Source organism: Salmo salar, chromosome ssa02 (genome assembly GCF_905237065.1).
Source record: "Salmo salar chromosome ssa02, Ssal_v3.1, whole genome shotgun sequence".
NCBI classification, from domain to species: Eukaryota; Metazoa; Chordata; class Actinopteri; order Salmoniformes; family Salmonidae; genus Salmo; species Salmo salar.
Genome location: NC_059443.1, coordinates 65327537 through 65399625, shown reverse-complemented (window position 1 = coordinate 65399625; position 72089 = coordinate 65327537). Strand labels below are relative to the sequence as shown.

Below are 72089 nucleotides of genomic sequence, written 5' to 3'. Positions count from 1 at the left end.
ATTTTAAACTTGATTGAACATTCACTAAGTCATTAGTAAATCTACTTAAACCATAATGTGGCCATAAAGCATGTGTCTTTACGTTAACCTTGTTGCTTTACAATAACGTCTTGGCAGAGTAAATTAACGGCAGTCTATGACTTCCTTCCTGTATGGGCAGTATGGTATATTTTTAATGGCTTACGATGATGTGTGTAATATCAACATGGCGCCGGTCCAAATTGTAAAAATAAACAGCCAATAGAGAAGTTTGAGGACGTAATGACTTATTAGCAACAGATAGGGATGAGATAGGGACTAGGCCATTCACAGTATGGGGTGAATTGCAGTATGGGGTAGATTTAAATGAAGAGTTTCATTCCAAAATGCTATACAGTATATTCATTTTCAGAAATGTTGGTAAATTAGCTTTTATTGTTTAAAGTAATTCTGAAAGAGATTGTGTTTTTTCACTATCTAGTCATGGAATGGGGTTATTCAGTGACTGACATGTATTTGTTTAAATCTATCACTTGACGGTTTAATGTCAGAGGAAAATAATCCTTATTTTTTGCATAATGCTCTACATCTTTATTTTTATTTCACCTTTATTTAACCAGGTGGGCTAGTTGAGAACAAGTTCTCATTTAGAATTGCGACCTGGCCAAGATAAAGCAAGCAGTTTGACACATACAACAATACAGAGTTACACATGGAGTAAAACAAACATACAGTCAATAATATAGTAGAAAAATACGTCTATATACAAAGCGAGCAAATGAGGTGAGATAAGGGAGGTAAATGCAAAAAAGGCCATGGTGGCGAAGTAAATACAATATAGCAAGTAAAACACTGGAATGGTAGATTTGCAGTGGAAGATGGTGCAAAGTAGAAATATAAATAATGGGGTGCAAAAGAGCAAAATAAATAAATAAATAAATACAGTAGGGGAAGCGGTAGTTGTTTGGGCTAAATTATAGATGGGCTATGTACAGGTGCAGTAATCTGTGAGCTGCTCTGACAGCTGGTGCTTAAAGCTAGTGAGGGAGATAAGTGTTTCCAGTTTTAGAGATTTTTGTAGTTCGTTCCAGTCATTGGCAGCAGAGAACTGGAAGGAGAGGCGGCCGAAGGAGGAATTGGCTTTGGGGGTGACCAGAGAGATATAACTGCTGGAGCGCGTGCTACAGGTGGGTGCTGCTATGGTGACCAGCGAGCTGAGATAAGGGGGAACTTTACCTAGCAGGGTCTTGTAGATGACCTGGAGCCAGTGGATTTGGCGACGAGTATGAAGCGAGGGCCAGCCAACGAGAGCGTACAGGTCGCAGTGGTGGGTAGTATATGGGGCTTTGGTGACAAAACGGATGGCACTGTGATAGACTGCATCCAATTTATTGAGTAGGGTATTGGAGGCTATTTTGTAAATGACATCGCCGAAGTCGAGGATCGGTAGGATGGTCAGTTTTACGAGGGTATGTTTGGCAGCATGAGTGAAAGATGCTTTGTTGCGAAATAGGAAGCCAATTCTAGATTTAACTTTGGATTGGAGATGTTTGATGTGAGTCTGGAAGGAGAGTTTACAGTCTAACCAGACACCTAGGTATTTGTAGTTGTCCACATATTCTAAGTCAGAACCGTCCAGAGTAGTGATGCTGGACGGGTGGGCAGGTGCAGGCAGCGATCGGTTGAAGAGCATGCATTTAGTTTTACTTGTATTTAAGAGCAGTTGGAGGCCACGGAAGGAGAGTTGTATGGCATTGAAGCTCGTCTGGAGGGTAGTTAACACAGTGTCCAAAGAAGGGCCAGAAGTATACAGAATGGTGTCGTCTGCGTAGAGGTGGATCAGAGAATCACCAGCAGCAAGAGCAGAGGCCTGCCAGAGGCCTGGACAACAGGCCCTCTGATTTGACACACTGAACTCTATCAGATAAGTAGTTGGTGAACCAGGCGAGGCATTCATTTGAGAAACCAAGGCTGTTGAGTCTGCCGATGAGGATGTGGTGATTGACAGAGTCGAAAGCCTTGGCCAGGTAAATGAATACGGTTGCACAGTATTGTTTCTTATCGATGGCGGTTAAGATATCGTTTAGGACCTTGAGTGTGGCTGAGGTGCACCCATGACCAGCTCTGAAACCAGATTGCATAGCGGAGAAGGTGCGGTGGGATTCAAAATGGTTGGTAATCTGTTTGTTGACTTGGCTTTCGAAGACTTTAGAGAGGCAGGGTAGGATAGATATAGGTCTGTAGCAGTTTGGGTCAAGAGTGTCCCCCCCTTTGAAGAGGGGGATGACCGCAGCTGCTTTCCAATCTTTGGTAATCTCAGACGACACAAAAGAGAGGTTGAACAGGCTAGTAATAGGGGTTGCAACAATTTCGGCAGATCATTTTAGAAAGAAAGGGTCCAGATTGTCTAGCCCGGCTGATTTGTAGGGGTCCAGATTTTGCAGCTCTTTCAGAACATCAGCTGACTGCTAGGCTTTCCACAGTCAAATGTAACAAATAACAAAAAAATTATAAAGAAATTAGCAAATTTGTGAAATAATGTAAATATATATATATTAAATAATTCAGTACAGTAATGTGAGATCTGTGTGTAAAACATTTACATTTTAGAAATTTTGCAGATGCTCTTATCCAGAGTGACTTACAGTAACATTCATTTTAAGATAGCTAGGTGAGACAACCACATTTGACAGTCAAGTATACAGGATACAAAGATTAGATTCCTGCTAAACAATGGATATATAGCATTTTACAAAAAAATAAATCATCTAAAATCTATGTATAGAAAATATGAGAACAGTAATATTTTACACACACATGAATGTACACATCATCAATCATTTCTGATGAAAAAACACAAATGTAAAACATTTGTAGATATAGCGTTTTGGAAATAAACTCATGCTATTAAAATCATGTTATTCTTATGCTTCACTGGGATTTCAATGGTGCCGAAAATGCTTCACTTGTGGAGAGTAAATAAATGTAGTATTATCATTTTTTATTGAGAAAACATTGCCTTAGTAGGCCTAGTCATGTCTGTCTGTCTGTATTGGCAGTGTTTTCTGAACAGCACTGTCTAAGATTCCATAACCCATTTCAACCTTCAGATAGGTTCTTAATATTCCATGACGGCAAATATGTACTTTTAGAGTGACTGCCATCCATCTTGTCCACCAACAGTCTGAAGAAACACTTAGCTAGGAGAATGATAACATGGCATTGATGCAGAAAATGAGATCTAAAGTATTGAAGAATTGCAAACGTACAAAGTTCCTGGCTTGCCCTGGATTCAGACTAAATACTACTTTAAACAACAAACCTGACAAACCTATAATCAATCATTTTCAGTGGAAAGAGCTGACATGAGCAGAAATTCAGAGAGGAGATTTAAAGTGCTTAAACACTGCAAACATAGAGAGTGCTTATGGAGAGATAACATAAACAGATTGTTGTAGGGGTAGGTTGTACAGAGACATGGCTTTACAGCGAAAGCTCGTTGTGCTTTGTGGTTTAAAGGTTAAAGGAATCTCCACCCAAATACAATATTTTAGTACTTGTTTCATTAGTCAATTGTTGACGTAGTCCAAAAATGTTTTGCGTGTCAGCAATCAAGTTTTCAAGATATGTAACTTTCAAAATTCAGAAAGCATCCCCTTATGATGCATTTTGTATCATATGATGTTGCGTTTTGCATCATGTGATGTTGCGTTTTGTATCATATGATGTTACGTTTTGCATCATGTGATGTTGCGTTTTGCATCATGTGATGTTGCGTTTTGTATCATATGATGTTACGTTTTGCATCATGTGATGCAAAATGCATCATACAGGGATGATTTCTGCATTTTGGAAGTTTAACATTAACAGTATCTAACATGAACCGTATCTATACATAATTTAACATGAACCGTATTTATACATAATTTAACATGAACAGTATTTATACATCATTTAACATGAACAGTATTTATATATCATTTAACATGAACAGTATTTATACATCATTTAACATGAACAGTATCTATACATAATTTAATATGAACAGTATTTATAGATCATTTAACATGAATAGTATTTAAACATCATTTAACATGAACACTATCTATACATCATTTAACATGAACAGTATCTATACATCATTTAGCATGAATAGTATTTATACATCATTTAACATGAACACTATCTATGCATCATTTAACATGAACAGTATCTATACATAATTTAACATGAATAGTATTTATACATCATTTAACATGAACAGTATCTATACATAATTTAACATGAATAGTATTTATACATCATTTAACATGAACAGTATTTATACATCATTTAACATGAATAGTATTTATACATCATTTAACATGAACACTATCTATACATCATTTAACATGAACAGTATCTATACATAATTTAACATGAATAGTATTTAAACATAATTTAACATGAACAGTATCTATACATAATTTAACATGAATAGTATTTATACATCATTTAACATGAACAGTATTTATACATCATTTAACATGAATAGTATTTATACATCATTTAACATGAACACTATCTATACATCATTTAACATGAACAGTATCTATACATAATTTAACATGAATAGTATTTAAACATAATTTAACATGAACAGTATCTATACATAATTTAACATGAATAGTATTTATACATCATTTAACATGAACAGTATTTATACATCATTTAACATGAATAGTATTTATACATCATTTAACATGAACAATATCTATACATCATTTAACATGAACAGTATCTATACATCATTTAACCTTTATTTAGCTAGGTAAGTCAGTTAAGAATAAATTCTTATTTTCAATGACAGCGTTGGAACAGTGGGTTAACTGCCTTGCTTCAGGAGCAGAATGACAGATTTTTACCTTGTCAGCTCAGGGATTCAATCTTGCAACCTTTCAGTTACTAGTCCAACGCTCTAACCACTAGGCTACCTGCCACCCCACAACATGAACAGTATCTAGACATTATATACATATTTCTTCAGTAACAGCTTTACTGGAGAGATTTGCCTATGTGTGACTTTAAGAAAGTGAAATACTTTTCTTTGGTTCTTCATTTAATGTATTGTACAATGAGTGTACAAAACATTAGGAACACCTGCTCTTTCCACGACACAGACCAGGTGAATCCAGGTGAAAGCTATGATCCCTTATTGATGTAACTTGTTAAATCCACTTCAATCAGTGTAGATGAAGGGGAGGAGACAGGCAAAAAAAATGTTTAAGTCTTGAGACAATTGAGACATGGATTGTGCATGTGTACCATTCAGACAAAAAATGTAAGTGCCTTGGGACGGAGTATGGTAGTAGGTGCCAGGCACACCGGTTTGAGTGTGTTGAGAACTGTAGTTTCCCGTATGTATCAAGAATGGTCCACCACCCAAAGGACATCCAGCCGACTTGACAACTGTGGGAAGCATTGGAGTCAACATGGGCCAGCATCCCTGTGGAGCGCTTTCGACACCTTGTCGAGTCCATGTCCCAATGAACATAGGCTGTTCTGAGGGCAAAAGGGGCTGCAACTCAGTATTAGGAAGGTGTTCCTAACATTTTGTAAACTCAGTGTATATCACTGTATTAAGTTTCCTAACTACAAGTCTTCGCTCATAAGAGTAGACTAAGGAGACTTCTACAGAATATAGGCCTATCAATCCATATAATGCCAAATACATTTTCCAGTAGAAGTTGACAGCGTAATTTGTTATCGTTGGGGATATGTCACAGTATGACAATGTGCACCTGGGATTAGGAGGATGGAGAATATCATTTTCCCTTCATAACCAACTGACCATCAAGTTACATATCCTGACGTTTCCTACAGGAATACAGTAAGGCGTATACAGTGAAAGCCAACCTGATCCTGTAGGCTAGCACTCTTTCTGAGTGGGTAATAACAATAGACCCACTAAACACAGTGAAAACATTCCCAATGTGACAATGACCTTTTTACACTTATACATCATTATTTATATTGAATTACTTCAAATTGTATTATTTTAAACACTAAAGCCAAATTACCACCCTGTTCCTATAATATTGAAATCCCATTTGAATACCATGTTTGAGCAGACATTGTATTCTTTCACCACCACCTCTATCTGCCAGCTACAACATAGTGTGGTTTTAATGTCATCAATCCACCATGTATTGTAACATGTTGACAGTGGAGCTGCTATAGCTGGATGAAATACTGCCCTTTCTCAGGATTGTCCAGCGTTTCAAGTGGACCTCCTCAGTGGAAGACCTGGGTTCAAACTGCATTTGTTTCCTTTCAAATAGTTGGTTTTATTAAAGTCTGTCTGGACTGCCAGATGGATGGGCGTTTGCATTTGTGGGACTATTCCATTGGTTCCATTGCCTCAGGTAAGCTCAATTAAGCACAGTGAATGGGTTTGAAAGTAAACAAATACGATTTGAACACAGGCAGGGTTGTCTGGTGTAGCTAGCAGAGGTTTTACAAGATATAGCCCCTCCAGAGTGTCTTGTCTCTGGGGACAGAACCCAATACCTCTCCACTCCATCCCTCCATCCCCTATCTCCACGCTTGGATGAGCGTACTCAATGTACTGTGAGCTGTGGCGTATGTGATTTCACTGTTGGGGTTGGCAATGGTTACCAAACCTGTCTGATTCTTCTTCAACTACAGGGAAAGCCCCACTGGATTGTATAGAGGAGAGAACAGAGAGAATGAATGAATCTAAACTGGAACAAAAACCAGGACTACTAAACTGGATCTGTGAGAACCACTGCCATGATGTACGAGACATGAAGGTATCTGGCTCATTACGAGCCCCAGACCCTGCCTGTTTCCAGTGTCCTTGTCCATGCACCCTGTGTGAACACACAAGTCAACAGGGGGGCACATTTTTCCAACAGTCGCCATGCAAGGCTGCTGAGAGAGTTGGAGATGTCAGTCGGTTCTATCTTTGGGGCGGCTGTGTGCTCCTGTGTCCATCCCCCACATACATGATTCCCCCTGAGTGTCTGAGACATTGTTTCCCAGCGTCCCGTGTTGCATCCCAAATGGCACCCTTTTCCCTATAGGGCACTACTTTAAACCAGAGCCCAATGATCCCCGGTCAAATGTAGTGCACTAAAAAGGGAATAGGGTGTATTTGTGATGCAGCCCCGGACGCTCGTCTCGACTCCCCTGACCGGTTTGCTTTTTATTTTTCATGGGCAACTCCCACATCAAACATATATGTGTTCCCAGAGACAAGCATATCTATCCATCTAATTTCCCAACCCAGAACCGAATATGTCACGAGAGACTACTATCCATCTAACTGAGCAACAGAGGGAGAAAAAGCAAGCCAAGTCTCTACATAACTGTGCTGTTGGGGTTTAAAGTCATTGGAGCTGTCTTTGGGTCTTTGAGAGGATTTATGCAGTCACATTTTACAGCAACGATTCAAGATATGTCCAGAAGTTATTGATGAGACTGTAGTTCAGTATAGAACTGTAGTTTGATATGGAGGGTGATACCACGATTCAGCTCTTCTGCAAAATATAAGGAGTTTGTAAAGATGTGTCATAGATGGACTATATACAGTATTATAGTGTTGTCTTGCTTTCAGTTTCCTCTCCAGAAATGCTACATCAACATGTCACATTTAATCAGGTTGATTTGACACTTTGGTCACAAAGAGAAATGTCTTTGGAAAAACTAATTCTCCCAGACCACAACCGTTCTGGAGCTTCTCCAACGTTACAGCTGTCGGACATCTTGTTTGTATCCCAATAGCCAAACTTGTGCACTTCATAAAATGAAGAGATGTATTGACAATGCATACTAAGTAGTGTGCTAGTGTGGATACTGGGACATAGTTGGCTTCTTCATTTTGTTTTCAAAATATGTTTCTGTCAGATATCTATCTGCCTTCTCGTGTGCAACCAAAACAAAATGCCAGCCACTTTGTCAAAGTTGTTCCAGAGCTCCATTATATAGTCATATTGATTTAGGAGTGTTCTATAGTTCCATTATAGTCATATGGATTTAGGAGTGTTCTATAGTTCCATTATAGTCATATTGATTTAGGAGTGTTCCATAGCTCCATTATAGTCATATTGATGTAGGAGTGTTCCATAGTTCCATTATAGTCATATTGATTTAGGAGTGTTCTATAGTTCCATTATAGTCATATTGATTTAGGAGTGTTCCATAGCTCCATTATAGTCATATTGATTTAGGAGTGTTCCATAGCTCCATTATAGTCATATTGATTTAGGAGTGTTCCATAGCTCCATTATAGTCATATTGATTTAGGAGTGTTCCATAGCTCCATTATAGTCATATTGATTTAGGAGTGTTCCAGAACTCCATTACAGTCATATTGATTTAGGAGTGTTCCAGAACTCCATTATAGTCATATTGATTTAGGAATGTTCCAGAACTCCATTATGGTCATATTGATTTAGGAGTGTTCTATAGTTCCATTATAGTCATATTGATTTAGGAGTGTTCCATAGCTCCATTATAGTCATATTGATTTAGGAGTATTCCAGAACTCCATTATAGTCATATGGATTTAGGAGTGTTCCATTATAGTCATATTGATTTAGGAGTGTTCTCTAGCTCCATTATAGTCATATTGATTTAGGAGTGTTCCATAGCTCCATTATATAGTCATATTGATTTAGGAGTGTTCCAGAACTCCATTATAGTCATATTGATTTAGGAGTGTTCCAGAACTCCATTATAGTCATATTGATTTAGGAGTGTTCCATAGTTCCATTATATAGTCATATTGATTTAGGAGTGTTCCATAGCTCCATTATAGTCATATTGATTTAGGAGTGTTCCAGAACTCCATTATGGTCATATTGATTTAGGAGTGTTCTATAGTTCCATTATAGTCATATTGATTTAGGAGTGTTCCATAGCTCCATTATATAGTCATATTGATTTAGGAGTGTTCCAGAACTCCATTATAGTCATATTGATTTAGGAGTGTTCCAGAACTCCATTATAGTCATATTGATTTAGGAGTGTTCCAGAACTCCATTATAGTCATATTGATTTAGGAGTGTTCCATAGTTCCATTATATAGTCATATTGATTTAGGAGTGTTCCATAGCTCCATTATAGTCATATTGATTTAGGAGTGTTCCAGAACTCCATTATAGTCATATTGATTTAGGAGTGTTCCAGAACTCCATTATAGTCATATTGATTTAGGAGTGTTCCATAGCTCCATTATATAGTCATATTGATTTAGGAGTGTTCCATAGTTCCATTATAGTCATATTGATATAGGAGTGTTCCAGAACTCCATTATAGTCATATTGATTTAGGAGTGTTCTATAGTTCCATTATAGTCATATTGATTTAGGAGTGTTCCAGAACTCCATTATAGTCATATTGATTTAGGAGTGTTCTATAGTTCCATTATAGTCATATTGATTTAGGAGTGTTCCATAGTTCCATTATAGTCATATTGATTTAGGAGTGTTCCATAGTTCCATTATAGTCATATTGATTTAGGAGTGTTCTATAGTTCCATTATAGTCATATTGATTTAGGAGTGTTCCATAGTTCCATTATAGTCATATTGATTTAAGAGTGTTCCATAGTTCCATTATAGTCATATTGATTTAGGAGTATTCCAGAACTCCATTATAGTCATATGGATTTAAGAGTGTTCCATTATAGTCATATTGATTTAGGAGTGTTCCATAGTTCCATTATAGTCATATTGATTTAGGAGTGTTCCATAGTTCCATTATAGTCATATTGATTTAGGAGTATTCCAGAACTCCATATGGATTTAGGAGTGTTCCATTATAGTCATATTGATTTAGGAGTGTTCTATAGTTCCATTATAGTCATATTGATTTAGGAGTGTTCCATAACTCCATTATAGTCATATTGATTTAGGAGATTTCCATTATAGTCATATTGATTTAGGAGTGTTCCATAACTCCATTATAGTCATATAGTCTGCAGATGTAAAGGAAGATAGGAACGAATCAACCTCCTTGCTTCTGTTTAACATTTTCTTTGAGGTTTGAGTCACTTCTATACTTTAAAACGCATGAGGTGAGTCTTCATAACAGAACCAGTGCTATTAGATGGAAGAGATAGACCTAATGGCAAATGGAAAGAATCCATATGTTTTTTAAGAAATCTTACAAAAGGTCATCTACTGTATTCATCTGCCTTTGTACTCTTGCCAAATGCACTCATTCCACTAGACTCAAGAAGATGCCCAGTTCCATTTTAAGAGCACTTTCACATGAACATGCATTCCTCCTAGTACCAGAGATCCAAAGATAGCTAGCTCTTTCTACATGTAATTCAAAATGTGGCTCATCCTCATCTGCATTAACATATGACAATGAACAGATAGGATGTTGTCCATGGCCAGCGTCCCGAATGGCACCCTATTCCCTATTTAGTGCACTACTTTTGACCAGGGACCACAGGGCATGGGTCTTGGTCAATAGTAGGGCACTATGTATGGGAATAGGGAGCGATTTGAGACGCAGACCATGCTTCCACTATGGCAAAAGATATGGGTTTCATACAGCATTCAGAGAGAGAATGTGTGTGTCTGTCTGTGGGACCAGGGGCTGGAAGATAAGTGTGTCTAGAACAAGAAGGATGGAGGGAGACTCCGCAAGTGCATGGTCAGTGGGAGTGAACCAGTAGAATCCCGCTTTATCTGGATAGTCCCCGTCAGATGATTTATAGATGTTCAAACTAACTATCAACAACTGTTCAACTAACCCTAACTCTAGGTTCATGTTCATCCTCTGGCTCAACCCTAACCATAACCATAACCCTAACCCTAACTCTAGGTTCATGTTCATCCCCTGGCTCAACCCTAACCATAACCATAACCCTAACCCTAACTCTAGGTTCATGTTCATCCCCTGGCTCAACCCTAACTATAACCCTAACCCTAACCCTAACTCTAGGTTCATGTTCATCCCCTGGCTCAACCCTAACCATAACCATAACCCTAACCCTAACTCTAGGTTCATGTTCATCCCCTGGCTCAACCCTAACCATAACCATAACCCTAACCCTAACTCTAGGTTCATGTTCATCCCCTGGCTCAACCCTAACCATAACCATAACCCTAACCCTAACTCTAGGTTCATGTTCATCCCATGGCTCAACCCTAACCATAACCCTAACCCTAACCCTAACTCTAGGTTCATGTTCATCCCCTGGCTCAACCCTAACTATAACCCTAACCCTAAATCTAGGTTCATGTTCATCCCCTGGCTCAACCCTAACCATAACCCTAACCCTAACTCTAGGTTCATGTTCATCCCATGGCTCAACCCTAACCATAACCCTAACCCTAACCCTAACCTTAGCTCTAACCCCAACCTAACCCTAGCACTAAGTCTAACCCTACACCTAGCTCTAACCCTAACCCTAGCTCTAACCCTAACCCTAGCTCTAACTCTAACCCTAGCTCTAACCCTAACCCTAGGTCTAACCCTAGCTCTAACTCTAATCCTAGCTCTAACCCTACACCTAGCTCTAACCCTAACCCTAGCTCTAACCCTACACCTAGCTTTAACCCTAACCCTAGCTCTAACCCTAACCCTAGCTCTAACCCTAACCCTAGCTCTAACTCTAATCCTAGCTCTAACCCTACACCTAGCTTTAACCCTAACCCTAGCTCTAACCCTACACCTAGCTTTAACCCTAACCCTAGCTCTAACCATAACCCTAGCTCTAACCATAACCTTAGCTCTAACCCTAACCCTAGCTCTAACCCTACACCTAGCTTTAACCCTAACCCTCGCTTTAACCCTACACCTAGCTCTAACCCTACCCCTAGCTCTAACCATAACCTTAGCTCTAACCCTAACCCTAGCTCTAACCCTAACCCTATCTCTAACCCTACCCCTAGCTCTACCCCTAACCCTAGCTCTAACCCTAAATGATATAGTGTGGACAATTGACTGAAATGACTTGACAAAAGAAAGATTGAGGACTTATGTGCTTCCTCATGAGATGTATTTTTATTTCCATTACTATCAAGTAATGAACATGAGAAAATAAGTTAACCCCAAGTTGCCTTCAAACAACACAATGCCAGATAATTTTAACATTGACAGTCCGACATCAAATTCAGACATCAGATTCAGACATTAAATTCAGACATCAGATTCAGACATTAAATTCAGACATCAGATTCAGACATTAAATTCAGACATCAGATTCAGACATCAGATTCAGCTCCAACTTTTCCCTCCCTTTAACACCTGTAGAGCTTGTTAACCCTCTGAACGTCAATCGCAGACATCTCCAAGCTCTGTCCGATGGGCACAGTGGCGTCAGGAATAGGAGTGCTGAACAACCATCTATTATAATGCATGACGGAGGAGTTGTCATAAGGAATGTCCAGGTTGTTGGTGTCCGCTTTGTCGAAGTTGGGCTCCTCCCCGCGTTCAACATACTCCCAGTTGATCCTGATGTTCTTGTCGCGGTCACTCCTGTTCTGTTCGTGGTAGAAACCCAGATCGTGGAGCAGCTCGTGCTGGATGGTACCGTGGTTAACACACCCTCTTTTTTCGAGGGATACGAGCTGCTTACCTCCGGTTTTGCCAACCCATGAAGAACAGCCGGATCTGCTTTCGATGCTAAGGTAGTCCCTCTGGTTGCTACGTTGGACGAAGCGCACGCAGGTCTTGGTGTGGAAGGTGTTCATGGCGTACTTGATCTTCCCCTGGGAATAATAGTCCAAATCTGAGCTGAGTGTGTAAGGAACCTCTGACTTCTTCCTCTCCCAGAGGCATTCGTTGGACCACAAGCACCTGATGGCGGTCCTGGTTCTGGGGACCATGATGTCTCCTTCCATCAGCATCTCTGTGTTGGCATTGTTGGTCTCCAGGATCCTGGTGGTGATGTCCACCAGATCATCTGGGTCTTCTGTGCAGACCATCTCATCCTTCTCGCCCAGCTGGAGAGGGTGGGCCTGTGTGGGTCCTAGGAAGAGGATGAAGAAGGAGAGAGAAAGAAGGTAGACCATTTTTCTTAGCAGTCGGAGAGACTGTTTGGGTGTCCTCTTTTGCTGTGCCTGTGGTGGCCAGCCCGGCCAGCCGGATGCCTGACGACGACCCAGATTACACAGGACACAACATTCTCAGAAGCCTCAACTCGTGACCAATCCAGCCTTGAACTGGCTGAACCTGCTGGTCATCACTCTCTCTACCCAAAGTAGCAAATGTTTTACTGTTCCCATTGTTCACTTGAAAGTTGTATCAATTTCATATCAACCAACATCTGTACTGATGCATGTATGCGTAATTCAGAATGACTATGTAATCTTCAGACAGAATAGTTAGCCGTGTCTTTTTCAAGTCGCTCAGGTCAGTTCAGGTAATGTAATGTTTCTATATCAGAGCTGTAGGAGTTGTCCAGTAATGCTAGTACAGTCATGATGCTCCTCCACCAGACCAGACACACTCTCCCCACACATTCCTAAACCAGAAACTCTGATTGTAATTGCCCTACTCTGAGGCCATTGTAGCCTGGTTGAGGCATTAAAGTCTTAGTGACTAGAAACATGGTAAAGGACAGACAATACTGTATAGTCAACAAGTGGTAATAATTTCATTTGATTCAATATTCCGGTTTACATTAATACAGCGTTTTAAAGGCCTTATACCAAATCAATCCAATCCTAGCTATGCTGAAGACATTGTATTGGATACACATAGACTGTGTGTCTGGGGCTGGTGTTTGTATGGTTATGGAAGAGTGGAGGGACAGGAATGCTGTTTTTGATTCTGTTAGACTCCATAGAAGCACTGCAGAGATCCTAAAATGGTTGAGGATTGTGAATGGTGTAAGTGGGTGGTGACGGAGTGGGTGAGTGCACCACAGATAGAGAACAGGCTGAGTATCTCTCTCTGTGTATATCTCCCTCGTTCCCTCTCCCTTGCTCCCTCGCTCTCTCTCTCCCTCTCCCTCCCTCTCCCTCTCTCTCTCCCTCTCCCTCTCTCTCTCTCCCTCTCTCTCTCTCTCTCTCTCTCTATCTCTCTCTCTCTCTCTCTCTCTCGCCCTCTCACCCTCGCCCTTTCTCTCTCTCTCTCCCTCTCTCCCTCTCCCTCTCTCTCCCCCTCCGCCTCCCCCATATCCCTCTCTCTCTCTCTCTCTCTCTCTCTCTCTCTCTCTTTCTCACATATTGTAATTCATCCTCCAGTATTTATCTACATGTGTGTGCCACACACTGGTACACTCCCTCCTCCTTCCTACACCACATCATCAGACATAACCACAGTTCCTTGTCTTCATTCATCACGCCTGAGGTGAGAGGGCAAGGAGAACTGGGTCTGATGTATGGCCGTGGGCCTGACATACAGACGCTGTCTCTATACGTTCTGCTTCACACTGATTAAGCTACACAGTGTGAGGGACGACCTTGGATCAACTGCACTTCAAGGATAAAGATCTGTATAGGGCTGAAAGCTACACACTCCTCTATGGTGAACCATCACTCTACTCTAGTCACCCTCCCTAATGGTACATTCACATATAGAAATGACTAGTAGTCTAAGGATTAAAAGCTACCCGTGTTAAGTTTGTTTAAATTATTCTACCTTATCAACAAGTGCAAAGCTTCTATTTATTTTTCCTTTGATTTTTGTACTCCTTAGCAACCCGATTAATATGTCTTTATTGCACCGCTGTCATGTTCAAGCTTAGTTAATCGACTGTGAGTTGACTCTACTCTTGTGGTACGGCAGATAGCAACCCTCTTATCACATACAGAGATTCATATACTGCTCAAAAAAATAAAGGGAACACTAAAATAACACATCCTAGATCTGAATGAATGAAATAATCTTATTAAATACTTTTTTCTTTACATAGTTGAATGTGCTGACAACAAAATCACACAAAAATAATCAATGGAAATCCAATTTATCAACCCATGGAGGTCTGGATTTGGAGTCACACTCAAAATTAAAGTGAAAAACCACACTACAGGCTGATCCAACTTTGATGTAATGTCCTTAAAACAAGTCAAAATGAGGCTCAGTAGTGTGTGTGGCCTCCACGTGCCTGTATGACCTCCCTACAACGCCTGGGCATGCTCCTGATGAGGTGGCGGATGGTCTCCTGAGGGATCTCCTCCCAGACCTGGACTAAAGCATCCGCCAACTCCTGGACAGTCTGTGGTGCAACGTGGCGTTGGTGGATGGAGCGAGACATGATGTCCCAGATGTGCTCAATTGGATTCAGGTCTGGGGAACGGGCGGGCCAGTCCATAGCATCAATGCCTTCCTCTTGCAGGAACTGCTGACACACTCCAGCCACATGAGGTCTAGCATTGTCTTGCATTAGGAGGAACCCAGGGCCAACCGCACCAGCATATGGTCTCATAAGGGGTCTGAGGATCTCATCTCGGTACCTAATGGCAGTCAGGCTACCTCTGGCGAGCACATGGAGAAATGCCACCCCACACCATGACTGACCCACCGCCAAACCAGTCATGCTGGAGGATGTTGCAGGCAGCAGAACGTTCTCCACGGCGTCTCCAGACTCTGTCACGTCTGTCACATGTGCTCAGTGTGAACCTGCTTCGTCTGTGAAGAGCACAGGGCGCCAGTGGCGAATTTGCCAATCTTGGTGTTCTCTGGCAAATGCCAAACGTCTTGCACGGTGTTGGGCTGTAAGCACAACCCCCACCTGTGGATGTCGGGCCCTCATACCACCCTCATGGAGTCTGTTTCTGACCGTTTGAGCAGACACATGCACATTTGTGGCCTGCTGGAGGTCATTTTGCAGGGCTCTGGCAGTGCTCCTCCTGCTCCTCCTTGCACAAAGGCGGAGGTAGCGGTCCTGCTGCTGGGTTGTTGCCCTCCTACGGCCTCCTCCACGTCTCCTGATGTACTGGCCTGTCTCCTGGTAGCGCCTCCATGCTCTGGACACTACGCTGACAGACACAGCAAACCTTCTTGCCACAGCTCGCATTGATGTGCCATCCTGGATGAGCTGCACTACCTGAGCCACTTGTGTGGGTTGTAGACTCCGTCTCATGCTACCACTAGAGTAAAAGCACCGCCAGCATTCAAAAGTGACCAAAACATCAGCCAGGAAGCATAGGAACTGAGAAGTGGTCTGTTGTCTATTCCTGTTGTCTATTCCATTTGCACAACAGTATGTGAAATGTATTGTCAATCAGTGTTGCTTCCTAAGTGGACAGTTTGATTTCACAGAAGTGTGATTGACTTGGAGTTACATTGTGTTGTTTAAGTGTTCCCTTTATTTTTTTGAGCAGTGTATAACATTCATGGGAGTTAGATGATCAAGTCAGACTATGGTCTCTAATGCCACCATATTCCCTAGATACAGATGTAGGATCTTAATGTGAGCCCGTTTGTTACATCAGGAAAAGAATCCTGCGCAACAGGAAAAGCGAATTATTATGTGGATTATAATTAATGGACATTTCTGTAGGGGTTGATACATTTTTCATGAGGGAAAATCAAGTCTGAAATTTTAAAGCGGAAATTACCATCCTTGAATACACTGCAAGTTTGCATTTCCTGCTGTGCAGGAAAATTCCTGCAACAACAGGAGGATCGAATTAAGATACAGCATCTGTAGAGCGATACTTTTGACTAGCCCCCCCCCTATGTAGTGCACTACTTTTGTCAAAAGTAATACACTTTGTAAGGAATAGGTTGCCATTTGGGATGCACAGTATGTTCCTCTCCAAGGTGTGTAGATGAAATTAGAGATGCCACTGTAATGTGATGGATGAGTTTTACACTACAGTACAATGCTGAGAACACACAAATGGAATGAGGAGGTGAGAGAGGAGGAGAGGGGGAGAGGAGAGGAGGATAGGAGAGGAGGAGAGGAGAGGGGGAGAGGGGGAGAGGAGGAAAGGGGCATATTAACCAACTATCTCTCATTGGGGTGAAAACTGACCTAAGATCAGCGTTTAGTGGCAGCTTTATTGTACTGCACTTCTGTCAGATGTTGAATAAAATACTTGCATGATACCATAACCAGTAATTAAGCACTAACCCTTGTATAGTACAACATGGACAGAAGAAGTCTATTTAGACCTGCTAATTACACCTGGATGTAAACTGAACGTGCAAGTTTTCAGTAGGCATGGTGTTGTGTACTCTGACCAACATGGATTATTAAGGGATCATCACCTAGTTGGAACTGTGGGGTTAGACTGGGAGAAACTCCCATTGGGTGTTTGTACAGGACAGGTAAGATGGACACCAACCCATAATCCTAATCCAGACACACCTATGAAGGTTCTGTATAAAATACATGGTTTCCAGCCAAGAAGTCTTCCAGTCTAGGGAGTCTCTATGCATCCAGACACAGCCAAGAAGTCTTCCAGTCTAGGGAGTCTCTATGCATCCAGACACAGCCAAGAAGTCTTCCAGTCTAGGGAGTCTCTATGCATCCAGACACAGCCAAGAAGTCTTCCAGTCTAGGGAGTCTCTATGCATCCAGACACAGCCAAGAAGTCTTCCAGTCTAGGGAGTCTCTATGCATCCAGACACAGCCAAGAAGTCTTCCAGTCTAGGGAGTCTCTATGCATCCAGACACAGCCAAGAAGTCTTCCAGTCTAGGGAGTCTCTATGCATCCAGACACAGCCAAGAAGTCTTCCAGTCTAGGGAGTCTCTATGCATCCAGACACAGCCAAGAAGTCTTCCAGTCTAGGGAGTCTCTATGCATCCAGACACAGCCAAGAAGTCTTCCAGTCTAGGGAGTCTCTATGCATCCAGACACAGCCAAGAAGTCTTCCAGTCTAGGGAGTCTCTATGCATCCAGACACAGCCAAGAAGTCTTCCAGTCTAGGGAGTCTCTATGCATCCAGACACAGCCAAGAAGTCTTCCAGTCTAGGGAGTCTCCACAACTGCAGCAGAAGAAGAGGACATCCAAAGACTCTCTTCTCCACTGCCAAGAAAGATGAGCTACTTTAGTTCTCTCGCCTTAGTTCTCCTAGACACAGATGATCAAATGAAGACCCCAAATCTGTACAAGTGTTAAAGGAACGGGAGACATGAGTGAAAGGACGTTGGATTTAAAGGTGGTCTTTATTTGAAACGAGAAGGTTTTAGTTTCAGGTCCAATGTGTCTAGTTATTTTATCATAATGTCAATTCATTGTAATAGCATGGAAGTAAAAACACGTTTCATTAAACAAAAAAGTTATCCTCTAGCACCCTCAAACTCAACTCTGGACCTGGAAGCCAGTTCCTCTGAGTTTTCTCATTCTTCCTGTCTGATCAGGGACTGATTTAGACCTGGGACACCAGGTGGGTGCCAGTCATTATCAGGTAGAACAGAAAAGTAGCAGGCTCCGGACCTCGTAGGTTAAGAGTTGAACACCCCTGCTGTAGAGTTTTCCAAATCATAATCAGTATTGGATCTTGTAGGGACTGTGTATTAGCAAGCCTCCCTCATCAGTCTGTCAGAGATATGACTATTAATGCACATCTGATGGGTTTTGTTCAAGTATCGGGGTTGACTAGGGGGTGGTAGTGTGTGTGTGTAGAGTTCATCTTCATGACATAGTGTGTGTTTCATCTTCATCTTCATGACAGAGTGTGTGTTTGGTACAAAGCACAGACTGTGGTGCTCTGTCTGATGACCGCACACACGGACATAGATCAGGGTATTTGTGTGGGCTGTCAAGGCTCCCACATGCCAGCTCTACACTTTCTGGCTGTATCCCAAATCCCACTACTTTTGACCAGGGTCCGTACTGTATGTCTCTGGTCAAAAGTAGTGCACTATGTAGGGAATAGGTGGACTTTTGGGATGCAACCTGTCTCTTGCACACACACTCTCTTGTCTGGAAGAGGGGATCACCTCGGAGGAGTGAAATCACAGGGAGAGATAAACTGACTTGACTGAGTTTGTCCTGAAAGGTTCACCTTGAAAACAGGAGGCGGAGGCGGAGAGAGAGAGCTGTGTGAGAATGAACAGGTGTTTTTTTAATAAAAATGTACATTTTGTTGAGATATATTATATTGACTTAAATTCAGTTTGAATTATATTTAGATTGTATTGTCATTTAACAGACACTTTTACCAGAGCAACTTACAATACATCTTTATGTAGTAAAGTGGTAGGCTTGACTACCAACAATGACGAAACAGCCTACAGGAGGTGAGGGCCCTCGGAGTGTGGTGTCAGGAAAACAACCTCATACTCAACGTCAACAAAACAAAGGAGATGATCGTGGACTTCAGGAAACAGCAGAGGGACAGTAGTGGAGAAGGTGGAAAGTTTTAAGTTCCTCGGCATACACATCAAAGACAAACTGAAATGGTCCACCCACACAGACAGCGTGGTGAAGAAGGCGCAGCAGTCCCTCTTCAACCTCAGTAGGCTGAACTAAAATGACCACATTTTCCCAGTAGATGATAAAGTGATTGTTCCCTTGTGACAACCCCCTTAGAGAGTACTGGGTGGTCTATGTTCTCTTGTGGTAGGGAGGGAAGCTTTTTGTGCAATGGCTCATCTGAAATGTGACCCAATTATTGTTAAGTAGCACACTGTGACGAGGGGCAAACTGCTCACACACACACACACACACACACACACACACACACACACACACACACACACACACACACACACACACACACACACACACACACTGTGACGAGGGGCAAACTGCTCCAACACACACACACACACACACACACACACACACACACACACACACACACACACACACACTGTGACGAGGGGCAAACTGCTCACACACACACACACACACACACACACACACACACACACACTGTGACGAGGGGCAAACTGCTCACACACACACACACACACACACACACTGTGATGAGGGTCAAACCGATCACACACACACACACACACACACACACACACACACACACACACACACACACACACACACACACACACTGTGACGAGGGGCAAACCCTCACACACACACACACACACTGTGACGAGGGGCAAACTGCTCACACACACACACACTGTGATGAGGGGCAAACCGATCACACACACACACACACACACACACACACACACACACACACACTGTGACGAGGGGCAAACTGCTCACACACACGCACACACTGTGACGAGGGGCAAACTGCTCACACACACACACACTGTGACGAGGGGCAAACTGCTCACACACACACACACTGTGACGAGGGGCAAACCCCTCATACACACACACACACACACACACACACACACTGTGACGAGGGGCAAACTGCTACGCTGCGTCTCAGACAAATCGACGTCCTAACACTAAATGTCAGGCCCTCCACTTGGATAACATTTGGGCTATGTCATGGCACATAGGCTAGGAAGTGTTCGCTGTCATTACAATGTCCACTAAGAGGACAACTTTGCATCACAACAGATGCCAAGACTGTTGACTTATGCTTTAATGTATCTAGCCTATCTAAATGAGTTGATTCAAGAATTATAGAAATGTATTTTTTGTCATGAATCAAGATCCATACAATCCTCTGCCAGATAGCCAGCTTGCATCCATCTCAATCCCAAGCAAGCCTAGCAACAAGCCTAGCAACAAGCAACAAGCCCTAACAGCAAAAGGACCTAGTCACACTAGGAACAGTCCAAAACGCAGCAACAAGTGTTTTCTTCTTTTAGTTCCCACCGTGTCTCCACAGTCCACTTCCAGCCAAACTGTATTTGCTACCACCAGCCAGAATAGCAGGCCTGGCTATCCTCAGGGGGTCAAGGAGGGCTTGGTACCCAGCCAACAGTGCACTGAGCTGGGCCGGGAAGGAAGGAGCATTGGGGGTGCTTGGATGATCTATGATCCATACCCCCCTGGTTGTATTGAGTTATGGCAGACAGACAGGCAGACAGACAGACAAGTTATGGCATTTTAGTGTATAGCTTTCTGGTGGGATAGATAGGTAGAGATTGATAGATAGGTAGAGATTGATAGATGAGTAGAGATTGATAGATAGGTAGAGATTGATAGAAGGGTAGAGATTGATAGAAAGGTAGAGATTGATAGATAGGTAGAGATTGATAGATAGGTAGAGATTGATAGAAGGGTAGAGATTGATAGAAGGGTAGAAATTGATAGATAGGTAGAGATTGATAGATGGGTAGAGATTGATAGATGAGTAGAGATTGATAGAAAGGTAGAGATTGATAGATAGGTAGAGATTGATAGATGGGTAGATGGGTAGAGATTGATAGATAGGTAGAGATTGATAGATAGGTAGATATTGATAGATATTGATAGATAGGTAGAGATTGATAGAAAGGTAGAGATTGATAGAAATGTAGAGATTGATTGATGGGAAGAGATTGATAGAAAGGTAGAGATTGATAGATTGATAGATAGGTAAAGATTGATAGAAAGGTAGAGATTGATAGAAGGGTAGAGATTGATAGAAAGGTAGAGATTGATAGATAGGTAGAGATTGATAGAAAGGTAGAGATTGATAGATAGGTAGAGATAGGTAGAGATTGATTGAAAGGTAGAGATTGATAGGATAATTTCATCTTTGTTGAGTATCCTAAAGTGTTATCTATAGGACAAATATTGGTCAAAATGAATGCTTCTCTCCAGACAGAATTGCTTTGGCAGAAAAGCAATGATTGTTTTTGCAAAGCCGACGCACACGCAAACTTGATAATTGTTTGGTAGAACGATTCACCAGTAAATAAGAAGCATATCTTTCTGATTCATTTACGATCTCTGCTCACACTGATTTCTCCTACACATCTGGCACAAGTTACAACCTCTCTGTGGGGTTACGAGGATCTTCACTTGTCCATCGCCGTCTGCTTTAGCTGTGTGGAGGATGAGGTCAGGGATATAGTAAAGCCATGGATTGCAACAGACATTCTAGGAATCCATTAAATGATGTGTTTCTATATTATGGGATCACAGAGGGCTATATTGTTTATGAAAACAGGGATTTTCGTAAAGAGTAATTATGTTTAATATAACGTTAAAGCTTAGCTGGATATGTATTTCGGTGCATGGCTACAAAGCTCTTGTTGGCATCCGAACGGTATGTATAGGTCAGACAGGATCGTGGAGGCAGTGTATTAACAGAGTTTATGGGTCATGCACCATGTACAATTCCTCTCTGATATATGATACAGTCACACTGGGACCTGTGTGTGTGTGTGTGTGTGTGTGTGTGTGTGTGTGTGTGTGTGTGTGTGTGTGTGTGTGTGTGTGTGTGTGTGTGTGTTACACTGGTTATACATGACATATGACCATGTGCCATGTGTATGGATTCAATAGGATGGAACGGCGATGACAGCAGGAATCATTAAATCATACACATAAAATGTGTCGTGACTGCCTGGGTTTTCAGTGGTCCTTGGTGGCTCCCATTCTGCTATGGGTGAGATTAGTGGGTTGGGAGGGGTTTAACTGGTCATGTACAGCTGGTCTCATTGGCTTCTATTTGTAAATGGTCATAGGAATAAAAGGAAATGTGTTGGCAACAAACAGAAACAGTACAGTATGTTTACAAGATTTGATCTTTAAACTGTTCTGCTGTAGGTCCACTAAGGCTATGTTCACCAGACAGTCAGCGTGCCACATCATAATATATCATGTATATATAATATAATATATTGGCACCTATTCATCCAAAGTAGGCAGATGCTGCATGAATTGTGTGATGATGTATACCAGGATAAAGAGGGATTCCAGAACCAACAGATGACTGGATAAACAACATTTATCAGTTCTGTACCGACACGAAACAGAGTAGTGAGTACTCAGGCAGTGCCCTATGGTTAAGAAGTATCCTGGTATTATAACTGGCACTATGGTTAAGAAGTATCCTGGTATTATAACTGGCACTATGGTTAAGAAGTATCCTGGTATTAGAACTGGCACTATGGTTAAGAAGTATCCTGGTATTACAACTGGCACTATGGTTAAGAAGTATCCTGGTATTAGAACTGGCACTATGGTTAAGAAGTATCCTGGTATTAGAACTGGCACTATGGTTAAGAAGTATCCTGGTATTAGAACTGGCACTATGGTTAAGAAGTATCCTGGTATTAGAACTGGCACTATGGTTAAGAAGTATCCTGGTATTAGAACTGGCACGTGCAATAAATCAATAGTCGGGCCTTGTCGTTGAACCGCATCAGAACACTAATTCCCTACCAGCTTTTCCATAAACATGGACTTCAGGGTGAGAGGGGGAGAAGGGGCGACGGGCATGGGGTGCGGAGGGGGTAGGAGGAAGGGTGCGCGCAATGGGGAGGGGAGGGTGAGGAGGGTGGCAGACGGGTGAGGGGTAAGGGAGGGGAATTAATTCATTAATGACGACATTAAACACTACAGTCTACCATGCCAACGCTGGAACTATCTGGAACTCTCTCTGACACAAATTTTGCTCCTCATAAAATATCATTCCTGCACCACTTGCCCAAATAAACTGCATTAAGAGCAAACACATGTAGCCACTTCACTACGGGGTGAGGGGAAAGCTTGGCATAGACCAGGTCACAAAACGGCAGCTCATGGCCATATGACTGAGAGATGGTGCATTAAGTGGCGTGCGTGCTTGTAAGACATATTAGCACACTAAAAGATGTTAATATTTGAACCCAATTTTTAAATGGAGTTAGTATAGACTCTCCTTCCCACAGTGGTTCTTGTAAGGAGCATAGTTCCTGAATACCAACTGCTGCTCAAATAAACTTTTCCATCCAGCGCCACACACATACCCTCAGATCAAAACAGCTAGACTCCAGTGTAGGCTACGGTAGAATAAAATATCAAACAGTGGAAGTAGGTAAATAAACACATTTAAGAGGCCAGTGTTATGCTTGATTTCCTTATCAGTCAATCTGTCTCCATATTGCTGTTTTTGCTTATAATATACATTTTACATTTACATTTTAGTCATTTAGCAGACGCTCTTATCTAGAATGCATTAAAAAAAAAATCTCCCCGTACTGGTCCCCCCTTGGGACCAGTCACGACACATAACAGCTGTAACATATACAGTATAGTGTGTCATGTTATTACTGTAACATATACAGTATAGTGTGTCATGTTATTACTGTAACATATACAGTATAGTGTGTTGTGTTATTACTGTAACATATACAGTATAGTGTGTCATGTTATTACTGTAACATATACAGTATAGTGTGTTGTGTTATTACTGTAACATATACAGTATAGTGTGTTATGTTATTACTGTAACATATACAGTATAGTGTGTCGTGTTATTACTGTAACATATACAGTATAGTGTGTTGTGTTATTACTGTAACATATACAGTATAGTGTGTAATGTTATTACTGTAACATATACAGTATAGTGTGTCATGTTATTACTGTAACATAGACAGTATAGTGTGTCGTGTTATTACTGTAACATATACAGTATAGTGTGTCATGTTATTACTGTAACATATACAGTATAGTGTGTCATGTTATTACTGTAACATATACAGTATAGTGTGTTGTGTTATTACTGTAACATATACAGTATAGTGTGTCATGTTATTACTGTAACATATACAGTATAGTGTGTTGTGTTATTACTGTAACATATACAGTATAGTGTGTTATGTTATTACTGTAACATATACAGTATAGTGTGCTGTGTTATTACTGTAACATATACAGTATAGTGTGTCGTGTTATTACTGTAACATATACAGTATAGTGTGTTGTGTTATTACTGTAACATATACAGTATAGTGTGTTGTGTTATTACTGTAACATAGACAGTATAGTGTGTCGTGTTATTACTGTAACATATACAGTATAGTGTGTCGTGTTATTACTGTAACATATACAGTATAGTGTGTTGTGTTATTACTGTAACATATACAGTATAGTGTGTTATGTTATTACTGTAACATATACAGTATAGTGTGTTGTGTTATTACTGTAACATATACAGTATAGTGTGTTGTGTTATTACTGTAACATATACAGTATAGTGTGTTATGTTATTACTGTAACATATACAGTATAGTGTGTTGTGTTATTACTGTAACATATACAGTATAGTGTGTTGTGTTATTACTGTAACATATACAGTATAGTGTGTTATGTTATTACTGTAACATATACAGTATAGTGTGTTGTGTTATTACTGTAACATAGACAGTATAGTGTGTTATGTTATTACTGTAACATATACAGTAGAGTGTGTCGTGTTATTACTGTAACATATACAGTATAGTGTGTTGTTATTACTGTAACATATACAGTATAGTGTTGTGTTATTACTGTAACATAGACAGTATAGTGTGTCGTGTTATTACTGTAACATATACAGTATAGTGTGTCGTGTTATTACTGTAACATATACAGTATAGTGTGTTGTGTTATTACTGTAACATATACAGTATAGTGTGTTGTGTTATTACTGTAACATATACAGTATAGTGTGTTATGTTATTACTGTAACATATACAGTATAGTGTGTCGTGTTATTACTGTAACATATACAGTATAGTGTGTTGTGTTATTACTGTAACATATACAGTATAGTGTGTCATGTTATTACTGTAACATAGACAGTATAGTGTGTCATGTTATTACTGTAACGTATACAGTATAGTGTGTTGTGTTATTACTGTAACATATACAGTATAGTGTGTAATGTTATTACTGTAACATATACAGTATAGTGTGTTATGTTATTACTGTAACATATACAGTATAGTGTGTTATGTTATTACTGTAACATATACAGTATAGTGTGTCGTGTTATTATTGTAACATATACAGTATAGTGTGTCATGTTATTACTGTAACACATACAGGTTATAACTGTCACTCAACTCAGCAGCATGTCCTCCATGTAGACATAATGTGCTTTACAACTGGCTTGAGGAAGAACATCCCCCTAACAGCAGATCTAGGATAAGATGACCTGTTCCTCAACCCTATCCATAACTATAAGGTGGAAAAGAAACATCTAATCCTGGACTAGCATTTAGGGTACAACTTCTAACAACTTCTAACTCCTACAGTAGTTTCAGGACAGAAACACAAGTCAACACTCACCTCTAGTGGATTATAACGTCAAATCTATCCCTCTTTCAAATTCCAAATGGTCCTACAATAAGATATCACAGCCAAGGAGGGTATAGGAAATTATTATTATTGTTTTGACATCCACATGATTTAATTTCCGTTATTTAATATTTAGCATGTCATTATTCTGTTTGTGTTTCAGGCAAATTCACCAATCACAGTCTGCACTTATCTAGTGGGCTATGGTTTACAGTAGCCAGTTTGGTTGCTGTCCAACTGGTCTCGGTCAGGACAGTCAAATAAGCAGCAGTGAGAGTTCACAAGGAAACTATTTCTCCCACGTTCCATTGGCTCATTGCGGAGAGAGGAGCAAGGCACGGATTTCCCATGAGGTGAACAGACCCCCCTATGTCTAGAGAACTGTCCCTCTACACCCCCAAGTCCAGTGGGTTCTTTCTCTCTCTCCTATTCTCCCTCTCTCTCTCTGTGTCTCTACCCTTCTCCTCTCTTCTCCCTCCTATTTCTGTCTGTATAACTCTTTCTCTCAACCTTTCTCCCTCTCTCCCCTTTCTTCCATCCAGTGGTGTAAAGTCCTTAAGTAAAACTAATTTAAAGTACTACTTAAGTAGTTTTTTTGGGTATCTGTACTTTACTTTACTATTTATATTTTTGCCAGCTTTTACTTTTATTTCACTACATTCCTAAAGAAAATAATATACTTTTTACTCTATACATTTTCCCTGACACCCAGGAAAATGATCCAATTCACACACTTATCAAGAGAACTTATCAAGAGAACATCCCTGGTCATCCCTACTGTCTCTTATCTGGCAGACTCACTCAACACAAATGCTTTGTTTGTAAATTATGTCTGAGTGTTGGAGTGTGCCCCAACCGTCAATAAAAAAATTACAAAATAAATTGTGCCGTCTGGTTTGCTTAATATAAGGAATTTGAAATGGTTTACACTTTTACTCTTGGTACTTAAGTACGTTTTAGCAATTCCATTCACCTGAGTATATGTAAAACCAAATACTTCTAGACTTTTACTCAAGTAGTATTTTACTGGTGACTTTCACTTTTACTTGAATCATTTTCTATTAAGGTACAGTATGTTTACTTTTACTCAACTATGACAATGTAGTACTTTTTCTACCATTGCTTCCATCCCTCCGTGGCTTTTGTCACCCTGACCATAGAGAGCCCTTGGTTCTCTATGGTGTTGAGGTCAGAGCGTGACTAGGGGGGTGTTCTAGTCTGTATTTTCTATGTTGGTATATTAGTATGGTTCCCAATTAGAGGCAGCTGTTTATCGTTGTCTCTAATTGGGGGTCATTCTTAAGTTGTTCATTGTTCCCACCTGCTTTGTGGGATATTGCTTGTGTATGTGCAGGTAGTACTACGTTACTTTACGTTTCGTTGCGTTGCTTGTTTATTGTTTTTGTTTGAAAGTTTCACTTAAATAAAAGATGTGGAACTCAACACACGCTGCGCCTTGGTCCGTCCATTCAAATGAACGTGACAGCTTTAACTAGGATCGTAGCCAGATTCATCACAATAAACTTGTTGGTGGGATGATATGACCATGAAGACAGCCTCAGGAGAACAAGAGGAAAAAGGGGAAAGATGTTTACTGAACTTCTACTGGGACAATCTATTAATACATGTCTGGCACTGCATAGAGCGGCCGGGGACTGTAATATTGTCCAAAATGTCCAAAACAGTACTGAAGATGAGCATGGAAAATATTCGATATCAACAACTATGAAGGATATAAGTATCAGGGGAGATTGAGATGTTTTCCTATTCACAGATATGGACATTGGACAGTAGGCCTTATGTAGATTTCTTACATCCACAAGGGCCCAATGATGACATATGCACTATAGACACACATATACTGGAAAGTGACAAACCCCAAATAAAATGGTCATAGATCGATGGGAGATGGCATGGTTGAAAGACTTGTTTTTTTAATGAATACCGAGAATCATAATAATGACCTCTATATCCAGGTTGTATCCATGGCTTCACAATATGGGCTATGCACAGAGAGCAGACAGAGACAAAGAGAGCATTGTATTCCTCTACCAACTCTTCATGCTTCATTTCACACTGGAACGCTACTGGAGATAGCCAGGCTATTACGCAATGTGTTCCAATACAATACAGTGTGTGCTCCCCAAATGGGACCCTATTCTCTATAAAGTGCACTACTTTTGACAAGGGCTCTGGTCAAAAGTAGTGCACTAGTTAGCGATAGGGGCCATTTGGGACACAGACAGTGTGTTCCTTGTTTGACAGGATGTGATGAAGAGAAGCTGATGCGTGATGTATTGAACATGATGGACCTTTTTCTTATAGAGGCCATATTGCAACATATTGCTATGATTGGGTTCGTTAGCCGAAGCTCAACTAGCTGTGAAACCAATTATAGTGTCAGAACATGAACACAACATATCTTGTTTGTATTGAAGTGGGTGGCAGTGTTGAGGGAAAAGTTGGTGGTGTTCAACCTAAGAGGCCTAAAGTACTGTAGCTCCCTGTTAATGTAGTGGGGCAACACTCAGAACCTGCCATGAGTATTCAGACTGTTACCCATCCACCCTCCACCACTATCGCTCGGAGATGGAGAGAATACTCCCTCTCCCTCTCTCTCACTGTCCCTCAGAGATGGAGAGAATACTAATAATATGTAAACGAGGGGTGTATGGAGAGATGGGAGGGGGGAAGAGGGGTACAAGAACTAAAAAGGGTGCAGAACAAAGGCTGGGGGACGCCAAAAGAGGGGCGCCAAGTTTCCACGAAAACAGATCAGAGACAAGAATAGTTGGGGGGAGTCACATGGTGTTGAGGGCTTTTAAATCAGTGAGCGGAGCTTGAAGCCTGGGATCAGTCCATGTGGTGGATGCCAATGGCAACAATATGAGTGGGATTGGGACCCACAACCACAGTAGTGTGACGGTGATGGCGTTTGATATGAACAGGACCGCGGCTCTCACCGCGGTCGACCAGGATATGAACGCAGCAGTACATGGTAGGTAAGGTCAACTATAGGGCTGCTTTTTGGTATCTAGAAACATATTGTAAGAATCTAGCCTCTTCATTTGTAAGTTGAATTGGGAGTGTTGTTGGTTGAGTGGGACTTTGTGTCTTGAATAAGTTTCAGTGTTTGACTTGAAATGAAGGTGAACCTTAGTCTTCACTTGTTTCCCCTCTTCTTAGAATTTGGTCACCAGTCACTTGTTCCTTTCCTTCTTCTTCCAGAGCTCAAGGTGTTCAACATCATCCTAATGTCTCTAGCCTTGTGTGTTCTCACCATCACTGGCCTGTTCTGCAGCATATCCTGTCACAACCGCAGACGGTAAGGCTTGATGTACTACAATAGCCATAAGCCTTTGTACTACATATGAATCTTAGCAAAGATTGTATAATATATTGACAAGATATTGGATATGTCCTCAAATATGGAAGGCAGGCCGGAGGAGGCGAGATCAGGTGGGACCATTCTAGCCAATGAGAGGGCAGATAATCGTGTAAACAGACCATAGAGTTAGAGCACTCATCTTTGTATCTATGCCATTATAGCATCTGTTAGAGAGAATTGGCAGCACCATTGAGGCTATCTCTATTTAAAAGTCTTCATCATTGATTGATTGTTCCTAACTCATAGGAATCCCCACTCAGTTGACTACTTTAAAATGGTGGAGGCCCTCAATGGCAAGGTCCATTCTAAAACAAGTTATATCCATGATGAGTCCTCTATCTCTATGAGAAAAGGCACATCTGCGATATAAAGTCATTTTTTGGGTAAGTTGCAGAAATTCCACGTGTCCACTTATATCAGTGCATTCGTAACAACCATTACGAAATGTCTATTCGATCAAATAAGCCTCACGTAGCAAATTAGCAATTACATTTTTTATTGACAAATTCAACACTCTCTTGTTGACCTCCATACAAACATTTACTTTGTAAATAAATTATTTTCGTGGACAGATTTTGGGTGGGGTAAAACCTCTCGCTTTGCATCTCCTGTCACAGTCGCAGGAGGTAAGGCTTGTTGTACTACAGTACCCATAATTCCATATATATATATATATATATATATATATATATATTTTAGTAAAGAGGCTCTACAGCATCTCCTGTCACGGTCGCAGGAGGTCATCTGTCTCTGGGTCATGTTTATATCTCTGGCTAACAATTACCTCTCCGAGTCATGTTGGCATCCTCAGCTAAAGTCATCTTAGTAATGACTCTCACTCATTAGGCTACATTGGAGCAAACAAAATATTTGGTAATTGAACATGACGCTTAAATTACATTGAAGCTTTGAAGGTTGTTTTGGTGACAAACCTAGACGTGTAGCCCAGAGGAGGCTGGTGGGATGAGCTTTAGGAGGACGGCTCAATGCAACGGCTGGAATGGAATTAATGGAACGGAGTCAAACATGCCGTTTCCATGTTTGATGCGTTTAATACCTTTCCATTTATTCCATTCCAGCCATTACAATGAGCCCGGCTTCCTCTGGCGTAGCCTTTTTCTCACTGTACGACTCCACATTTAACACAGTAGAACAGTGACACTCCATGGACATATGATGAAACTGAATGGTCTTTTACAGCAAGTTTTTACCATGTTGGTTTACCATGTTGATGTGCACACAAAATAATGGACATTTTAATGCATTGGTTTAAAATGACAAGAAAGAAGACATAGAAAGTCCCACAGTTCCCTGAAAGCGCATTATATCTTTTCCCGCCTCCAGGCTGTCGAAGAGGGCCCATATGTATGAGAGTGCTGTGCTTCGTGACGTACCAGTCAACCCGGTGGACATCAGAGCTGTCAAGAGATCCACCAGTTTCAGAAACCCTCTCTCATTCTTCATAAAACAGGAAGCATCTAAGGACAACTCCAGAATCTACTACATCTACAGTAACCCTCTACCCATAGGGCTGGAGGAAGAGGACAATATCCAGAATATCGCCCCTGGTGGATCGAAGGAGCAAGAAGAGCTAACTTTTCAGGACTACGCCAATGATCCCAATAGTGGTATCATCCTGGACCCACCCAACTTTTACATGCAGCTCTAGAGCAAGGTGGCATGTTCCACTTCATGGGAGGGGTGTTTGATTTTTTTGTCCTATTCAAGTTTGTATTTTGGGAAAATCATTGTCTAAAGTGGATGACAACTTTGATGAAGTTATTTGGAAGTTGTGAAAGATTATTTTTTCCAAACTTGGATATTTATTTAACCGCCATAAAACAGTTCAGACATGGATGGTGTGCTTTAGAAAAGAAGCATAGCGTGAAATACACAGAGACCAGAACGATAGATGGTAGCTTCTCAGAGAAAATATCAAAAGAAAAGGTTATCATCACTGCTGAGATGAGCAATCAATTGATTGATCAATTGTACTCCTGGGCAATACAATTGGATTAAATAAGAGTCAGTCACAGAATAGCCTTCAGGCAATTGGCTGGGTTTCCCTGATCAGCCAATCCAGGGCCTCCTTGCGGCCCTGCCTCTCCAGCTCTGCTCCAATCGTCTCCCGGCACTGCCTGTGGTACTCGTTCACCCAATCACGCTGCAGGAAGATAAGAGAGTGTCACACACAGAGTGATAACATACAAAATGGCAGAACTATTACTAATCGATTTCCCCGGTTTCAAAGAGCACCTGTGGATATTTCCTGAAGACCTCCTTATACATTATCTTTCTCTCCTATGGCAAAGCTGATTTGAAACTGAAAGATTGTTTTATTTCTGCTCTACTACGTGTCACTTCATTCAACCAAACAATACAGTTTTTCTACCCAAGTTTCAAGTGCCATGTTGACATTATAGATCTGTATAATTACTTTTTTAAATTACAACTAAATGGGTGCTCTATTTTAGTAGAACTAAATGGGTGCTCTATTTTAGTAGAACTAAATGGGTGCTCTATTTTAGTAGAACTAAATGGGTGCTCTATTTTAGTAGAACTAAATGGGTGCTCTGTTTTAGTAGAACTAAATGGGTGCTCTGTTTTAGTAGAACTAAATGGGTGCTCTATTTTAGTAGAACTAAATGGGTGCTCTGTTTTAGTAGAACTAAATGGGTGCTCTGTTTTAGTAGAACTAAATGGGTGCTGTGTTTTAGTAGAACTAAATGGGTGCTCTGTTTTAGTAGAAATACATGAATGATAGCTCCTAAAGAAACAGTGTGTTTGGTAAAATATGAATTTCAAAGAATGGGGAACAAGACTGACCTCTTTCTGGGTGAGAAGATCTGTGTTTACCATCTTGGCTTGGATGGGGACCAGAGTGAGAGGCTCAAACGTCAAACTGCCCTTGTTTCTGTAGTTGTACTGAGGACACAGACAAAGGTCACATGGTCTTCACACTTCATTTTACACGTAGTCAGTCAATCTGTCTCCATAAACATAAATACTCATTCTTCACTCTATACACACACTTCACTTGATACTTATTCAGTCAATTTCTTACCTTGGGTTTTGCTGGCACCACCAGAACAACGTTTTCAATTCTAATGCCAAACAAGCCGTCCTCATAGTACCCAGGTTCTGAGGAAAGGAAGGAGACAAGTTCAGGTGTGTGTGAGAGAGAAACAGACAGAGACAGAGACAGAGAGAGAGAAATAGTTAAATTGTCTGTGTGTTTGTGTATGCATGCATGCATGATAGTTAGTTAGTAAGTGTGTGTGTATGCGTGCCTGCATGTCTGTGTGTATGTGCATGCATGTACGTGAGTGTGTGTACGTCCATGTGTGTGTGAGCGTACCCACCATCGCTGACAATCATGCCTGCCTCCAGGGGCTCGTCGGCGAAGGTCTTGTAGGAGATCCCACAGGGTCCCTCGTGGACATTGAGGAAACATCCCACCCCGTGGCCCGTACCATGGAGGTAGTCCAGCCCAGACTCCCACAGCGCCTGGCGGGCAAACGAGTCCAGCAGGTGGCCTAAGGGCGGAGGTTTACATTTCACATATTAGTCATTTAAAAACAAACACTGGCAACATTGAGTACTCCACAAACAACAAGGTCTCACCTTTGGTTCCGTTGGGGAAAATGGCGGCGCTGACGGCTATATGTCCCTTCAGAACATAGGTGAAGGTTTCCTGAGATATAGAGAGAAAATCTATAGGTCACTGAACATACCACTGGGACTTTCTCTCTGTCATATGCTGTAGCAGGTCATGAGAGGAGAGGCCATATGGATAACTGTTACCTTCTCATAAGCAGAGGGGGATCCAAAGTGCATGGTGCGGGTGACGTCTGTTGTTCCATCACTAGAAAACACCAGAACCAGAATTTATTATAACAACATGTTTTATTTGTAATGTGTCACATTATTACGTGATTTGGTGAATGTGTAGCATTATCACGTGTGGAATTATGTGCGGGTTTGCCGCGCGCGCGGGATTGTCACATGCGGGACTATGCGCGGCATTATCACACGCGGGACTATGCGCGGCATTTTCACATGCGGGATTATGCGTAGCATTATTACATGTAGGATTATGTGTAGCATTATTACATGTAGGATTATGTGTAGCATTATTACATGTAGGATTATGTGTAGCATTATTACTTACATATACTGGGCTCCAGAGTCAAGGAGGTAGATTTCGTTTAGAGAGAGAGTTCTGTTGGTTTCAGGGAGGGGTCTATAGGGCAACAAAAATAAGTACATAAATACAAAATAAATGATCAAAAACATGATTATAGACCACTCTACATTAATTTCAGTGTAATAAAGTTATACAAAAAACAAAGGTACTTGTAATGAATGATTGCTCCGTTTGGTCCAACACTGGAAATGGATGGGAAGCTGAGTCCGACAAAGTCTTTCTGTTGGCTGAAAACACATAAAATACATGAATATTTATTTATGTGTATTTAAGCAATAAGGACTGAGGGGGTGTGGTATATGGCCAATATACCACGGCTGTGGGCTGTTCTTAGGCACAACGCGTCGCAGAGTTGAAGTAGGTACATACAGTGAGGGAAAAAAGTATTCGATCCCCTGCGGATTTTGTACGTTTGCCCACTGACAAAGAAATGATCAGTCTATAATTTTAATGGTAGGTTTATTTCAACAGTGAGAGACAGAATAACAACAACAAAAAATCCAGGAAAACGCATGTCAAAAACGTTATAAATTGATTTGCATTTTAATGAGGGAAATAAGTATTTGACCCCCTTTCAATCAGAAAGATTTCTGCCTCCCAGGTGTCTTTTATACAGGTAACGAGCTGAGATTAGGAGCACACTCTTAAAGGGAGTGCTCCTAATCTCAGTTTGTTACCTGTATAAAAGACACCTGTCCACAGAAGCAATCAATCAGATTCCAAACTCTCCACCATGGCCAAGACCAAAGAGCTCTCCAAGGATGTCAGGGACAAGATTGTAGACCTACACAAGGCTGGAATGGGCTACAAGACCATCACCAAGCAGCTTGGTGAGAAGGTGACAACAGTTGGTGCGATTATTCGCAAATGGAAGAAACACAAAAGAACTGTCAATCTCCCTCGGCCTGGGGCTCCATGCAAGATCTCACCTCGTGGAGTTGCAATGATCATGAGAACGGGGAGGAATCAGCCCAGAACTACACGGGAGGATCTTGTCAATGATCTCAAGGCAGCTGGGACCATAGTCGCCAAGAAAACAATTGGTAACGCACTATGCCGTGAAGGACTGAAATCCTGCAGCGCCCGCAAGGTCCCGCTGCTCAACAAAACACATATACATGCCCGTCTGAAGTTTGCTAATGAACATCTAAATGATTCAGAGGACAACTGGGTGAAAGTGTTGTGGTCAGATGAGACCAAAATGGAGCTCTTTGGCATCAACTCAACTCGCCGTGTTTGGAGGAGGAGGAATGCTGCCTATGACCCCAAGAACACCACAAACATGGAGGTGGAAACATTATGCTTTGGGGGTGTTTTCCTGCTAAGGGGACAGGACAACTTCACCGCATCAAAGGGACGATGGACGGGGCCATGTACTGTCAAATCTCATCATGAGAACGGGGAGGAATAATGGGTCGTGGATGGGTATTCCAGCATGACAATGACCCAAAACACACGGCCAAGGCAACAAAGGAGTGGCTCAAGAAGAAGCACATTAAGGTCCTGGAGTGGCCTAGCCAGTCTCCAGACCTTAATCCCATAGAAAATCTGTGGAGGGAGCTAAAGGTTCGAGTTGCCAAACGTCAGCCTCGAAACCTTAATGACTTGGAGAAGATCTGCAAAGAGGAGTGGGACAAAATCCCTCCTGAGATGTGTGCAAACCTGGTGGCCAACTACAAGAAACATCTGACCTCTGATTGCCAACAAGGGTTTGGCCACCAAGTACTAAGTCATGTTTTGCAGAGGGGTCAAATACTTATTTCCCTCATTAAAATGCAAATCAATTTATAACATTTTTGACATGCGTTTTTCTGGATTTTTGTTGTTGTTATTCTGTCTCTCACTGTTCAAATAAACCTACCATTAAAATTATAGACTAATCATTTCTTTTTCAGTGGGCAAACGTACAAAATCAGCAGGGGATCAAATACTTTTTTCCCCTCAGCGTACAGTTCCTAATTGTTTCAATAGAGGGAGTTAAAATGCTAAATATCCCTCTCATTCAAAAACATCTGACTCACTGGGAATATCTCAATTACATACTCCTCGAGTCCTCTCTACTCGTCTCCTTCTCAAAACCCATTGGATGAGAAAGCCAGAGGTCCCTCCCCTCTGACCTTCTCCTCCAATGGGTTTTGAGAAAGAGATGAGAGAGGAGTATGCAATTGTCCTATTGCCTTGTGCTTCAGAAATGATTTTTCAGTGTAGTGACTGCACGGAACCTATAAAATCTCAATCTAAAGATCCAGGATAATAAGTGAAGTTGGAGAGAAAACGTCACAGATGTTGTTATTACATAGCTTTGTTATTTTATGGTTGAAGTGAAAAGTAGAACCCCACCTGCGTAACTCCTCGGCCTTATCTGCTGCGGATATCTCAGTCACTGTGCCTTTTGGAATCTATAAAACAACAACCACACAGTACATGACACGTAGTCATTGTAACACTCACAGCCAAAAAGTCTGCAATCATAAAACCGTAATACTACTTTCAGCTACAAAACTACTGGAAATTACATTTTAAAAGTACATATAAAGTACCTCTTTTTCCAACCAAGCGAAGAGCTCACAAAGGGCGACAGCATCCTTGATCTGTGGTTGAGGAGAAAAAGTCAAACATGATCAATGGCTGGTTGATGATACAATTATGGTGATTTTATGATGTCTGAAATCCAATTATATAATTGTAAGAGTCAAAATGTCAAAGGTAACTTACATGGGCCATTTTCATCCCTTGAATCTCGGTGGCGTTCTTGACAGCTTTGGCGAGGCAGAGAGGAGTGTAGGGGATAAGAGACCGGTGGGCCTGTGGATAAAACAGAAAAACAAAGCAATGAATTAGTTGGTACCTGATGCTACACATATCATTTTACTAAATAGGCCTACATGTAAACTCAGCAAAAAAAGAAACGTCCCTTTTTCAGGACCCGGTCTTTCAAAGATAATTCGTAAAAATCCAAATAACTTCACAGATCTTAATTGTAAAGGGTTTAAACACTGTTTCCCATGCTTGTTCAATGAACCATAAACAATTAATGAACATGTACCTGTGGAACGGTCGTTAAGACACTTAAAGCTTACAGACAGTAGGCAATTAAGGTCACAGTTATGAAAACCTAGGACACTAAAGAGGCCTTTCTACTGACTCTGAAAAACACCAAAAGAGAGATGCCCAGGGTCCCTGCTCATCTGCATGAACGTGCCTTAGGCATGCTGCAAGGAGGCATGAGGACTGCAGATGTGGCCAGGGCAATAAATGTCCGTACTGTGAGACGCCTAAGATAGCACTACAGGGAGAAAGGACGGACAGCTGATCATGTAACAGCTGCACAGGATCGGTACATCCGAACATCACACCTGCGGGACAGGTACAGGATGGCAACAACAACTGCCCGAGTTACACCAGGAACACACAATCCCTCCATCAGTGCTCAGACTGTCCGCAATAGGCTGAGAGAGACTGGACTGAGGGCTTCTAGGCCTGTTGTAAGGCAGGTCCTCACCAGACACCACCGGCAACAACGTCACCTATGGGCACAAACCTACCATCGCTGGACCAGACAGGACTGGCAAAAAGTGCTCTTCACTGACGAGTCGCGGTTTTGTCTCACCAGGGGTGATGGTCGGATTTGCGTTTATCATCGAAGGAATGAGCGTTACACCAAGGCCTGTACTCTGGAGCGGGATCGATTTGTAGGCGGAGGGTCCGTCATGGTCTGGGGCGGTGTGTCACTGCATCATTGGACTGAGCTTGTTGTCATTGCAGGCAATCTCAACGCTGTGCGTTACAGGGAAGACATCCTCCTCCCTCATGTGGTACCTTCCTGCAAGCTCATCCTGACATGACCCTCCAGCATGACAATGCCACCAGCCATACTGCTCGTTCTGTGCGTGATTTCCTGCAAGACAGGAATGCCAGTGTTCTGCCATGGCCAGCGAAGAGCCTGGATCTCAATCCCATTGAGCACATCTGGGACCTGTTGGATTGGAGGGTGAAGGCTAGGGCCATTCCCCGTATAAATGTCTGGGAACTTGCAGGTGCCTTGGTGGAAGAGTGGGGTAACATCTCACAGCAAGAACTGGCAAATCTGGTGCAGTCCATGAGGAGGAGATGCACTGCAGTACTTAATGCAGCTGGTGGCCACACCAGATACTGACTGTTACTTTTGATTTTGACCCCCCCTTTGTTCAGGGACACATTATTCAATTTCTGTTAGTCACATGTCTGTGGAACTTGTTCAGTTTATGTCTCAGTTGTTGAATCTTATGTTCACACAAATATTTACACGTTAAGTTTGCTGAAAATAAACGCAGTTGACAGTGAGAGGATGTTTCTATTTTTGCTGAGTTTATTAACAAAGGTACTTTACATTGTTTGGGGGTAACTCATCCCCATCCCACTCATTCCACCAATGTGATACAGCTATGCACAGTGGTCATTTTGTGCCTGACTACACAGTCGCACTCTCTCACCTTGGGGATGACCTGCGTGAGGGCGCAGCTGGCTTTGTCACTGATCCACACCTTCTCCTTGGGCCCCAGGGAGGCACACACAGCCTGCAGCTCCGTGAACACAGACTCATAGGGGGCAGTCTGGACGCTAAGCTCCGCCTTGGAGGGCGTGTCCAGCTGAAGGTGCTCCCTCACCGTCGGCACGGCCAGACGCTTGATGTCCACGAAGAGCCTAGGTGGGGTCAGAGGTCAGATTCATGTCCTACTTCTCATAGGAGATCAAAGTATGCAGTGCATTCTATACTGTGTCAGAGAAAAGACAGTCGGGAAAGAAAGTAAAGTTTTTTATTTTATTTTTATTTTATTTTTGATTAATTTAGGTGCTTTTAGGATCTTTTACCTGATTGTGTTCATTCCAACGATGGCGTACGCAAAGAAAACAGGGTCGTACTCGATGTCAGAGCCACGGAGGTTGAACAGCCCTGGGAAGAGTAACACAGTTAAAACACACTACCACTTTACACCTGTTTGGTGGATACGATTTTTCCTGTTCTCCTTCAACAATTTCAGTAATGTATTTCATTGTAAGGTCTACACCTGTTGTATTCGACACGTGACAAATCAAATTTGATTTAGATTTTTATGTACAGTAGTTTGAATCTTATAAACAGCTATTTAAAATGGTGTCTTCTACTAAAAATAAATTAGCTAACACTGTGTTATTATTATGCCTCATAATCATTATTATAAATATGATCCTAATCATTATTAATAATTGTATTATTATTATGATGAGGTTACCCTCCTCACCCTCTAGGGAAGAAGCCCAGACAAACCCCCTCATTTAGACACACTAGTCTAAAAGTGACTGGACGACTGCAATCAACATCAACATTGTCCTCCCTAATTAACACAAACACTCTGGCCAGCCAATCAGCTCTGAGAGCTCTATAGGCTCGTTAGGGCTAGCTAACGAGGTGCTCAGACAGGCATCTACAGGGACACCCGTACAGCCTCAGGGTTCTTGGATGGTGATCAGGGGGTGTCGTGTCTACCTCACAGGGTTATGCAACGTAACTGTTTGGTGAGGTCATTCAATAAAGTGCATTAACCCTGGTCCTGTAGGTCTACTGGTTGGGCAGACTTTTGTTCCAGCCCAGCACTAACACACCTGATTCAATCCATCAACTACTCTTCAATCAAGACATTTGATTAGGTTTCATTGTAAATAATAATTTGCTCTTAACTGACTTGCCTAGTTAAATAAAAAAAATTCAAATGCGTTGAATCAGGTGTGCTAGTGCTGGGTTGGAACGAAAGCCTGTGCACCCTGTAACTCGACATGACCAGGGTTAGTGAGTTGGTGATATTTTATATGGTAATTCTCTGTGCTGTGTTATAGTAACTATATCAGTATAAAGGGAATCATACATGCAATCTCATCCAGCGCCGTGGCAACGAACCAAGAGATCTTCCTCTCGGCCATCTTGGATCTCAGAGCGGTCATCTTGTCCTGCCAGGTCAGACCTGGAACAGAGGAGGACCTGGATTAACTGTGAACCACTGATGAGGAAGATGTCATCATGCCATCGTCACTGTTGAACAAAATCCTTTCTGTATCAAAAACATTGTACACACATGTACAGCTACAACCTTTCAACCAGATAGGACACATAACACCTCTAGAATGTTGAATAGGTCAATAATGGCTCCAAGCGGTACTACCGACCCGTGAACCCCAGGCCCAGGGTGAGGAGCTGAGTGGAGGGTCTGGTTGGACGGTCCATCCAGATGGCATCTATCAGGTTGTCCTGAACAGCCACCAGGGAGTGGCCTGCACTGGCCAGGGCCTTAGACATGTTCTTCCACTGGTCTGGATGGAACAACAGACAGGTCATGTAACCATAGTGAGCACCAAAATGGTAGATACTTAGCACTGGAAGTATAGTACACAACATGTACTACACCATTATTACTGTGTATGACGTAAGAGATGTAGAACTCTACGGACCAGCAGCAATGATCCAGGGGTCCACTCCTACTTTCGAGTTCTCAGGCAGCACACTGATCAGCCAGTCCTCCTGGCTAAGTGTCTCCTTCAGACCTGGTGACAGGAAACACCCGCAATGAGCCAGAAAATACTGACATCTCACAACACAGTAGACTGTCCCATGTGTGGTATGTCTTATCAAGAGAAGCATCGGCCAATCTATACTAAAGTGGTTAAGTGCATTTGCTTTAAAGTTTTAACTTTAGATGCAGAAGAAACCAACTTCCACTTATACTAGCTTCAACTAAGTGTCTTCAGATGCCATATCCATTCAAGAACTAAGAGTGTTGTTGTTTACCCATCTTCATGAGGGTCCAGTTGTTGTCCATCTGCTGGCTGGCCTGGAGGAAGTACCGTCCGTCTGTCCACATGGCCGCATGCTTCTCTGTCACTATGGCCGTACCTGGAGACATGTCATCAATCAATCAAGGCTACATATCTGTTCTCTGTCACTATGGCCGTGCCTGGAGACATGTCATCAATCAATCAAGGCTACATATCTGTTCTCAGTCACTATGGCCGTGCCTGGAGACATGTCATCAATCAATCAAGGCTACATATCTGTTCTCAGTCACTATGGCCGTGCCTGGAGACATGTCATCAATCAATCAAGGCTACATATCTGTTCTCTGTCACTATGGCCGTGCCTGGAGACATGTCATCAATCAATCAAGGCTACATATCTGTTCTCTGTCACTATGGCCGTGCCTGGAGACACGTCGTCTTAATATCTGATTCTTAGCCATGTCTTTAGTTGTCACTATGCTACTGTTTGAAGCTTGTCAAGCAGGGCTACAGAACTGTCCTGTTTCTATGGCCTGATTTCATTTTATTATCAACGTGTCCAAACTCTGACCCCAATTCAATACAAGCAAATGTCTGTCTATATTGTTTATAGATGTCCTGTTCTTTCTTAGGGCGTACAAGTTCACTGCAAGGTGTGCAGTTATGGGAAATGACAATACAACTTTCCTGGTATTGTATGAAGTGTTGATTTCATCTGGTCTGACATGACCAAAGGCTGTGATAAGTTTGTCTTTGTGTATTCACTGGTGTTCTCGCCATATCAACCTCCTTTACAACAAGGGAACTAGATCCTGACACAAGTACACACACACACACACACACACACACACACTACCTGCGGAGCCATTGAAGCCACAGATGAATTCACGTCTGCAGTCACATGGTGCGAGGTTTTCACTCTGTAACGAGAGAGAGATCAGATCCAGCAGTAATCAGATATAAGTGGTCCCCTAGCAGTTATTATCTTTATCTTAATTATTCCCCTCTTGACATCACAACTCAAGACCAGAGAGAGAGAGAGGAGTAAAGAGAGAGAAAGAAAGAGTAGAGTGAACGATGTGGAGATGGAGAGGACCCTGCTATAGTCACATTGTCCATGTCTAGAGGTCAGGCAGACTTATACACACTATTGTTCATTATTTCTAATTAGTAATTCTGTGTGTGTGTGTGCATATGTGTGTTCTTGCGTGCGTGCAACCGTGTGTGTGTGTGTGTGTGACCTTGTGTGTGTGTGTTCAGTACCTGGTGTGCGTCTCCAGAGGGGACAATGTAGGCCTGGATGGGCTCAGCAATATACTTGGTGTTCCTCATGGCTTGCCGTAGCTGCCGCAGCAGCTCCACCGTGATCTTGGGAGACATGGCAGCGTCTAGGAGAGATATACAGGCGGTAAAGCCATAACAGACGAACTGAACAGGCAGCCCAAGAATGGGACTCTGTCTTCAGACGTCTATGAGATATCTGACAAATAGCCTGTTAACGTGGCGCTCAAAGTCTTAGCCTGCACATGGATCTTTAACCTTGCTGACTCAGACAAACCCAGGGTTAAATATGAACAGATTATGATTATTATCTTTGCTGCAATTGCAAACTATTAATTTACCAGCAGGCCTGATTGCTGCCTTTATACAGTATACTTTGATCACTCAAGGTCTAAGAAACCCATCTACAAAAAGGCATTTTGTGAGATCATGATTTTGAAAGATTTGACATACTGTAAGGTGTATAATGGATAATATAACTGGTTTCATTTCAGGCCGTTAAAGGAATAAAATCATCCCATATTATTGATGTAGACGTTTTATTCATCGATGCCAGTATGGGCGTTATCCAATCGCCTCAACAAAGGCACCGCCGAACTCACGGATTGGCTGAAACCTACATGCGATGTTGTTTACCATTTCAGAACAATTATTTAGGAAGTTCGCTGGCAACAAGTGGTGGGAAACTGGTTAGCTAATTAAATTACTAATTGAATGATTCCAAATGGCATAATTGTGTTAATCAATTCAATACAGTTATTTTGTCGCAGTTGGGGTAGGTGTGGCATTTCATCAGTCTGCTGTGGGAGATATTCAATGGAAAAGTTACTTTGAGAAAAATAATACGAATTTCTCAGCCAATATTGTATATATTTCATTAGAGTATGAGTCACACGTTGTTCATAGCTGTAGTAGTTAGAACATTAGACATATATTTTCTACCAAAAACATTCGTGGGCTTTGCCCATCTTGCTAGCTGGGCTACGTGAGTAGCATGTAGCACGCGAGCGTCTTCCACATTACAACCACACGATAATCTCCATTCATTGCTTTCTTGCATCGGGCAACTGAACCCCAGCTAGAAAGTTTGTTAACACCATGTCAGTTTAATAAGATAACGTTAAATTGTACATTTACCTTAGAAATGCGATTCTGTTGTTTAAAACACTATTTTATGCAGCTGTCCCTTGTGTTAATTTACGAAACAGTAGGCAGCCATTGAATCGTTGACGTTTCTGGTCACGTGACACGAGCTTCTTCCAATAACCACACGGAGATGAGACTCGCCTTCCTTTAATTCAAAATACAGCGGCTCAAGTAAACTGCAACATGTCTGAAACAGTATGTAGCCTACGCCCCTGCATTGGAGTAAAAGGCCGATAGAGATTTCATGAACTTAACGTTTTCAATAATCCGTATTTATCCAAATATATTTTTTCATCATCACGTTATTTTTATGGTTACTCAATAAAGAAACATATATGCAAGACTTGGAAATTCACCTTAAATGGGAAAGTGGCAGTGTAATACATTAATGCATGAGAAAACAGTACATACAATGGGAGACATTTGCAAACATTTACAGCATCTCTTTCCTTCATATTGCATTTTTGATACAGTAATTGGACAGGGAAGGACAATGAACAATTTTTGCGCTATTAAGTTTGTTTTGATGTTCTGGATATTGGGCTGAAACAGTATACTCAGTCATATTTACCCAAACGTGGAATATTTACAATATAATACAGGAAGTTGGCATTTAGTTGGCATCTAAAGTATATAATTTTTTTATATCTAGGATAAAAAACGAATAAACAAAAAAATGCTTGCTTCAAGAGCAAATTCAAACCCACACCATTCAGATCAATGACAAAAAGATCATCAAAATATAGACTTCATTGCAGTTTAGAAAATAGGAATATTTGACAGTTCCAGTGTTGATTCAAAGTGAGGGTTATGGCTATGTCAAAATGGCACCCTATTCCCTATATAGTGCACTACTTTTGACCAAAACCCAAGTCTTTGCTAGGTAAAGCCCCGCCTTATCTCAGCTCACTGGTCACCATAGCAGCACCCACCCATAGCACGTGCTCCAGCAGGTATATTTCACTGGTCACCCCCAAAGTCAATTCCTCCTTTGGCTGCCTTTCCTTCCAGTTCTCTGCTGCCAATGACTGGAACGAATTACAAAAATCACTGAAGCTGGAGACTCATATCTCCCTCACTAACTTTAAGCATCAGCTGTCAGAGCAGCTCACAGATCATTGCACCTGTACATAGCCCATCCAACTACCTCATCCCCATATTGTTTTTTTGTTTTTTTGCTCCTTTGCACCCTAGTATCTCTACTTGCACATGAATTTTCTGCACATCTATCACTCCAGTGTTTAATTGCTAAATTGTAATTACTTCGCCACTACGGCCTATTTATTGCCTTACCTCCCTAATCTTACCTAATTTGCACACACTGTATATAGATTCTTTCTATTGTGTTATTGAGTGTATGTTTGTTTATTCCATGTGTAACTCTGTGTTGTTGTTTGTGTCGCACTGCTTTGCTTTATCTTGGCCAGGTCGCAGTTGTAAATGAGAACTTGTTCTCAATTGGCCTACCTGGTTAAAAAAAGGTGAAATAAAAAATGTAAAAAAGTCTCTGGTCAGAAGTAGTGCACTATATGGGGAATAGGGTGCCATTTGGGATGGAAACCTAGATCTACAGTATAAACTACTGCTGGATCAGAGAGTGTAGGAAGTAGGCTGCAGCTATCGTCAACATCACCAGATATCTCCCAGGCTCCAGCAGTTGTCCAGAACTTCCTGTTTAAATGAAAATTGAGATGAAAGATTGTATTACATGAATACGTCTACACAGTAAGGTTTATTTGTATGTTTCTGTTCAGTTATACACTATCACACCTACTGTATTGGGTGTGTGTGTGGGTGGATGGGTGTGTGTGTGTGTGTGGGTCAGTGGTGTACTTACTTGAGCAACCTTCTGTCTGCTTGAAGATGCCCATCTTCTCACTGTCTTTGATAGAGTTCATCTTGTCCGTACTCACCTCCCCTGTAAGTCAACAGGGTATTGGTTATTAAACGTCACAGTAGTATGTAGCATTGTGAGTTGCCATAGTATTATTACAATGTTATTGCCACTTTATTCTCCCCTGTAATGTCTTCATCAGGCTTCCCTAAACTCAGAATATTGTGTAAAGATTGTTTTGGAGTCTGTGAAATCTTGGATGCTATATCACGCATTCCCTACCAGAAAGTTGGTTGGCCCTCTTTGATGTCACGTAGGTTGATACATTGCTATGTTTTCATTTATGAAGCCCTTTTACAAAAAGTTCCACTGTTCCTAACATCATTACTAAACTTCAGTCATACTAGTTACCACACCCGGTTTCAGGGATGACTAACTCTGTAAATTCCTTTGCTCTACAGAGTTAGGTAAATCAGCTTTAGTTTTCTTGCACCTTATTTGTGGAACAATCTTCAAAATGTTGTTAAATGTGATGTTCTGGTGCCTCTAGGGCCGTTCAGAAAGCGGATTGAGGACCTTATTACTGATGAATGTCTTTGTTTTTTATTACCGTGTTTTTCTTTATGCTTGCATTTTGTATTTATATTTTCCTGTGTGTATTTTCTGTAATTTATTGTCTCAGTATGACTCCCTGATAAAAGAAAGGTTCAATAAATAAATCTACAGCCTAGTCTGAGTACCCAGATCAAGGATAAAACGATGTGTTTAAATGAGGAAAAAAAGTTTAGCATTCACAACTCTGAATGTCTTCATGAGGCAGTCCTAGACTGAGAACGTCCCACTGATGTGTTCTTCTGATGTCATAAAGGCCATCCTGTCTGTGCTATACTGTGGTACCACTTCTCCATACACTGCTCCCCTCTGTCCGACTGGGACAGACAACTTGGAGGGGGACACCGGGTGCATCCCAAAGGGCACCCTATTCCCAACTTAGTGCACTACTTTTGACCAGGGTACATAGGGCTTTGGTCAAAAGTAGTGCACTATAGAGAACAGCCAGACACTTAACTCCAGCATCAGGTTACCCAGCAGTTTTTCTAGGTTTTGTAAGGCTTTTGAATGGGCAGAATTATTCATTGTCTGGACAGACACAGAGGCCTAAGCAGCTAGCTATTTAGTGCACTACTTTTGACCAGGGCCATTAGGGTTTTGTTAAAAGTAGTGGACTATGTAGGGAATAGGGTGCCTTTGGAATGCAACTATCTCTGAGTATCTCTCAGAGTGGGGTACAAGGGCTAAGAAAACAACAAAGCTTTATGGAGGGAAGAATCAACATCTAGCATAGCATCTACACAGAGTCCCACGATTTGGTAGTTCATTGAAAACGACACACAAAAACCCTGGTAATTGCTCTGTAGCATGAGGTGTTGTTTTTCTCCATCATACAAGGCTTAATCTGTGTCCTGCAAACTGTCTGTGAGCAGCCTACCTCCTCATTCTTCAAAAAGGTATTCCTCCACCCACCAGCACCCACAGCTCGTGTTTCAGCACCTCCGTTCCCTCTCTACCTGACTGTTAGTTGTGACATTTTAATGACAAAGACAACTATATAAGAGGTGTAATGTTCAATTACTCAGACAACATAATTATAACGTTTCCGATGTAAATAATAGGTTTACACTCCAGGTGAATGCTTTTGACTAATGTAGTGTGTCATGGCCTCCAAGAAACTAGATTCCAACATAGATTGGCAAATATAAATGCACACACACACACACACACTGTTACGGATACAAGTATCCTGTGTATGTTTCTTTTCTCTCTCCTTCTCCCCTCACAGGTGGCAATCATCATTCCCCCAATCAGTCATCAATCAGTGCCCAAACAGAAGACACCTGCTCCTCTTCCCTCACCCAATCACAGCCCCTTTCCCTTGGTTTAGTTGTTTTCTCCCCAGATCAATCTTTGTGCTCAACCTCTCCTCTCTCTCTCTCTCTCTCTCTCTCTCATTGATCTCTTTTGTTTTTGCAACTACATGTCACTTTTTTTTGTTAAAGTGTTGACTGTTTGTTTGTTGGTGGGAAAAGGGGGTACCAAGACAAGTCGCCCATGGGCATACACTACCCGTAGATAACCCTTGTCTAAATATCCTAGTTAGAACTGGGCGGACCACCCACTGTATTTTTGGTCAGTTAGCTAGCTGTTCTTGAAGTAGGCTAGTCTAGTTTAGGGGTGTTTTGGATTATTGTTTCTTTGCTTGGGTCCAGCTCAGCCCCTTTTCTCACACCCCCATTACCGTGTGTTTAAAAATAAACCTGTTGTGTTTGACGGTACATTTCAGTTGTCTGTGGTTTTTGTTCTCACTGTTTCTTTATCACTATTATAATTTGCATGAGTTATGTTACGGGTCTCGTTTCCATCACCCCTGGGACTGCAGGGCCAAAGGGATTCGTAACACACACACACAAACATACCTAAACACCTTCTTTGCCCGCTTTGAGGATAATACGGTGCCACAGACGCGGCCCGCTACCAAGGACTGTGGGCTCTCCTTTGTGTTAACCCTCACAAGGCTGCCGGCCCAGCCGGCATCCCTAGCCACGTCCTCAGAGCATGCGCAGACCAGCTGGCTGATGTGTTTACGGACATATTCAATCTCTCCCTATCCCAGTCTGCAATCCCCACATGCTTCAAGATGGCCACCATTGTACCTGTACCCAAGAAGGCAAGGTAACTGAACTAAATGACTATCGCTCCGTAGTACTCACTTCTGTCAAGAAGTGCTTTGAGAGACTAGTCAAGGATCATATCACCTCCACCTTACCTGTCACCCTAGACCCACTTCAATTTGCGTATCGCCCCAATAGGTCCACAGACGATGTAATCGACATCCCACTGCACACTGCCCTATCCCATCTGGACAAGAGGAATACCTCTGTAAGAATGCTGTTCATTGACTACAGCTCAGCATTCAACATCATAGTACCCTCCAAGCTCATCATTAAGCTTGAGGCCCTGGGTCTCAACCCCGCCCTGTGCAATTGGCTGCTGGACTTCCTGACGGGCCACTCCCAGGTGGTGAAGGACGCAAACATCTCCACTTCGCTAATCCTCAACATTGGGGCCCCACAAGGGTGCATGCTCAGCCCCCTCCTGTACTCCCTGTTCACCCGTGACTGCGTGGCCATGCACGCCTCCAACTCAATCATCAAGTTTGCAGACGGCACAACAGTAGTAGGCTTGATTACCAACAACGACGAGACAGCCTATAGGGAGGAGGTGCCGGCGCTCGGAGTGTGGTGTCAGGAAAACAACCTCTCACCCAACGTCAACAAAACAAACGAGATGATCTTGGACTTCAGGAGGCTGAAGAAATTTGGCTTGTCACCTAAATCCCTCACAAACTTTTACAGATGCACAATTGAGAGCATCGTGTCGGGCTGTATCACTGCCTGGTACGGCAACTGCAACGCCCACAACCACCGCAGGGCTCTCCAGAGGGTGGTGCGGTCTGCACAACGCATCTCCAGGGGCAAACTACATGCCCTCCAGGACACCTACAGCAGCCAATGTCACAGGAAGGCCAAATAGATCATCAAGGACAACAACCACCTGAGCCACTGCCTGTTCACCCCGCTACCATCCAGAAGGCGAGGTCAGTACAGGTGCATCAAAGTTGGGACCGAGAGACTGAAAAATAGCTTCTATCTCAAGACCATCAGACTGTTAAACAGCCATCACTAACTCAGAAAGGCTGCTGCCTACGTACAGACTTGAAATCATTGGCCACTTTAATAAATGGATCACTAGTCACTTTAATAATGCCACTTTAATAATGTTTTCATATCTTGCATTACTCATCTCATATGTGTATATACTGTATTTTATACCATCTATATGCATCTTGCCTATGCCGCTCGGTCATTGCTCATCCATATATTTATATTTATATATTCCATTCCTTTACTTAGGTAGTTGTTGTGGAATGTTAAGATTACTTGTTAGATATTGCTGCACTGTCGGAACTAGAAGCACAAGCATTTCGCTACACTCGCAATAACATCTGCTAACCATATGTATGTGACCAATAACATTTGATTTGATTTGACCTTTCCAATATAACGTTAGACTGTTGATAGACCTACGCTGTATTGTCACTGTTAGTATTTGACTTGAACTGATGTTTACCTTAAAATGAGTGACAACAATGTGCAGTAGCTGTCATTCTTACTTGAATTACTGTCATCTCTTCAACACCTCTGCAGTGAACCTGTCCTGAAACCACTTCTGATTATGGGTGACTAACTTCTCACTACTTTCAATGACTCACTGAGGAAGATACTTGATTGTTTTTCTGAAGTCGCTGTAAGCTCATAGACTATAAGCTCTATGGGATTTCCCTCACAAGTGCTTAAAGCTCCAATGCAGCCGTTTTATCTCAATATTAAATCATTTCGGGGTAACAATTAAGCACCTTGCTGTGATTTAAAATGGTCAAAAATAAACAAAAATAGCTTCTTAGGAAAGAGCAATTTCTCAAGCTAGAATTTTGTTAGGACTGTACGGGAGTGGTTTGAGTGGGGTGGGGAAAACTGAAAATTAGCTGTTATTGGCAGAGAGATTTGGAACTCTCTTTATTATTGGTCTATTAACTAATTTACCACCTGGTGATGTCACCAGGCAGGCTAAAGCGCCATCCCACTAAAACAGGCAAACATTTCAGGCTGTCTTTTCAAACAGCTCTTACATTAAAAGAGCATTATCATAATTTTATTTGAACCTCATGGTGAGGAAAAATATATATTGTAAAACACAGGAATATCACTTTTTGACTGCACTAGGACAATACACTTTATTATTATTGTTAAAACAATTCCCCCACATGCACTGTCAGATGTTTTAGGCTGATCTGATTCATCAGCACAACCCACACACTTCCTTGTTACACCTTACAAGTCACTCCCTGTTCAGTTTTAGGTCAGGAGAGGGGACTTGGTATATTATCATGGGCACAGATAATAATTCATTCTGTAACGTTTTGACTTTGCCACAATTATCAGTGTTTGTGCTGGAACATTTGTCTGTCTTATTTGGAAATAATATAACTTTTGAACAATATAGAACTTCAAAGAGAACATGTTTAAAGGCAGATTTTGATAAAGGAATATTGGGCATTATTGCGCTGAACCATAGACAAACATTATACTACCTACTGTTTGTCATCAGCTGTACCTGAGATAAGGAAGCTGATAATAGCATGGGCAGAGACAAGAATTACCAATGTACTGTTTTAAATGTGTCTTAAGTCCCACTGCCTCTGTAATTCCGAGACATACAATGTTTCTTATTTTTTCTTCTTTGATCAAAGAATATTGTGAATCACTGTGCTGTACCCATACACACACAGCACTCTATTATTGGCTGTACCTGAGACAAGGAAGCTGACTTTCTGGCATGGTCCGTCCACTGTGGCCAGAGGAGACCCTGGAAGGATGGTGACCCTGGACATGTTCACCTCTAGGACCTCTGCCACCCTATTGCGGAAGTCATATCTGGAGAGAAAAATGAACAATAGACAATTTGTATTATTGTTTTTATAATTTGTTTGGAAAATATACAATTTGACAACATACATATATATATACTGCTCAAAAAAATAAAGGGAACACTTAAACAACACAATGTAACTCCAAGTCAATCACACTTCTGTGAAATCAAACTGTCCACTTAGGAAGCAACACTGATTGACAATACATTTCACATGCTGTTGTGCAAATGGAATAGACAACAGGTGGAAATTATAGGCAATTAGCAAGACACCCCCCAATAAAGGAGTGGTTCTGCAGGTGGGGACCACAGACCACTTCTCAGTTCCTATGCTTCCTGGCTGATGTTTTGGTCACTTTTGAATGCTGGCGGTGCTTTCACTCTAGTGGTAGCATTAGACGGAGTCTACAACCCACACAAGTGGCTCAGGTAGTGCAGCTCATCCAGGATGGCACATCAATGCGAGCTGTGGCAAGAAGGTTTGCTGTGTCTGTCAGCGTAGTGTCCAGAGCATGGAGGCGCTACCAGGAGACAGGCCAGTACATCAGGAGACGTGGAGGAGAAAATAGGAGGGCAACATCCCAGCAGCAGGACCGCTACCTCCGCCTTTGTGCAAGGAGGAGCAGGAGAAGCACTGCCAGAGCCCTGGAAAATGACCTCCAGCAGGCCACAAATGTGCATGTGTCTGCTCAAACGGTCAGAAACAGACTCCATGAGCAGGGGCGGAAATCCCGGGGGGACGGGGGGGACACGACCCCCCCCATCCTGGGAAAAATATGATTTGTCCCCCCCAATATATCACTGAAACATAACTAAGTAATTTAAATAATATTAATAATACGCAATGAAAGCAATTGTGCTGATTATAGACACTTAATAGCACGTTTTTAAGTTTCAAAAGATTGCAACCCCCCCACCCTTTGCCTCACAATGGTTTGATCCACTGCCAGTTCCTTAGTTGGCAAGGTAACAGAGGGGTCGTGTCTACTGGCCTTCCCTGTAGCTCAGTTGGTAGAGCATGGTGTTTGCAACGCCAGGGTTGTGGGTTCAATTCCCACGGGGGGCCAGCACAGAAAAAAAAATGTATGAAATTGTATGAAATGTATGCATTCACTACTGTAAGTCACTCTGGATAAGAGCGTCTGCTAAATGACTAAAATGTAAATGTACTGTCTGAAAGGCACTCAATGAACGTAACTGACGTAAGGTTAATCCAGTCAATCGCGCACACACACTAGCTGAATATGCAGAGCTAGCGCGCAAACATGAACTATTAAGCTAGCTAGTACCTATTCCATTTATGTGGCGTCGTCAAAGATGGAATCTTTGCTATCGTCAATTTATTCCAAGATCAGCATGCAGATGATGTAAGTTAGTGCTTCAAAGTCCCTGTGATAAGGTTAGCGATAAACTCAAGTCCAAACTGAACAGAACTACACTCTCTTCTACCATTGTCTTAAGTATATTTAATGGTCTCGTTGCAAAAGCTAAATTGTCGCAAGGGAACTTTTATTTATTTATTTTATTTCACCTTTATTTAACCCGGGTAGCAAAGATTATAGCAAACACCACTGAAACTGAATTGGTGCTCGCTAGCTTTGCAAATTCAGCTATTGTTGGAAGCCAGACAATATGAAACAAACTATTAAAATTACAAAAGGTTGCAGCATATGTTGTGTAAATGGTGAACTCATACAGCTGTCAACTCTTGTCATTTTAATCCGTTTCACATTTGCTAGCTACCTTTTAGATCGAAGCCCAAATAGAATGATAGAAGATGATAGAAGCCCATCTCCTACTGTAAATAACCTACACACTGTGTGTGTGTGTAGCCAGCCAGCCAGCCAGGTAGAAAAATGGCAGAAAAATAAAAGACGGACATCAGAGTATTTTTCAGTACACCAAAACGCAAAGTAAGAACCCTAGTAGCCTAATATCTCAGACTAGTTGATAAAATGTTCATAAGAAAGAAATGAAATTCTAATGGAAATGTTTCACAATGATGTCATTAGGCAGAGCAGGCAACAGATGGCACACAGACAGCAGAGTTGGGGACAGATATGCAGGGACAGACTGGCAGAGACAGGGAGTCTCAGGTAAGTTTGTTGAGTCTTTGTTTGGCAACATCATGAAAGGTTCTCCATTTTTTTTACTTGTAAAATAGGAACATAATTGTAAAATGCCATGGATACCCCCACTCTCAACTTAAACTGGTGACTGAACTAAGATTTGTTAAAGGCAATGGTATTGCTGTTGTGATTAGTTGTGTAGTTTTGGGTACCGGTAGTTAGGAGTACGGCAAACACCTTATTTCTTTGGTTCCTCAATATACATTTACCATATTACAATGTAGGCTATGTGTTACAGCACTACTTTTGGTGTCCCCCTCAGGAATTGCTCTTGAGAAAATTTCATGTAGTTGTCCCCTCCAAAGTTGATATCAGATTTTCGCCCCTGTCCATGAGGGTGGTATGAGGGCCCGACGTCCACAGGTGGGGGTTGTGCTTAGAGCCCAACACCGTGCAGGACGTTTGGCATTTGCCAGAGAACACCAAGATTGACAAATTCACCACTGGCGCCCTGTGCTCTTCACAGATGAAAGCAGGTTCACACTGAGCACGTGACAGACGTGACAGAGTCTGGAGACGCCGTGGAGAACGTTCTGCTGCCTGCAACATCCTCCAGCATGACCGGTTTGGCGGTGGGTCAGTCATGGTGTGGGGTGGCATTTCTTTGGGGGGCCGCACAGCCCTCCATGTGCTCGCCAGAGGTAGCCTGACTGCCATTAGGTACCGAGATGAGATCCTCAGACCCCTTGTGAGAGACCATATGCTGGTGCGGTTGGCCCTGGGTTCCTCCTAATGCAAGACAATGCTAGACCTCATGTGGCTGGAGTGTGTCAGCAGTTCCTGCAAGAGGAAGGCAGTGATGCTATGGACTGGCCCGCCCGTTCCCCAGACCTGAATCCAATTGAGCACATCTGGGACATCATGTCTCGCTCCATCCACCAACGCCACGTTGCACCACAGACTGTCCAGGAGTTGGCGGATGCTTTAGTCCAGGTCTAGGAGGAGATCCCTCAGGATATATATATATATATATGTATATATATATATATATATACACAGAGGCTGCATAGCCGGAACAGAGCAAATGGAATGGCATCAAACACCTGGAAACCATGTGTTTAATGTATATGGTACCATTCCACTGATTCCGCTCCAGTCATTATCACAATCCCGTTCTCCCCAATTAAGGTGCAACCAACATCCTGCGATATATAAAGTGTATTCAGAAAGTATTCAGACCCCTTGACTTCTTTCACATTTTGTTATGTTACAGTCTTATTCTAAAATTGATTAAAATATATATTTCCTCATCAATCTACACACAATACCCCATAATGACAAAGTGAAAACAGGTTTTTAGAAATGTTTGCTAATTTATTAAAAATTGAAAACTGAAATACCTTATTTACATAAGTATTCAGACCCTTTGCCATGAAACTCAAAATTGAGCTCAGGTGCATCCTGTTTCCATTTATCATCCTTGAGATGTTTCTACAACTTGATTGGAGTCCACCTGTGGTTAATCCAATTGACTGGACATGATTTGTAAAGGCACAGTCCTATCTATATAAGGTCCCAAAGTTGACAGTGTATGTCAGAGCAAAAACCAAGCCATGAGCTCGAAGGAATTGTCCGTAGAGCTCTGAGACAGGATTGTGTTGAGGCACAGATCTGAGGAACGGTACCAAACATTTTCTGCAGCATCGAAGGTCCCCAAGAACACAGTCGCCTCCATCATTCTTAAATGGAAGAAGTTTGGAACCACCAAGACTCTTCCTAGAGCTGGCCGCCTGACCAAACTGAGCAATTGGGGGAGAAGGGCATTGGTCAGGGAGGTAACCAAGAAACCGATGGTCACTCTGACAGAGCTCCAGAGTTCGTCTGTGGAGATGGGAGAACCTTCCAGAAGGACAACCATCTCTGCAGCACTCTACCAATCAGGCCTTTACGGTAGAGTTGCCAGATGGAAGCCACTCCTCAGTAAAAGGCACATGACAACCCATCTCTGTGATATTGAGTTTACAAAACATTAAGAACAGTATGCTGGCCAATGTTGATTCCATTGTTTCCCACAGTTGTGTCAAGTTGGCTGGATGTCCTTTGGGTGGTGGACCATACTTGATACACACGAGAAACTGTTGAGTGTGAAAAACCCAGCAGCGTTGCAGTTCTTGACTCAAAATGATATGCCTGGCACCTACTATCATACCCTGTTCAAAGGCACTTAAATATGTTGTCTTGCCCATTCATCCTCTGAATGAAACACACAATCCATGTCTCAAATGTCTCAAGGCATAAAAATCCTTCTTTAACTGTCTCCTCCCCTTCATCTACACTGATTGAAGTGGATTTAACAAGTGACATCAATAAGGGATCATACTGTAGATTTCATCTGGATTCACCTGTCTGTCATGGAAAGAGAAGGTGTTCCTAATGTTTTGTACTCTCAGCGTATATGAATTCATGATGATGTACTGTAATCCCATAATTCAGGATTAGTGATGGTGTATTATCATGTAAAGCATTTGAGATATGGTTGGATTGTTTTCGTGGTTCGACTATTGGCACTGGGCCAAACCCTTTATGAAGGTATGATCAATGAGATGTGTCACATTGTTGTCAATGAACCCTCCATCATCTTATACAGGTGTGGCACGTGTGGTGGCTGGCTGAGGAGGTGGTGAGAATACACTCTTTGAAAAAAAGGTGCTATCTAGAACCTAAATGGGTTCTTCGGCTGTCCCCATAGGAGAACCCTTTGTAGAACCCTTTTGGGTTCCAGTTAGAACCCTTTTGGGTTCTATGTAGAACCCTTTCCACAGAGCGAGATAATACTGGTGTTTCCTTGATGGTTGAAATATTCCCCATAAATTTAAGTGCCAGGTACTCAAGTATTAAAAACAAGTAGTCTAATTACATTTAACACTCACTTCCTCATTCCCTCTCCAGTTCCACGGTTTAATACCCGATCAGTCTCACATATTGGCTCCCAACACTAACACCTGTAGGTCTTAGCTTGATGGGCTAACACAGTCTTGAGTTCACAGGCGGTTTAATACCCAATCACACCCACCTGCTGAAAGACATGACGTTGGGGAAGGTCTGCTCTGCCCAGGGGGATTCTGGAAGAATGACGGCACACGCGAAGACATCGCTGCCACTCCTCAGGACCAGGGACCTGTGGACCACTACAACAACAACATCAACAACAGCACCAAAGTCAGAAATATACTTTTTATATTATCACCTAAATTACTTTGTTGTTTCACACATGACATATCCCCTAATGGTGAAGGTGGTTGACATTTTTCTCATGAAACTTGATTCTCTTAGGAAACAATGTGATGCAACAATTTTGGATTGCAGTTCGGTGAGTGTGCAATGATAATATATTAATATTATGTTTCATGTGCATCCTAAAGGAGTCTAGATTTCTGAACAGACAATGTGTGTCTGTTACCTGTGTACTCCCCTGACATTTGTATGCTGGTATCTGAGTACAGCTGTCTGTATTCTGTCTGGTCCAGCTTACAGTGCTGTGTGCGTGTGTCTCTGTGTGTCTCTGTGTGTGTGCGTACGTGCTTGTGTGTTACCTGTGTAGTCCCCAGCCAGTTGTATGCTGGTGTCGGTGTACAGCTGCCTGTGTGTCAGGCTGACTGTCCCCTGTCTGTTCGTCAGGTCTCCCACCTCACAACTCAGAGTGTTGTCACGGGAACAAGTGGAGTTCTGAGAGAGAACAGAACAGAGCAGAGGACGGAACCAACCATAGAAATAGAATTACTAGAAGGGACGTCCCCATTCAAGTCAATAAGGCTGGGTCAGAGGTTCCATGACTGTTCTACTCATTCTAATTCTATTGAAACCAATTCCAACAAACACTTCCACTTCTGGTTATGAGAACAATGTGAAGTATATGGTTGTGGTGTAGTTGCAAGTTTTAATGTCACATGCATAAGTACAGTGAAATGCCTTTCTTGCAAACTCAAAACCCAACAACTGTGACATTGTCAAAGACAAAGATTCGATGGAATATCAAACACAGTTCCGTTGGATTCCATAAGACTTGTGAATCAAGTGGAACTTTAAAGTTGAAATAAAGCAGAGATCAGCGCTACACAGTGGACTACACAGTGGACTACACAGTGGGGGAAATTCTCCTATGATGGCTAGGTACTGGGCCCTTATTCATAAAGTGTCTCAGAGTAGGAATGCTGATCTATCCTAGACACTTCATGAAGAATGGCCATGATGTATTGTAAGTGAAAATGAGAGAATAAACTCACCCCAGCTTCCATGTTGAAGGGGTTAAACGTGTCCCCAACACTGGTACACTGGTTGTCGTTCACCTCAGAGCCTTTACCAGTGATGATCCAGGAAACCTCTGTTACCTGGTTACAGTGGGGAAAACCTAATTTTTTTCTCTGATGTTTTACCATTCTTTTTATACAGCTTCCCTTTTCTAATAGAACCTGTGGTAAGATTATACGGTAGACATTAAAATGTTACAGAGCAGCTGATTTGTTTCTTACATTGTTTCTACGTCTGCATTGTGTTTCTACGTCTGCATTGTGCTTCTACATCTGCATTGTGCTTCTACATCTGCATTGTGCTTCTACGTCTGCATTGTGGTTCTACATCTGCATTGTGTTTCTACATCTGCATTGTGGTTCTACGTCTGCATTGTGTTTCTACATCTGCATTGTGCTTCTACATCTGCATTGTGCTTCTACATCTGCATTGTGCTTCTACATCTGCATTGTGCTTCTACGTCTGCATTGTGCTTCTACTTGTGTATTGTGTTTCTACGTCTGCATTGTGCTTCTACATCTGCATTGTGTTTCTACGTCTGCATTGTGTTTCTACATCTGCATTGTGCTTCTACGTCTGCATTGTGCTTCTACATCTGCATTGTGCTTCTACATCTGCATTGTGTTTCTACGTCTGCATTGTGCTTCTACGTCTGCATTGTGCTTCTACGTCTGCATTGTGCTTCTACATCTGCATTGTGTTTCTACGTCTGCATTGTGTTTCTACGTCTGCATTGTGTTTCTACGTCTGCATTGTGGTTCTACATCTGCATTGTGCTTCTACATCTGTATTGTGTTTCTACGTCTGCATTGTGGTTCTACATCTGCATTGTGGTTCTACGTCTGCATTGTGTTTCTACATCTGCATTGTGCTTCTACATCTGCATTGTGTTTCTACGTCTGCATTGTGTTTCTACGTCTGCATTGTGCTTCTACGTCTGCATTGTGCTTCTACATCTGCATTGTGTTTCTACGTCTGCATTGTGTTTCTACGTCTGCATTGTGTTTCTACGTCTGCATTGTGGTTCTACATCTGCATTGTGCTTCTACATCTGTATTGTGTTTCTACGTCTGCATTGTGGTTCTACATCTGCATTGTGCTTCTACATCTGCATTGTGGTTCTACGTCTGCATTGTGTTTCTACGTCTGCATTGTGCTTCTACATCTGCATTGTGTTTCTACGTCTGCATTGTGGTTCTACATCTGCATTGTGCTTCTACATCTGTATTGTGTTTCTACGTCTGCATTGTGGTTCTACATCTGCATTGTGCTTCTACATCTGTATTGTGCTTCTACGTCTGCATTATGCTTCTACATCTGTATTGTGCTTCTACGTCTGCATTGTGGTTGTACATCTGCATTGTGTTTCTACGTCTTCATTGCTTGCTCTTTGGAGTTTTAGGCTGGATTTCTGTAAAAGCACTTTGTGACAACGGCTTTATAAATACATTTGATTGATTGACTTTGATTTCTGGATGCCGAGATTGCACTGTAGGCTTGATAACAGCCACTATGTGACATAAGTTATTTGTTTCCACAAAAATAGTCTATTTTTCCAGGCTCCCTTTTTCAATGGAACCTACCTGTGATAAGGTTAGAAATTAGATAACCATGAGAATGTGACAGTTTTTTTTGTTTCTATTAAAAGAGATTGAACACATCCGAGAGGTCCATGCATGCTTACGTCTAGCACCTGTGATGACCGCACGTCCACCTCCAGAGTGATGTCACTGTAGCTGCCATCCAGAAAAGTCTGCTGGGACTGAAGACAATAGAGGTACTGTTAGACTAGTTACTGAGTCAATGGGACTGAAGACAGTAGAGGATACTGTTAGACTAGTTACTGAGTCAATGGGACTGAAGACAGTAGAGGATACTGTTAGACTAGTTACTGAGTCAATGGGACTGAAGACAGTAGAGGATACTGTTAGACTAGTTACTGAGTCAATGGGACTGAAGACAGTAGAGGATACTGTTAGACTACTTACTGAGTCAATGGGACTGAAGACAGTAGAGGATACTGTTAGACTAGTTACTGAGTCAATGGGACTGAAGACAGTAGAGGATACTGTTAGACTAGTTACTGAGTCAATGGGACTGAAGACAGTAGAGGATACTGTTAGACTAGTTACTGAGTCAATGGGACTGAAGACAGTAGAGGATACTGTTAGACTAGTTACTGAGTCAATGTAATTTAACCAGGTGTTTTAAGGTTATGAAATTTTACGTCACTGGGAACATGAACACCTGCTGTCCTATCAGCAAAGCTATATTAGCACTTGCTTTATGAGACGCTCATACCAGGTGTTCTAAACTGTCTGTAAAGAGCACGCAAATCCTGCATCTGATAGACCATAATATTTGAAAGGATATTTGACGGGTTCTCTAAGCATCCTAAACATTAATGGAGATACACTGTGGAGGACACAGGTCTGTATAGGAGCCTGACAAATACAGCTGTTCTCCTGAGTGCTTTAGACTGGGGGCTGCTGGGGGTTGCCGGGGTCTGCCTGGGGGTTGCCGGGGGCTGGGGGCTGACTCTACAGGCCAATACTACATGGCTGTGTTTACACAGGGAGCCCAATTCTGATATTTTTCCACAAATTGGTCTTATGATCAATTTGATTGTTCAAAAGACCAATTAATGAAAAGAAAAACATCAGAAATGGGCTGCCTGTGTAAACACAGCCATAGACACACATAGACAAACACAAACACTCACAGATATACACACACAGATCCAGACACACGCCCTACCGTCACACACAGGACTCTGCCACAGCCCTAATGAATTCACTGTCTGGCGCAGCAGAAAATACAGTGTCATGTTTTTGTGGCAGCTTTGTAAGGATTCGCCAGCTTACTCTCCTGGGACGTATCATAAACGGGATAACATTCACCCCTGCAGATGCGTGTTGTTGTATTCCTCATGGTCTGAATTAGTCTAAATAGGTTTCCCCTGTAGGCAATAATGAAGTCTTTTTTTGTTGTTGTATATATTTGGCAATTAATGCTTCATTGGATTTTTTCTGAAATAGCATTAGACCGGATTCAAACCACTGAAGTACTTTTGTGCCATCTGAATACTGTAGAGAGCAAAGGTGAGATCCAGGTCTTACCAGTGTGACTGTCCCTGTCACCGTGCTTTTGAAGACAGCCTTGGCAAACACCCAGTGTCCATCTGTTGCATTCTCAGCTAAGACGTCAGCACACCGCATCCTGGAATTCACAAACACAAAAAGACAAAATATGAACCCATTAAAGAAAACAATTATTGTGAACGACTCAAAAATGAAACATTTAGGGGATGCAAACATGATTCAGATGTGTTATAAACTGTTATGCCGATTCAGAAGACATACCCACTTTATAAGTCAACACCACAACAAGAGATGAGGATACAGTTATTCCAGACATCCTACCCTATAAAGGCCCTACTTTACGTGTTTGGCTTCTTGTTGTGCCAAAGAAGCTTTGTTCAAGGTAATAATGTGAGCTGTCCCGTGTCCTGTATGGCCAAGTGTAGCTCATTTGGTAGAGCATGGTGCTTGCAATGCCAGGTTTGTGGGTTCAATTCCCACGGGGGATCAGTACTGTATGAAAATATATGCACACACTACTGTAAATCACTCTGAATAAGTGCATCTGCTAAATGACTCAAATGTCTGTGTGAGTGTTGGGCCAGTAACCAAAAGGTTTCTGGATCGAATCCCTGAGCTGACAAGGTAAAAATCTGTTGTTCTTCCCCTGAACAAGGCAGTTAACCCTCTGTTCCCCGGTAGGCTGTCATTGTAAAGTAAGAATTTGTTCATAACTGACTTGCCTAGTGAAATAAAGGTTACATTTAAAAAAAATAAAAGTGAATATAGCTATCTCCATTTTACATGAGTAAAGTGTTTGATTTGAGTCAGAAATTATTCTGCGTGAACTGACAGAGCTAAAGAGGAACGGAATGGTAATGTAAAACATTCAAAGTTTGTCAGAAGTTTCATTCATGAATGTCAAGGTATCACAAATGTGACCCAAAGAGGAACCAAGTCTACAGCAGTCTTGAATTAATCACACACCACTTGTTACAATCTTTCCCCTTGTGTATTTTTGGTTTGGCTGTTTATAGCACTCCTGGAGGGAACTGTGGCTATACAGACCCATGACAAAGGACTCTCTCCCTCTCTCTCTCTCTCTCTCTCTCTCTCTCTCTCTCTCTCCCTCCCTCTCCCTCTCTCTCTCACTCACACACACACAAACAAAATCCCCACACTCACCTGGATCCGTTAGTGTAGTGAACCACCAATGACCTCCCCACTATACTGTTCGGCCCTGTCATCGGTATATTCCCGTCCAAATACCGAGTCTGTGTCTGGTTCTGATCCGTCAGCATCCCGAACTTCCCGCTGATGTCCCCAGTCTCATATTCATCCACAGTCCCTGACCCCGGAGCAGGAGAAGCAGACACGTTCCAGGAGAAGGGGTTGAAGTGGTCCATGACGTTGTTGTCCGAGCAGGGCTCTCCTGTAATATTAATAATAATATGTTCTATCACAAAATGAGGGAAAAGGATTGATACTTTGTGTTTTAAAAAATGAAGATTTGATCAAGTAATCTGTTCATATTACAAAACAGTTACAACTTTGAAATGAATTAACAGATATACACACAAAGGCTGAACAAACACTCAGAACACTAGAGGACTATCACAACACTCAAGGACATCTGGCTCCCATTATAAAGAACATGAAATAGTACCTGTGGCACTGATAGGCAGCATGTGGACGTGGTAGCCCCCAGCCCTGGAGCTGAGTCCAGCCAGGGAGACGTCCATCATGGTTGGGCCCTGAGGGAAAGCCTGGGAGAACCGGATCTGGCCCCTGGAGGCCCCTGGTCCATGCCAGGGCCCCAAGACCGCCGCGGGCATCCGGACCTCAGTGAGGTTAGCACAGGCTATCCTGGGGGCGGCGCCCTCCGCACTGTGAATCACCACCGATCGACCAATCATGGAGCCCGACCTGGCGGGAAGTGACAACCAGGAAGTGGTATCCGTGAAGAAGTGTTTGGCCGACGCCCGACCCACTCGGGTCCCCAGGTCGAGGGTGCTGTGCTTTCTGGAGAGGTCTCCCACCTCACAGGAAAAGGGGCTGGAGGGACCGCAGTGGAGGGCGTAGCTCAAATCCCTTGTGTCCACGTTGAAGGGGTTCCAGTGGTCCCCCGTGGTCCCACACCTCCCCTTGTCCGCGTCTGTCTCCGAGCTGATAGGATACATGTGGATGTGCCAGTGGTGGTTACGCGTAGCGGTCTCGGAGGGTCTCCCATAGGACAGATCCATGAAGACTGTGACATCAGACAACGGGTTGCTCTTGAGTTGGACGAACTGGATCATACCCACCACAGGGTGACGGAATGTAGCCCTGGCTACATGCACCTCTCCTGGGTAGCCTATGTAGGCGCACAGGAACCTAGTTCCATCCGGACGGTGGATTACCACAGACCGACCCACGATGCTGTTCTGTCCGAACAGAGGGAGGTTGAAATCTGTGAAAACTGCATCCATCACAGATTTACCCTCTAGTGACCCATGCCTGGCGCTGAGGTCCCCTACTTCATACCGGTCATGGGTCGACCCAGGTCCAGAGGGGTAGGTGGGATCTTTAGTGTCCATCCCGAACGGGTTCCAATGGCCTCCAACGTTGCCGTTGGAGCAGGTCGTCTGCGGAGGTGACCTCATAGGAGGTGTGGGGAAGTGGTGGATGTGATAGGGTCCGACCCGGCTCCCCAGATTGGTCAGATTCACTCTCAGTTTTGTGACTTCGAACGGCGAGTCCTGCCTGAAGAGGAAGTAACCCTTGACCTCTCTCATGTTCACCAGGGCGCTCACCTCCTTCCTGTCCATTGTTCTGATCTCGGTGCACATATAACTCGAAGACCCCAGTTTGAGGAGAGCGAAGCGGGTGTTGGAGCTGAAGCTAGCGAGGTCCAAACGAGACTTGACGGGTGTAAGAGGGCTGCCTACTTTCAGTTCCCCAAGCTGGATGAGAGATGAAGGTTCCAGACTATCCAGAAGAGCCTTACAGTCTCTAGCAGAACTCTGCGATGTCAAAATGGTGATGTTGGTTGCCGTAGCACCGACCTGACCAATCGTTGCCAAGTTTGTGAGTACCCTGGCGTGGGTCTGTCTGACGTTCTGCCTGATGTAAATGTCACCGGCGACCGAGCTGAAGAACCTGGCCTGCCACGTCTGAACTGTGGTTTGACCGCTTATGACTGTACAAGCCTTGGTGCCGTTGCACGTCTCCAAGGTCAACGAAAGGTCATCCAGATTTGACCTCTGCTTAAATAGACTGGACATATTAACAGTGGTGTTGGATGAGAATGGATCAATGGTGAACGTGAAGATGCTCGCTCCTACGTTGGCTTCAAGGCAAGGCTGAGCAAAATGGCCGAACATCACAGGGAACACACTCAGGGAGAAGTTGAGCGACGAATCACAGGTTCCGGTACCAGTGACGTTTACGGTCGCCGTCTGATTAGTGGAGTCAAACCGCACCCATCCCGTGACTCCCCCCATGTTTAGGTTGGCCTGAAACTGGTTGCAGGAACTGGAACCTGAAAAACACAGCCGAACAGACAGAGAGACATACAGACAGACAAACGTGGAAGTAAATAAGTGCACAAGGAAGTACGTCCTTATTGTGTTACATCTGAATTGTTTTGGAGTGTTCACATGCTTTGCCATTATGGACGTAATAACTGACAGGTTTAGTAATTGATATTGATCTTTCTCATTTCTCAAGGAAGTTCTTAAAGGTCCAATGCAGCCGTTTTTATCTAAATATCATTTCTGGGTAACAAATAAGTACCTTACTGTGATCGTTCTCAATTAAAATGGTCGAAAATAAACCAAAATAGCTTCTTGGTAAAGGGCAATTTCTCAAGCAAGAATTTTGCTAGGACTGTCTTGGAGTGGTCTGAGTTGGGAGAAGAAAACTGAAAACTAGCTGTTATTGGCAGAGACGTTTGGAACTCTCTTTCTTATTGGTCTATTAACTAATTACCAGGCAGGCCAAAGCTCCATCCCACCAAAACAGGCTGAAATTTCTGACGGTCTTTTCAAACAGCTCTTACACTAAAAGGTCATTGTTATAATCTTCACAATTTCACAGTATTATTTCAACCACTATGGGGGCCATAGTGTGGAAATATACACTGCTCAAAAAAATAAAGGGAACACTTAAACAACACAATGTAACTCCAAGTCAATCACACTTCTGTGAAATCAAACTGTCCACTTAGGAAGCAACACTGATTGACAATAAATGTCACATGCTGTTGTGCAAATGGAATAGACAACAGGTGGAAATTATAGGCAATTAGCAAGACACCCCCAATAAAGGAGTGGTTCTGCAGGTGGGGACCACAGACCACTTCTCAGTTCCTATGCTTCCTGGCTGATGTTTTGGTCACTTTTGAATGCTGGCGGTGCTTTCACTCTAGTGGTAGCATGAGACGGAGTCTACAACCCACACAAGTGGCTCAGGTACTGCAGCTCATCCAGGATGGCACATCAATGCAAGCTGTGGCAAGAAGGTTTGCTGTGTCTGTCAGCGTAGTGTCCAGAGCATGGAGGCGCTACCAGGAGACAGGCCAGTACATCAGGAGACGTGGAGGAGGCCGTAGGAGGGCAACAACCCAGCAGCAGGACCGCTACCTCTGCCTTTGTGCAAGGAGGAGCAGGAGAAGCACTGCCAGAGCCCTGCAAAATGACCTCCAGCAGGCCACAAATGTGCATGTGTCTGCTCAAACGGTCAGAAACAGACTCCATGAGGGTGGTATGAGGGCCCGACGTCCACAGGTGGGGGTTGTGCTTACAGACCAACACCGTGCAGGACGTTTGGCATTTGCCAGAGAACACCAAGATTGGCAAATTCGCCACTGGCGCCCTGTGCTCTTCACAGATGAAAGCAGGTTCATACTGAGCACGTGACAGACGTGACAGAGTCTGGAGACACCGTGGAGAACGTTCTGCTGCCTGCAACATCCTCCAGCATGACCGGTTTGGCGGTGGGTCAGTCATGGTGTGGGGTGGCATTTCTTTGGGGGGCCGCACAGCCCTCCATGTGCTCGCCAGAGGTAGCCTGACTGCCCTTAGGTACCAAGATGAGATCCTCAGACCCCTTGTGAGACCATATGCTGGTGCGGTTGGCCCTGGGTTCCTCCTAATGTGAGACAATGCTAGACCTCATGTGGCTGGAGTGTGTCAGCAGTTCCTGCAAGAGGAAGGCATTGATGCTATGGACTGGCTCGCCCGTTCCCCAGACCTGAATCCAATTGAGCACATCTGGGACATCATGTCTCGCTCCATCCACCAACGCCACGTTGCACCACAGACTGTCCAGGAGTTGGCGGATACTTTAGTCCAGGTCCGGGAGGAGATCCCTCAGGAGACCATCCTCCACCTCATCAGGAGCATGCCCAAGCGTTGTAGGGAGGTCATACAGGCACGTGGAGGCCACACACACTACTGAGCCTCATTCTGACTTGTTTTAAGGACATTACATCAAAGTTGGATCAGCCTGTAGTGTGGTTTTCCACTTTAATTTTGAGTGTGACTCCAAATCCAGACCTCCATGGGTTGATAAAATGGATTTCCATTGATTATTTTTGTGTGATTTTGTTGTCAGCACATTCAACTATGTAAAGAAAAAAGTATTTAATAAGATTATTTCTTTCATTCAGATCTAGGATGTGTTGTTTAAGTGTTCCCTTTTTTTGAGCAGTATATATAAAACGCAGGATTCATGTTTTTGACTTCACTAGGCCTTTTAGGATAATCTTAAAGTGGTTTATTATATTTCTTCAAGCTTAAGTATTGACGACTATACAGTAGCAGTGGTTAAACTAACATATGTTCCAAGGCATGTAGAAAGAGTTTCCCCATTATTACAGTAACTTCCTCATCACTGTAATGTCAATATCTAGTATAGTTCATCATCACTGTAATGTCAATAGCTAGTATAGTTCATCATCACTGTAATGTCAATAGCTAGTATATTTTCATCATTACTGTAATGTCAATAGCTAGTATGTTTAATCATCACAGTAATGTCAATAGCTAGTATATTTCATCATCACTGTAATGTCAATAGCTAGTATATTTCATCATCACTGCAATGTCAATAGTGGTGGAACAAGTACCCAAATGTCATACTTGAGTAAAAGGAAAGATACCTTAATAGAAAATGACTCAAGTAAAAGTCACCCAGTAAAATCCTACTTGAGTAAACATCTAAAAGTATTTGGTTCTAAATATACTTAAGTATCAAAAGTACATGTAATTGCTAAAATATACTTAAGTATCAAAAGTATAAATCATTTCAAATTCCTTATATTAACCAAACCAGGCGACACCATTTTCTTGTTTGTTTTTTTACGGATAGCCACAATTCAACACTCAGAAATCATTTACAAACAAAGCATGTGTGTTTAGTGAGTCCACCAGATCAGAGGCAGTAGGGATGAGTGTGTGAATTAGACAATTTTCCTGTCCTGCTAAGCATTCAAAATGTAATCAACAGTACTTTTGGGTGTCAGGGAAAATGTATGGAGTAAAAAGTACATCATTGTCTTTAAGAATGTAGTGAAGTAAAAGTAAAAGTTGTCAAAAATATAAATTGTAAAATAAAGTACAGATACCCAAAACAACTACTTAAGTAGTACTTTAAAGTAGTTTTACTTAAGTACTTTACACCACTGAATGTTAATAACTAGTACATTTCATCATCACTGTCATTTCAATAGCAAGTATATTTAACATGAGATGATGACAGATAGCTGCAGCGAATTAGTAATATTAAGTAATCAACATGCATGTAGTAGCCTATAAAACAGATACGCCTACCAGTTAATATGCCTTCATATTCTAGCCGAATGATAGCCTATGACTCAGGACTGTTATGAATGTAAGGTATGCAGTAAACATCAATATTAGGATATCTGGAGGAAGTAAACAAAGCACCTATGAATGTGGGCTATTGGACTCCACCTCTCTCCACCTCTCACTTAACCGATATGCCCCCTTACCAGGAGTATACTGCTCACCTCATCTAAGCTAGTGACACACATTGAAATTACACTGGTCTCATGTAACACATGAATGGATTGCATACAAGAGCTCAACTCAGCCATAGAGAATAGGCTACTGGAGCCAAAGACTGCTGCGTGAGCCCATGTATTAAGGATGAATGAAATGGCTATAACCCTTGCTACCCAGTGGGCCAATAACATTGTCTGAAACTATAGGGCTTTAATCAAAAGTAGTGCACTATGTAGGGAATAGGGTGCTATTTGGGAAGCAGACATTGTCTCTCAGCGCATGTAATTCTATCAATTAGCCTGGGTAGCCCTGAGAAATGCTACAGTATCAAATGACATTCATAGCTGCTATGGGAGGAGTGTATGTATCTACGGGTGAAAAAGTTCTAACATAGAGTAATATGTGAATATACACCACAGGTGTGTTCTGAACCTGTGAAGTCAACCATGCAGAAGACAACTCCATTGGAACATCACTGTGATTTTTGCCATCAAATTTGATACATTAGTTTGATACTTGATAGATTAGTTTGATAGATTAGTTTGATTGATTAGTTTGATACATTAGTTTGATACTTGATATATTAGTTTGATACTTGATAGATTAGTTTGATAGATTAGTTTGATAGATTGGTTTGATTGATTGAATAAAACAAAGTATTTAGAAAGAAACTGTATTGATCATAACCTCTTTTTAGGGATAGTTAATAGTAATAGTTAACAATCAATTATTATCTAAGCAAGTGGAGTTCAAGGTGTAAATGTTATGTGACATTTTCCCATACCCTCTACAGTAACCAAGTAAACAGCACTTCGTATACAAAAGAACTGCAAACCAACCAGGCTTAAGTATTGCAAAAGTACTTAAAAAACCATTGACGTACTTACCCAGAAAAGCCAACAGCATGACAACTGGAACAAGGCACATATTGGCAAATGTGTGTATTGTACTAATTGTATGAAAACATGCAAAAAAGAAAACCAATTCAAAATGTACATGCAAAATCCAAATCAAAAGTGTATAATAAAACTATATGAGTGAAAGAGATCCAGAGTGTGTGTCTGTGTGTGAGCGAGTGTGTGTGTTTGGTCTCAGAAGGAACGACCGTGTGTGTGTGTGTGAGAGATTTGTGTGCAGCCTCCCTCTCTGTGCCTCTCTCTCTCTCCCAGCATCAACCCCTGCTGTTTAAGCAGCCGATTGGTCCAGCCAAAACCACTGTATCTATTCTATGGAGCATAGGAAAGGAGGGGCTGGCTGGCTGGCTGGCTGGCTGGTTGGCTGATTGACTGAGTGACTGCCTGATTAGCTGACTGGTTGGCTGAATGACTGATTGGCTGGCTGACTGTCTAGTTGAATGACTGGTTGGCTGACTGGTTGGTTGGCTGAATCACTGACTGGCTGGCTGGCTGGCTGGCTGGCTGGCTGGCTGGTTGGCTGAATGACTGACTGGCTGGTTAGCTGAATGACTGACTGACTTGGCTGGTTGGCTGAATGACTGACTGACTGGCTGGTTAGCTGAATGACTGACTTACTGACTGGCTGGCTGGCTGGCTGGTTGGCTGAATGACTGACTGACTGGCTGATAAAAGTGTGATTATAGTTTTTAACCCATAGGAGAAACCCTTTTGCTTCTAAGTAGAACCGTGTTGGGTTCCGTGTAGAACCCTCTGTAGAAAGGGCTCCACATGGAACCCAAAAGGGTTCTACCTGGAACCAAAAGGGTTCTACCTGCAACCAAAAATAGTTATTTAAAAGGGTTCTCCTAAGGTTTTAGAAAGCACCTTGTTTCTAAGAGTGTAGGATCTCTTCATTGATAGTATTTTAAAGTCATTTTTAAGTTTACCTTTTACTCTATGAACCATTTCACCTTGAGGGGGAAAGAAATATACTGTACTGTAGTTTTAGAAGGCGAGACCTTTTTTCTTGTTATTAAAACATTGTGCTTCTCATATAATTGTACTAAGCAAAAACTGTGTATTGCTAGTCCTATATACTGAGTTAAGGGCGCAAAAATATCTTACATATCTACATTTATCATGCTTGAGTATTTTATGCCGGTCTGGAATCTTGAATGAAACTCAGTTTTGTTGTTCCGGACGCTATGTCATCAGTGCATGTTATTTTACTTAAGGTTCTTAATTGGTTTAATTGATTGGGGATTTTAGCATCTTGTCAGAAAACCAGTCAGTATCTGGTGTGACCACCATTTGCCTCATGCAGCGCGACACATCTCCTTCGCATAGAGTTGATCAGGCTGTTGATTGTGGCCTGTGGATTGTTGTCCCACTCCTCTTCAATGGCTGTGCGAAGTTGCTGGATATTGGCGGGAACTGGAACACGCTGTCGTACACGTTGATCCAGAGCATTCCAAACATGCTTAATGGGTGACATGTCTGGTGAGTATGCAGAACACGGAAGAACTGGGACATTTTCAGCTTCCAGGAATTGTATACAGATGCTTGCGACATGGGGCCGTGCATTATCATGCTGAAACATGAGGTGATGGCGGCGGATGAATGGCACGACAATGCAATTGTAATTGATAAAATGCAATTGTGCTCATTGTCTGTAGCTTATGCCTGCCTATACCATGACCCCACTGCCCCCATGGGGCACTCTGTTCACAACTTTGGCATCAGCCAACCGTTCACACACACGATGCCATACATGCTGTCTGCCATCTGCCCGGTACAATTGAAACCGAGATTAATCCGTAAAGAGCACTTTTCCAGCGTGCTAGTGGCCATCGAAGATGAGCATTTGCCCACTAAAGTCGGTTACAACGCCGAATTGCAGTCAAGTCAAGACCCTGGTGAGGACAACGAGCACATAGATGAGCTTCCCTGAGATGGTTTCTGACAGTTTGTGCAGAAATTCTTCTGTTGTGCAAACCTACAGTTTCATCAGCTGTGTGGGTGGCTGGTCTCAGACGATTCCGCTGGTGAAGAAGCCGGATGTGTAGGTCCTGAGCTGGCGTGGTTAATGTGGTCTGCGGTTGTGAGGCAGGTTGGATGTACTGCCAAACTCTCTAAAATGGTAGAGAAATTAACATAAAATTATCTGGCAACAGCTCTGGTGGACATTCCTGCAGTCAGCACGCCAAACATCTGTGGAATTGTGTTGTGTGACAAAACTGCACATTTTAAAGTGGCCTTTTATTGTCCCCAGCACAATGTGCACCTGTGTAATGATCATGCTGTTTAATCAGCTTCTTGATACACCACACCTGTCAGGTGGATGGATTATCTTGGCAAAGATGAAATGCTGACTAACAGGAATGTAAACAAATGTATGGACAACATTTTTGAGAAATAAGCTTTGTGTGCATATGGAAAATGTCTGGGATTTTTTTTTTCAGCTCATGAAACATGGGACCAGCACTTTACATGTTGCGTTTATATTTTTGTTCAGTATATAACATTAGTAGGAGTCGAAAAATGATTTAATCTGAGGTTTAGCCAGCCAAGAGAGATTATCTTTATAGCATTCACTGTGGAAGCTCTTGCCTAACATAGACAGTTGGAAAAAGAGTCAGGTGCTAGGCTCTAAGGATGCCCGCTAAACGGTACATCTTTATCACTTGGGCTTAGATAACATCCCCAAGCTGTGTCCAGCCTACTTTATGAGGTACATCAGCCTTTTTCAGTCCCACTTGAACTGAGAAAAGGAATCATCGACTGTTCTTGGGATAGGCAGATTTGATTGAGTATTAGTTTAAGGGCCGAGTGGGATTGTAGTTTAAACAATCATCACAGTCACTACACTCTGGAATGCTACTGTGTTACTATAGTTTTATGTCCCCACACACTACACTCTGGACTGTTACTGTGTTACTATAGTTTTATGTCCCCACACACTACACTCTGGACTGTTACTGTGTTACTATAGTTTTATGTCCCCACACACTACACTCTGGAATGTTACTATGTTACTGTAGTTCTATAGTTCTATGTCCCCACACACTATGTGGTTGTGGTGATAGCAGAATCAGAGTATACTGTAGATGCATAAATATAGATACTGCATAGATGACAGCAGATACAAAGAGCATTGATGACAATGTTAATAGTTCTACGCCCCAGACACTATGTGGCTGTTGTGACGATAGCATAAAGTGTGGATTAATTGCTGCATAGATATAGATACTGTACATAGAATAGATGACAGCATGGATCTACATCTCTTTTTCTATCCAGAGAGAACCGTAACTTCCACTGATGCCATTGGGAGAAGTTGATTTAGGTGGAAACATCTGGCTTAGGTGGAAGCTATGTGGGCCAGGCGCATTGATATTTGGTGTTGATACCAGGCTGCTCGTTTGGGCACACACCTGTCACCAGCGTTACGCGCATAATGACACTTTACGTTTAATGACGCACAATGATGCACATTTAATCCATGTGTTTCTGTGTGGCCATACCATTAATCTGACAGGCAAATCATAGATGCATAAAGAATAGATGCATTAGAAATAGATAGCCTAGATGAAAACTATTTTCTATTCATGAGTGAACGTCTATGGGTGTGGATTGGTATTGGACGGAAGGAGTACCCGTGTATCCATTGGGTTGGGTTGGATTCTCAGGAACATGAATCTGACTACCAGGGTAATCTGACTGTACTTTAATTAAGGTGATGTATCACTACATCATGTGATGTGTCCCAAATTGAGACACAACCATGAGGTCAAGGTTGAGGCGTGCAAGTTCACAAGAAAAAAGGAGCAGCACCAGAAATGAAGACGCAAATGAAAGATATTTAAACACGTTTGATCTGATACACCAACACATTTTTCATTGCTCACTGACACAAACAGTGAACATGGACATATTTAGACTCATCTCTTTTTCCATATCACTCATTCCCCATTCCTCTGTTGGCCATCATGGTCATTTCCCCTCGTGAAGGGGTTGAGCAGAATAGGCTATTCACTCCTAGCTAGAAATAGCTGTCATAAAGGACCATCAGATCAGAGTGTTGTTTTTGGTAGGTGTCGCACACACACACACACACACACACACACACACACACACACACACACACACACACACACACACACACACACACACTCCAGTGTGAGTTATTTATAGGTCATTTACACATTTCAGAGGGCCCTCAAGGTGGAGAAGGTACTTCACTGGTCCTATTTTGGCCCTTGATTGTAGTGGGAGGTAAACTTGTGATGGGGATGTACGCTGTTCCATGGTAAGGGGAGGAACGTATAGTCAGTCACTCACTGGGTGAGTCCTGATGTGTGAGCGTCACCACTTATTTACAGTAGGTCTACTTTGTCCCTGTTTTCAACGCTTTTTGCGTCAACATTTTTATTGAACCAAATCAAAAGTGTTGGGGCGCTGCCCCACCTAATTGAAAAGTGCTGTGGAAAATGCCTGCTCGCCA

The 72089-nt window shown here is 42.3% G+C and overlaps 3 protein-coding genes across 4 annotated transcripts; all 3 read right to left on the bottom strand.

Moving 5' to 3' along the window:
* Positions 1-12007: 12007 nt before the first annotated feature.
* Positions 12008-13147, bottom strand: LOC106589398 (hatching enzyme 1.2-like). The gene has a single exon (XM_014179318.2). It carries the CDS (start codon positions 13013-13015, stop codon positions 12242-12244), a length of 774 nt encoding a protein of 257 aa, XP_014034793.1. The 5' UTR covers positions 13016-13147; the 3' UTR covers positions 12008-12241.
* An 18077-nt stretch (positions 13148-31224) lies between these two features.
* On the bottom strand, positions 31225-42975 carry LOC106590365 (xaa-Pro aminopeptidase 1). Of its 2 annotated transcripts, XM_014181312.2 has the most exons (20): positions 42836-42975; positions 41681-41805; positions 41274-41337; positions 40431-40535; positions 40094-40186; positions 39812-39955; positions 39514-39609; positions 38483-38564; positions 38104-38314; positions 36347-36436; positions 36172-36222; positions 35972-36030; positions 33781-33858; positions 33596-33667; positions 33229-33289; positions 33049-33118; positions 32787-32960; positions 32489-32565; positions 32251-32349; positions 31225-31588 (listed from the first exon to the last, which is right to left on the bottom strand). In XM_014181312.2, exons 2-20 carry the CDS (start codon positions 41795-41797, stop codon positions 31469-31471), a joined length of 1863 nt encoding a protein of 620 aa, XP_014036787.2. In that variant the 5' UTR covers positions 41798-41805; positions 42836-42975; the 3' UTR covers positions 31225-31468. The 2 variants fall into 2 exon arrangements, with proteins under 2 accessions (XP_014036787.2, XP_045563959.1); XM_045708003.1 differs by lacking the exon at positions 42836-42975 and having other exon boundaries at positions 41681-41923.
* A 1369-nt stretch (positions 42976-44344) lies between these two features.
* Positions 44345-67838, bottom strand: LOC106590356 (uncharacterized). Its single transcript, XM_014181298.2, has 11 exons — positions 67577-67838; positions 61349-63202; positions 60868-61114; positions 59722-59821; positions 58287-58364; positions 56578-56682; positions 55888-56020; positions 55368-55482; positions 50106-50230; positions 44682-44762; positions 44345-44515 (listed from the first exon to the last, which is right to left on the bottom strand). Exons 1-11 carry the CDS (start codon positions 67614-67616, stop codon positions 44424-44426), a joined length of 2970 nt encoding a protein of 989 aa, XP_014036773.2. The 5' UTR covers positions 67617-67838; the 3' UTR covers positions 44345-44423.
* Between the last annotated feature and the right edge of the window lie 4251 nt (positions 67839-72089).

What these genes read in the sequence shown, in the direction of transcription:
- LOC106589398 (XM_014179318.2), bottom strand. Translation starts at nt 13,015, where the DNA reads ATGGTCTACCTTCTTTCTCTCTCCTTCTTCATCCTCTTCCTAGGACCC.
- LOC106590365 (XM_014181312.2), bottom strand. Translation starts at nt 41,797, where the DNA reads ATGTCTCCCAAGATCACGGTGGAGCTGCTGCGGCAGCTACGGCAAGCC. An exon ending in GTTGGAATGAACACAATCAG is followed by an intron (nt 38,315 to 38,482) that starts GTAAAAGATCCT and finishes GACCCCACCTAG; the next exon opens with GCTCTTCGTGGACATCAAGC. An exon ending in GACTCTGGAGCCCAGTATAT is followed by an intron (nt 33,290 to 33,595) that starts GTAAGTAATAAT and finishes GGTGTTTTCTAG; the next exon opens with TGATGGAACAACAGACGTCA.
- LOC106590356 (XM_014181298.2), bottom strand. Translation starts at nt 67,616, where the DNA reads ATGTGCCTTGTTCCAGTTGTCATGCTGTTGGCTTTTCTGG. An exon ending in CATGCTGTTGGCTTTTCTGG is followed by an intron (nt 63,203 to 67,576) that starts GTAAGTACGTCA and finishes TGTGTTTTTCAG; the next exon opens with GTTCCAGTTCCTGCAACCAG. An exon ending in AACGTCATGTCTTTCAGCAG is followed by an intron (nt 50,231 to 55,367) that starts GTGGGTGTGATT and finishes TTTTCTCTCCAG; the next exon opens with ATATGACTTCCGCAATAGGG.